The sequence below is a fragment of the Mya arenaria genome, chromosome 2 (assembly GCF_026914265.1).
Source record: "Mya arenaria isolate MELC-2E11 chromosome 2, ASM2691426v1".
Classification (NCBI taxonomy): Eukaryota; Metazoa; Mollusca; class Bivalvia; order Myida; family Myidae; genus Mya; species Mya arenaria.
Window position 1 is genome coordinate 62,258,124 of NC_069123.1, and position 72,089 is coordinate 62,330,212.

General features: G+C 37.8%; 1 protein-coding gene across 11 annotated transcripts; it reads left to right on the top strand.

Annotated features, from left to right (window-relative positions):
* The first annotated feature begins 7,958 nt into the window (after nt 1-7,958).
* On the top strand, nt 7,959-36,644 carry LOC128212555 (myosin heavy chain, striated muscle-like). Of its 11 annotated transcripts, none has more exons than XR_008257549.1 (32): nt 7,959-7,973; nt 8,885-9,165; nt 9,553-9,696; nt 10,075-10,231; nt 11,431-11,458; nt 11,767-11,908; nt 15,401-15,493; nt 16,410-16,473; nt 17,232-17,330; nt 17,957-18,060; nt 18,220-18,358; nt 18,809-19,077; nt 19,340-19,510; nt 19,861-20,040; nt 20,448-20,568; nt 21,261-21,328; nt 22,353-22,440; nt 23,398-23,515; nt 23,773-24,030; nt 24,575-25,250; nt 25,463-25,608; nt 25,955-26,045; nt 28,240-28,296; nt 29,428-29,681; nt 29,894-29,972; nt 30,814-31,059; nt 31,274-31,820; nt 31,994-32,928; nt 33,081-33,281; nt 33,567-33,734; nt 34,517-34,676; nt 35,845-36,644. XR_008257549.1 is itself a non-coding variant. In XM_052918058.1 (32 exons), exons 2-31 carry the CDS (start codon nt 8,971-8,973, stop codon nt 34,595-34,597), a joined length of 5,919 nt encoding a protein of 1,972 aa, XP_052774018.1. In that variant the 5' UTR covers nt 7,959-7,973; nt 8,885-8,970; the 3' UTR covers nt 34,598-34,640; nt 35,845-36,644. The 11 variants fall into 11 exon arrangements, 10 of the variants coding, with proteins under 10 accessions (XP_052774018.1, XP_052774019.1, XP_052774013.1 ...); XM_052918058.1 differs by having other exon boundaries at nt 34,517-34,640; XM_052918059.1 differs by lacking the exon at nt 34,517-34,676 and adding an exon at nt 35,118-35,183.
* Nucleotides 36,645-72,089: the final 35,445 nt, after the last annotated feature.

The window sequence follows — 72,089 nt, forward strand, 5'->3', positions numbered from 1 at the left end:
GTAACATGTTGGCACGGGAAAATATAAAGGGACTTCACTGAGGTCTCAAACGAACAAAACAAAAACAGCATAAAAAAAGAAATTCTGTGAATACGATAAATAATATGTCAACAGACATCCTAAGTAGATATGCATAAAAGTTAAACATTTCAATCCACAGAAGGTGCAGTATCTGGTGAGCTCATTTCAATCCCCAGAAGGTGCAGTATCTGGTGAGCTCATTTCAATCCCCAGAAGGTGCAGTATCTGGTGGGCTCATTTCAATCCCCAGAAGGTGCAGTATCTGGTGAGCTCATTTCAATCCCCAGAAGGTGCAGTATCTGGTGAGCTCATTTCAATCCCCAGAAGGTGCAGTATCTGGTGAGCTCATTTCAATCCCCAGAAGGTGCAGTATCTGGCGAGCTCATTTCAATCCCCAGAAGGTGCAGTATCTGGTGAGCTCATTTCAATCCCCAGAAGGTGCAGTATCTGGCGAGCTCATTTCAATCCCCAGAAGGTGCAGTATCTGGCGAGCTCATTTCAATCCCCAGAAGGTGCAGTATCTGGTGAGCTCATTTCAATCCCCAGAAGGTGCAGTATCTGGTGAGCTCATTTCAATCCCCAGAAGGTGCAGTATCTGGCGAGCTCATTTCAATCCCCAGAAGGTGCAGTATCTGGCGAGCTCATTTCAATCCCCAGAAGGTGCAGTATCTGGCGAGCTCATTTCAATCCCCAGAAGGTGCAGTATCTGGCGAGCTCATTTCAATCCCCAGAAGGTGCAGTATCTGGCGGGCTCATTTCAATCCCCAGAAGGTGCAGTATCTGGTGAGCTCATTTCAATCCCCAGAAGGTGCAGTATCTGGCGAGCTCATTTCAATCCCCAGAAGGTGCAGTATCTGGCGAGCTCATTTCAATACCCAGAAGGTGCAGTATCTGGCGAGCTCATTTCAATACCCAGAAGGTGCAGTATCTGGTGAGCTCATTTCAATCCCCAGAAGGTGCAGTATCTGGTGAGCTCATTTCAATCCCCAGAAGGTGCAGTATCTGGCGAGCTCATTTCAATACCCAGAAGGTGCAGTATCTGGTGAGCTCATTTCAATACCCAGAAGGTGCAGTATCTGGTGAGCTCATTTCAATCCCCAGAAGGTGCAGTATCTGGCGAGCTCATTTCAATCCCCAGAAGGTGCAGTATCTGGCGAGCTCATTTCAATCCCCAGAAGGTGCAGTATCTGGTGGGCTCATTTCAATCCCCAGAAGGTGCAGTATCTGGTGGGCTCATTTCAATCCCCAGAAGGTGCAGTATCTGGTGAGCTCATTTCAATCCCCAGAAGGTGCAGTATCTGGCGAGCTCATTTCAATCCCCAGAAGGTGCAGTATCTGGTGAGCTCATTTCAATCCCCAGAAGGTGCAGTATCTGGCGAGCTCATTTCAATACCCAGAAGGTGCAGTATCTGGTGGGCTCATTTCAATTCCCAGAAGGTGCAGTATCTGGTGGGCTCATTTCAATACCCAGAAGGTGCAGTATCTGGTGAGCTCATTTCAATACCCAGAAGGTGCAGTATCTGGTGAGCTCATTTCAATCCCCAGAAGGTGCAGTATCTGGTGAGCTCATTTCAATACCCAGAAGGTGCAGTATCTGGTGAGCTCATTTCAATACCCAGAAGGTGCAGTATCTGGTGAGCTCATTTCAATCCCCAGAAGGTGCAGTATCTGGTGAGCTCATTTCAATCCCCAGAAGGTGCAGTATCTGGTGAGCTCATTTCAATACCCAGAAGGTGCAGTATCTGGTGAGCTCATTTCAATCCCCAGAAGGTGCAGTATCTGGTGAGCTCATTTCAATACCCAGAAGGTGCAGTATCTGGCGAGCTCATTTCAATCCCCAGAAGGTGCAGTATCTGGCGAGCTCATTTCAATCCCCAGAAGGTGCAGTATCTGGCGAGCTCATTTCAATCCCCAGAAGGTGCAGTATCTGGCGAGCTCATTTCAATACCCAGAAGGTGCAGTATCTGGCGAGCTCATTTCAATACCCAGAAGGTGCAGTATCTGGCGAGCTCATTTCAATACCCAGAAGGTGCAGTATCTGGCGAGCTCATTTCAATACCCAGAAGGTGCAGTATCTGGCGAGCTCATTTCAATACCCAGAAGGTGCAGTATCTGGCGAGCTCATTTCAATACCCAGAAGGTGCAGTATCTGGCGAGCTCATTTCAATACCCAGAAGGTGCAGTATCTGGCGAGCTCATTTCAATACCCAGAAGGTGCAGTATCTGGCGAGCTCATTTCAATACCCAGAAGGTGCAGTATCTGGTGAGCTCATTTCAATCCCCAGAAGGTGCAGTATCTGGCGAGCTCATTTCAATACCCAGAAGGTGCAGTATCTGGCGAGCTCATTTCAATACCCAGAAGGTGCAGTATCTGGCGAGCTCATTTCAATACCCAGAAGGTGCAGTATCTGGCGAGCTCATTTCAATACCCAGAAGGTGCAGTATCTGGCGAGCTCATTTCAATACCCAGAAGGTGCAGTATCTGGCGAGCTCATTTCAATACCCAGAAGGTGCAGTATCTGGCGAGCTCATTTCAATACCCAGAAGGTGCAGTATCTGGCGAGCTCATTTCAATACCCAGAAGGTGCAGTATCTGGCGAGCTCATTTCAATACCCAGAAGGTGCAGTATCTGGCGAGCTCATTTCAATACCCAGAAGGTGCAGTATCTGGCGAGCTCATTTCAATACCCAGAAGGTGCAGTATCTGGCGAGCTCATTTCAATCCCCAGAAGGTGCAGTATCTGGCGAGCTCATTTCAATCCCCAGAAGGTGCAGTATCTGGCGAGCTCATTTCAATCCCCAGAAGGTGCAGTATCTGGCGAGCTCATTTCAATACCCAGAAGGTGCAGTATCTGGCGAGCTCATTTCAATACCCAGAAGGTGCAGTATCTGGCGAGCTCATTTCAATCCCCAGAAGGTGCAGTATCTGGCGAGCTCATTTCAATCCCCAGAAGGTGCAGTATCTGGCGAGCTCATTTCAATCCACAGAAGGTGCAGTATCTGGTGAGCTCATTTCAATACCCAGAAGGTGCAGTATCTGGCGAGCTCATTTCAATACCCAGAAGGTGCAGTATCTGGCGAGCTCATTTCAATCCCCAGAAGGTGCAGTATCTGGCGAGCTCATTTCAATACCCAGAAGGTGCAGTATCTGGCGAGCTCATTTCCATCCCCAGAAGGTGCAGTATCTGGCGAGCTCATTTCAATACCCAGAAGGTGCAGTATCTGGCGAGCTCATTTCAATCCCCAGAAGGTGCAGTATCTGGCGAGCTCATTTCAATCCCCAGAAGGTGCAGTATCTGGTGGGCTCATTTCAATACCCAGAAGGTGCAGTATCTGGTGGGCTCATTTCAATCCACAGAAGGTGCAGTATCTGGTGGGCTCATTTCAATCCCCAGAAGGTGCAGTATCTGGTGGGCTCATTTCAATCCCCAGAAGGTGCAGTATCTGGTGGGCTCATTTCAATCCCCAGAAGGTGCAGTATCTGGTGGGCTCATTTCAATCCACAGAAGGTGCAGTATCTGGTGAGCTCATTTCAATCCACAGAAGGTGCAGTATCTGGTGAGCTCATTTCAATCCACAGAAGGTGCAGTATCTGGCGAGCTCATTTCAATCCCCAGAAGGTGCAGTATCTGGCGAGCTCATTTCAATCCCCAGAAGGTGCAGTATCTGGCGAGCTCATTTCAATACCCAGAAGGTGCAGTATCTGGCGAGCTCATTTCAATACCCAGAAGGTGCAGTATCTGGCGAGCTCATTTCAATACCCAGAAGGTGCAGTATCTGGCGAGCTCATTTCAATACCCAGAAGGTGCAGTATCTGGTGAGCTCATTTCCATCCCCAGAAGGTGCAGTATCTGGCGAGCTCATTTCAATCCCCAGAAGGTGCAGTATCTGGCGAGCTCATTTCAATCCCCAGAAGGTGCAGTATCTGGCGAGCTCATTTCAATCCCCAGAAGGTGCAGTATCTGGTGGGCTCATTTCAATACCCAGAAGGTGCAGTATCTGGTGGGCTCATTTCAATCCACAGAAGGTGCAGTATCTGGTGGGCTCATTTCAATCCCCAGAAGGTGCAGTATCTGGTGGGCTCATTTCAATCCCCAGAAGGTGCAGTATCTGGTGGGCTCATTTCAATCCCCAGAAGGTGCAGTATCTGGTGAGCTCATTTCAATCCACAGAAGGTGCAGTATCTGGTGAGCTCATTTCAATCCACAGAAGGTGCAGTATCTGGCGAGCTCATTTCAATCCCCAGAAGGTGCAGTATCTGGCGAGCTCATTTCAATCCACAGAAGGTGCAGTATCTGGCGAGCTCATTTCAATCCACAGAAGGTGCAGTATCTGGCGAGCTCATTTCAATACCCAGAAGGTGCAGTATCTGGCGAGCTCATTTCAATCCACAGAAGGTGCAGTATCTGGCGAGCTCATTTCAATACCCAGAAGGTGCAGTATCTGGTGGGCTCATTTCAATACCCAGAAGGTGCAGTATCTGGTGGGCTCATTTCAATACCCAGAAGGTGCAGTATCTGGTGGGCTCATTTCAATACCCAGAAGGTGCAGTATCTGGCGAGCTCATTCGTAATTCTTTTGCTTTTATCAGGTATATGTTTATTTATTTATTTTGTTTTGCTTGTTATAAATAACTGGATTCGTAAGAAAAGCGTTTTCAAGACCTCGAAGAGGCACGTCTCGATATTTTTTTATCGCAAATTAATACTTTTGTAGCCGTTCATAGAATTAATATTAGAATAGTTCATAGTTTAAACACTGTAAATTGTTTTTGTTACTATGCCATCCATTGCCGAGTCTGTATTTTATCAAGATCTTGAGATCATTTATCATTTTTTCTAGAGAAAGCTAACCACAGTATACCGCTGTAACTATTAGAAAACATATTTATGAGGAAAACATACATCCAGGTAGGCTCTCGTGAAGAACGAGGAAGCGTTATTAGCACAGGTATACTTCATTGTTTTACGAGTTCCTCATTCCCCGTGCGTATGTTTGGTATAAGACATGTTCTGGAGGTCTGGGATATGTATTTTCACACAGTGTTCCGCTAAATTTAGCTTTAATACCTGAATCATATAGGACTAATTATCGAACCAAAACACATTTTGAGTATACCGAAGCTTTCTCTTCTTCGTATTTTCAATATGACAGTGAAAACATTTCTAACATAATACCTAATATTCTTCTTGAAAATGTAATAAAGTGTGAGAACAACATGGGGACAATCATTGCCAAGTGATCCTTAAGTCTCTGTGGTTAAGATATGCCACTCTCGGTTCATTTGTTGTTCGTTTATACGAGGGCTGTCCGAAAGGTCCATGTACAAATATAAATATGAGAATAATATTGTTATAAGAGTATATTGTTAAGAGTGTTCATCTTAAAAATTCTCCCATAAAATTCAATGTCGATCAAATAAAAATAATATAGTAATGATCGAATCAAAATAACATAGAGATGTTAAAGCCCTATTTTATTACATACGTTATTTCCCTTTCTTTATGTTAGAAAATCAAATGACAGTTACCCAATAACAATAATCTGACAGAACATGCTTCATATAATTACAAATCATGCGTTTACGAGTGCTGTTGAATATATAAGACAAGTTGTTGCAGAGACATATCATGGGCAAGAATGCCGCTATCGGTATACACTTGATACTACATGTATATCTTTCCCCCTAAAATCTGTGAAAATAATCTCTACAAAACACGCTCTATATATTTGCATTCGCTTACGAAACTCCCCAATATTAAAGATTTCTTGAATTCTGAGCCAGTGGTTAAACGAACTATTATACTACTAGTATGCTATACGAACATTTTCACGTGCCTTGTGTAGGACACTAACGTACACGTGTCGAGCAAAATAACTACATGCAAAACTAATCTGTCGCATGTTCTGATTATGATTACATATGTAATTTGCCAGATTTATTTGTTAAACGCAGCCCAGCCTTTAAGCTAATAGAAAATTTGTAGAAGAAAAGTGGGTGTACGAACGGATGGCAGGACGGGATGGCTTCTAAATAAGTTCTGCATACTATACCTACGAACAATAAAGCAGAAGTGCCATAGATTGAAAAGTGATATTGCACTTAGCTTATTATGTAATTGAATGTGTTTCCAAATAAGATCATGTTTGGTAAAATAATATATAAATAACACCGTGCATAGCATATATCTAACAATACTTATTTGAGAAGTTCAGTACTGATTTATGATTGTCAATGGATGATTGAATACTCATGTACTTGTTTTATGCTATTGTTTCCAGTTTTAAATAGTTTTATAAATCCTATTTCAACGTTAAATATTTAGTACTATGTAATAGTTAGATGTTGTATTTTAAAACGGTCTTTAACATAAAGATTGGATATAAATAGTCATTTATTGTATGATATCCATTATATCGTTCTTAAATCTAGATCAGAGCAATTTAAAACATATAATTAAAAACATACAATTTAGTGTAACAGCATAAAAAATAAAATGAGGAACATGCTTACTTTTCAATTGAGCTTATGTATTTTGTGTTTAAAAATCAAAATCAAAATGAAGCCTTATTTTCATTAATTTAGAATATGCTATCTTACTATTTCAACTTATTTCTGCATGACGTAAACTTCTATTCGCATGTCCGAGTATTACATGATGCATGATTGGAAATAACAATTTATCTTATCTTATTGATATACTCTGATTCAGCATATCTCTTATAATCGAAACACAGTTATACCATTCACTTTACATAGATGATAATTAAAATAAACACACATATAATAGATACATAAACATATGTTTGTTTAATTTAGAGATGGAGGCTTGTTGATGAATCTGACCAGTTTGTTTTCTTGATAACGTCAGTTTACATAACTCGCGCGGCGATGTGCGTTTGTATATTTATATTAGATCAAACATTATAGCTATCATAGATCCCCCATCAAATCAGATCCTCGTCTGAAATACTCATTTCTGTGAAAATATGCATCCGTTTCCATAGCAACGGCTTTGGATAGGATATGTTCACCTTGAAGAAACAAGCACGTTTTGTTGTTTAGAGTGAGATAAAATAACTTCAAGAACCTCAGGTATAGTATACCTCTTTATTATCATCCCCCCCCAAAATACCCCACAAAACCTCAATACTCAATGATGGTAGTACACTTATATACCTGTACATTTCACATGAAAACGAGTAACATGCTCATTAACTATTGTTCAAATGTAAAGCGGCTACTATTATTGAAACTTCGATTCCAATACGCAAACTTTATGCAAATCACAATAAGATTACGCCAGGTTTAACTTGATGTTTTGCTAGTATGAAAAGAGAACGGTGTATGGTCAACGGATAATTTTTCGGATAGTACAATAACGATATTATTTCCTAAAAAAGAACTTAATAAAATAAAAACAAACAGGTGTATTTGCCAGAAAGCCCAGCATCGCTGTCAAACGTAATTCGACAGACACTGCTTTTGTCAGCAGTTATCAGATTACGTATGGATGCACAATATCAAATAGATTCCTGAAAGCGGGTATTTAACGGGCAGACAGACATACATGACTTAACCACTTGCCAAACCAACCACATGCACGAAACTGTCGCACGGGTGGGGGTTTAAGTACTGATCAAGTTCTTTGACCAAGAAATCAAACCACTCCGCAAGACGGGCCATTTAATATCTAACAAACGGTATAAACACAATGCCAAAATGTTCATAACCGTCGCCCGGTATGTCTAAGAATCCCAGTAGCCATTGTACCATACCTATCTTCCGCATTCCTAGAAATACATAACACCTTCTCCGATTGGTTAATAACGCAGGAAAAGCCAATCGGTGCTACCTTTACATAATTATACAGGTACCGCGGAAGCGATTTTCTCGAGGTATATAAGCGCAGCTTCCGCATAGCACAGCACAAGAACTTGCTCTTTTAACCGTAAGTTGGTGTTGGATGATCGATGATTTTAAAGTCTTTGGGTATTCTCGTGGGATTTGATATTTTATAATACAAAGTATATTCGATAGTTTTGATGTTAATGTAGAATAATTAGCGGCTTTAAACAACGGATTAACGGATTATCTGCAAGTGATTTTCGGATAAAATTAATGCACGCGTAGCTAGCATTTAAGTGCGAAAAAATCGTTTTTTAAAAATAGATTAAAATAACACGGTAAACTGATTTTGAACCATATGATATTAAGTGCCTGTGGAATAACCAGATGTTTACAAATTAGTTTGTATAAACTTTCATTAATTATGATAATGTTGTACGGTATGTAGCGTTTTAACAGCATGATCTAAATTAAAAGTAACATTTAGAATAGTTAATGACAGTTCGAAGTTACAATACTCATTAGTACTTAATTTTCACGATTTGTAGCATTATTATTTCATCCGCTTCTTTGCATAGTCAGCTCATTTCAATATAAATTTACGATCTGGTTAGTCATTTTGGGCCTCATTTGGCATCAAAGCAGGGTTTTATCAGAGAACAAGCGGAAATATGTTAAAATATTTCAGCAAATTGGTTTATCATTGCGGTTCCATAACTGGTGCCAAGATCTGCAGGTTTTCTCTCAGACGCCCATGTGGTGGGGAAATGAATCACTTATTCACCTTGAATATTTTGTATATATTATAACGGCACTACAGTTTGCTGTTTTGCTGAAATAGCTCGTATGTAATATAAACTTTAGTCTTACGAGCAAAAACGTGACGAAAAATTATCAAACCAACCAACGCCTTTTCAAAATAGTTTTTACTTCATCTTATTTATATAGCCTGCTTATCTACTTTATACCAGGCTATGCTTTCAAGATAACTTACAACATTCCTTCATATTTCAGGGGAAAGAGCGGTTCAAGTCTTTGCATAGAATAAGTTCTCTTGGAACTACTTTTTTCGTCTCCCACGAACACACTAGATTCTCAAGATGACTGATTGGTCCGCCGACCCAGAGTTCCAGTATCTGGCCGTAGACCGGAAGAAGCTTATGAGAGAGCAGACCCAGCCTTTTGATGGCAAAAAGTCCTGCTGGGTCCCGTGCCCGAAGGAGGGGTTCGTCCGCGCTGAGATCCAGTCCACTAAAGGTGAAGAGGTCACCGTCAAGGTTGACTCTAACAATGACGTAAGTAAATACCTAATTATCAAAGTGAATACTTAATTCCAAAACCATTGAAATAACTTCTACATAATAACGCTCTGTATACACAAATACTCGCATTGTGCGCACTAGATTGGAGTGATTCCGTTCATACATGCTGGTGGAAAATCATAAGTATTTTAATTCCGCTCTAACAATTTCAAACTGACCAAATTTACCATTTTCCCATATCGAAACTGGAACAAAGTTTCAAGGATTTCATCATAAAAATAAATAAAAAATGAAAATCAAGTTCCATCGGTCTCTGCAACAGTCGTATGTATACAGCGCACATACTAACCACCTTCACAGCTAAGCTATGTACACCACCACAGCAATTACTTGTATTCTGACCGTTTGTTCCTTGTACAGATCAAGACGTTCAAGAAGGACGATGTGCAGCAGGTGAATCCGCCCAAGTTCGAGATGACGGACGACATGGCCAACATGACCTACCTGAACGAAGCTTCCGTCCTTAATAACCTCAGGACCAGATACTTCTCGGGATACATCTATGTAAGTTTCAATTTAGTGCGCATGCGTATAAACCATTTATAAGATCTTAATGGCCACCTCGTTGTACGTATTATGAAGAAGATATATTTTAATCTTGATGTTTATTTTGCGATTTTGATATATCAAATCTTGTACTTCGATATAGTTCGAAAACACTAAATACCCAGTTCCAATCTTGCGAAAATAGTCAGAAATTGGCTCAGACAGAACAATACATGATAAGCATCTAAGGAGCTAATTTTTTCAACCTACTGTGCCCAGTGCGTAGTGCTTCTTTCTTTCTTGTGACCGCTCTTTTTAAAGTTTCAAACGGCATTACAAAATAACACATCTATGCGTCCGTCGATGACTTACCAAACTGTTTGTTTTCCCGCGCAGACGTATTCTGGCCTGTTTTGTGTGGCGGTGAACCCGTACCGCCGGCTGCCAATCTATCTTGACTCCATCATTGCCAAGTACCGCGGAAAGAGGAAGCTGGAGATGCCGCCCCATCTCTTCTCCGTTGCCGACAACGCCTACCAGTACATGTTGCAGGGTGAGTTACGCAAAAGGTTTACTCACCCTCCTTAATTTACCTGTTGGTCAGAAAAAGCATTTGTTTTGCAATTTTGGACAGCAATTCTTCGAGTTGCAGACTAAAAGGTCCGTTCACCATCATGCAGTCTGTTTAAATAGTCTCTCATTCTTGTCATCGAGTTAAGTGTTTTCACTGAGGTATATATTTATTTGATATGTTTTGATTAGGGGATTTTTAATCACATAAAAAGTTATGGTCGCATTCTTAAATGTATTTTATGTAAGCCATAAACCCTGCAAATTCATTCGATGTACATTTTAACGAACATACCGTGGATCACGTGCATTTAAGGTCACGCCACATTTGCATCATAACGATGGAATATCTCGATACACCTACTGGAACTGTTTTAAAATCTTTTATCAGTAGGATTGTTTATGGCTTTGTACTTGATGTATAGCACATTACCAGGACCTTCCTAGTACATCTAGTACATTTTAAAAGATTATTCTTTAGCAATATAAATATGTCGATTCATCGATACACTGCCGACTTTTTATCTGTGTGGGAGTGTAAAAAACGCCTGCGAAATGGTTAAACAATATACGTCTGAATTGTACCTGTACATACATATGCCGTACAATATCATGTTATTGTTGCTTTTTCACAAAACCATGGTATGAAATTTCACCGCTGCCAGAACTTACCCACTTACCTGTGTAAATTTCTGAATCTCATGCCAGTTTCCATGGTAACCACAATCCCATATTTGGTGGATGGTTTCTAAAAATAACCACACGCGCCTCCTTATCATGTCTGCTGTGGGAAGATATTTGATTTACCTGGGGAACGGAAAAATGCAAACATTATAATTTCATGATAGCATCTGCTTAGGCTTTGAGATTGGTGAAGGCTGCTTGAGACTGACATGTACACACAGTCTAATATGTTGTTAAGATTTGTGGAGAACATGTAATAGATACTTTGTAATGATCCTTGCATTGAGATACAATATGATACTACGAGAATGAAAATGAACATTATTCACAAAGCCCTTCTTAGTCATATCTAAATGTTATTTAATTTATTTGCGAATATTGGCCAATAAATTAATGTTTTAAAATGGTAATCTTTAATTAATACATTGTGTACAAATGTTATACATGTATAAACATAAAATACTCAACAAGAACTTCATTTTTTTTTATCGCTTTCAGATCGTGAAAACCAGTCCATGCTGATCACGTGAGTAACACCTGTTGTGCACGTTGATTTCATTTAAAATGGCGCACTCAACGCACAGAGATTTTTACAAACTTTAAACAAAAAATCTAAATAATTTACAGCAAATAGGTGATTATCAAATATACTGATACTTGAAACTTGGTGTAGACTTACATGCACTACAAAACGCAATTTACACAGTTTGCAGTGAATCCTACCTTACCTTTCCCTTCTCATGAGTTGAACTTTTTTAAATTGAAGCTCACACTAACTTTGTTTCTTTCTAACCCTTAACCTATTTTCTCTCCCTGCCCTTCCCGCTCACACAGCGGCGAAAGCGGTGCTGGAAAAACAGAGAGCACGAAGAAAGTGATTAAATATTTTGCCATTGTGGCGGCTAACATCTACAAAAAACACCAAGGGGAAAACCCACCATCTATTGACTCTAAAATCCAGGACACCCCGTACGCTGTAAGTGTTAAGATTATGTCCTGACCTGTTGTAAAGGACTTGGTGTTGATTGGTGCGATATTTTGAACAAAGTGGAGTCTTCTCTTTGGATTGGGGTGTTCATGCTTAGATACAAAGTTTAACAATGTTGAGACATGCACGTCAACACCAACGCCTTTGCGGTGTTTAATGTTTATGAAGTGGTACAAAGACAAAGTGATAAAATATTCACTATTGTCCTTGCATCATAACATGATGAAAAATCAGAAAACACGTATTCCATTAGTTGTTAACATTGTTTATGTTTATATTACTTGCATTTAGGGGAGAATCTGGAGCCGGTAAGACCGAGAACACGAAGAAAGTAATTATGTACTTTGCCAAGGTGGCTGCTCAGCTCCAGAAACTCACCGAGGAAGAAAAGTCACATGCGGAAGTCGCAAAGAAGGTTGTCTCGACACCCAAACACACGCTCAACATCTGTACTGCTCTTTGGGTTTAGTAATTGGCAAAATCTATGCGCTAGTTTTAAAAGGCAGTGATTGGGGGTTCACAGAGTGTAGAGTTGCAGATTGTATCTTCCCTACTGTTCCTTTTCCACACTTGAAATGCATGGATGTAACACGAACCAGTTCGAAGTTTTGAATCAACTCTTGTGACACTTTCTTTAGAAGCATGCATATTTAGTTAATCCTGATGATGGTACCGGCAGATGGATTTCTCCACGTTGTTCCAAGACGATATTTATGTATTGAAATGTTTCCATCAAGGAGTGTTGAATCTTTAGCGAACTCGTTTTATCACTGTAGATAACATTAACTTCAACACATTAGAAAATCTACCAAACACTGCTTGACGACTGCTGCACTGTTAAGATTTATTGCCCTTGCATTGGACGTATTTTTTCTTTCCCTAGTTCCACAAACCCACCCTCACCCACACCCCTTTGGGCGTACAATCTGCAACTGTTAAAGGTGGTACTATGTTGAGCGTTTATCCCCGTGTGATCCTCCATCCCTCTCTAGATCAGAAGTGAATTTTACTTTCAGGCAGACCTGGGCAGCAGTGCAGACTTGTTCTGTTGTTATGTTGGGTTTAAACTAACAAGTTCTTTTCTACATCTCTAGTGTAGATCCTACCTGTTTGCAGTGACCCCTTTGTCACATTTTAGAATTTTCCAACATTTATCATAATAGTTAATGTACTTTAGTATACTGTAATATTTATATTTATGATTGATTTGTGAATCAGAAGTTAATGATTTCAACACCAATCCTTGTAATTTTAATAACCTTATATACTGGTATTATACATACTGTTAACGTTCAGTCAATTCCTTTCTTATTTCCTTTATCATTCTTCTTCACCATCTTTTCAAACTGTCCTCCTACTCACTCTTATTCTCCCAATCCCTTACATCAATTCTACTCGAAAGGTGTCTCCAGTGATTTCAATCTCAAACATCTATCTACCCTTCTTTATTTGGTATGACTAAATCAAAAATATCACTTAGTGTTAAACCAATTTAATTTCACGTAATATCAAACTACTAGCATTGTCTAATGTCGTAATAATATCTTTCAATATATTTTTTTTAATATCCATGACAACGGAAGAGCACTTGAACTTTTTTCCTTCTTTCGGTAGACAGTAGACATAGACCTTGTAATGTTTAACCGATGTTTCTTGCACCATACCTTTAGGGGTCATTGGAAGATCAAATTATTCAAGCCAATCCCGTCCTTGAAGCATACGGTAATGCTAAAACCGGCAGAAATAACAACTCTTCACGATTTGTAAGTTGGTCAAATACACACACAGAGCGAGTCCCCGAAGTTCAAAACCTTAAACCCTATATGCCAGATGCCCGTATAAATCCTGTATGCATCCATCAGAAACCGTTTTGAACACGTTAACCAACTGAATTTTTCTCATGACCAATCGAATGTCTTGGGTGTCCCTATACATTCCACCAGTTCACCACCATTCCCCTCTCAAGTAGAATAGCACTGTAGCGAAATGCTCGAGATTCCCCGTTTTTCCATTCACACGTGTTTATGTCAACCTACATAGAAAGTTGACAACACGGTTCCCGTAATGCCCATAGCTTAGACTAGAAACTAGGTTGAAACATTCCCGTTAGAGTTCCATGGCTCCCCGCACAACAGTCCAATTTATTGTCTTAAATGCATCTTTTACTACAGAGTTAACAAGTCGAAAGCTCAGCGCAAGACGGACATATGTCTATCAACAGATATAAAAAGATATGTCAGTCCTACGCCGAGCGCTCGTATTCCCCCCCCCCCCCGTAGAAACTAGAATAGCTTTCAACCTTTGTCAAATATCCATGACAACCGACCACTACTCCTTCATTTCCTTCTTTCTGTAGAAAGTAGACATAGAATTTGTAATGTTTTAACCGATGTTGCTTGCACCATACCTTTAGGGGTCATTGGAAGATCAAATTATTCAAGCCAATCCCGTCCTTGAAGCATACGGCAATGCTAAAACTGTCAGAAATAACAACTCCTCCAGATTCGTAAGTACCGATCACAACAGCTTGTCCACATCGAAACTTAAATGAGATTCCAACCCTCTTCTCACGTTTTATCCTGTACCTACCGGTTGGATTGATTTCCCCTACCTACCAAACCCCTTTATAGTCGGAGTTTTTATCCCACACCTAACCGATTGCTAGAACACCCGTTTTATTCCAGAGTAACATTTTGCACCCTCTTCCAGAAGTACCCCGCCGTCATACCCGACCCTCAACCATCTGATTTGACATGTTGTTTCCTGATTGACACAAAACGATTGTACCTCTTCCTCTTCCAATCCTCGTTTTCTTCAACCAACACCTTTGTGTATAAATCCTTGCTAAACCACTAACGGAAAATAACGCTATCCAATCATATTTGACCCATTCTTACACGAATGGATCATTTTTAATTCGCCAACCTATCACGCTAGTGAAGCGTTAATACGTTATTTTCCGTACTGATTTTGTGCGTTGTGTTGTTTTCCCACCGAATGTTTGACCTTCACCTTTATACCTGTGTTACCACTATTTAGAGAACCCTAGAAGACCAAATTATCCAGGCGAACCCCGTTCTCGAAGCATATGGTAACGCTAAGACCGTTAGAAATAACAACTCTTCCCGTTTTGTAAGTACATGGACATGTACTTAGTTACGTTCTGGTGCATGCGGTTTCACCACCTCCTGTAGATTATCTATAAATATCTCGTTCAGCTGACATCGTGTTTGTTTACAGTTAAAAACAAGTTACTTTTGGAGGCAGTATTTCATTTAAAAAAAATAATATTTAAATGGTTAAACTGATAGTCTTCAAACACATACATGGCAAACATATTAGATGTTTGCTATGTGTGGTGAGTCAGTTGTGTCAGCTGAACGATAGTACTTAAGGTTAAGTATTTAACAACCTCTTTAGCCACATTTACCTGTTATTCTATATTTTCCCTTCTTTCTGTGTGTGACCTTGACCCCGTAGCGCAATCTAGAGGACCAAATTATCCAAGCCAACCCGGTTTTGGAAGCCTTCGGGAACGCAAAGACAATCCGAAATAACAACTCATCCAGATTCGTAAGTATAATTGCAAGGGTCTACGGAATTGACGCCTTTTTTAAAAGTATTGCATAAACAATAGGAAAGACAAAATTTTAAGACAAGCTTCTAGCGAGACTGTATTATATATAATCATACCATCTATATACACGGTTTATTTGAAAACTTAGGTCCATGCGTTCGAAGATCGGATATCGGCGAGTAAATGTCCTTAGAGAGGTTGCGAAACGCTACTTTTAAGTGTACTTATGAACTAATTTTTGAGTGCTTCGTCATCAAAGTCTGTGTACTTTGTGCACATTTTAAGCGTGTAGGCGATATGCAGGACATATGTTAATTGCATAAGGATCGTGTAAGATGAACGGAAGTTCTATCAGTACACATGGGAAGGGATGTCGCAAACACCTTTTATGGTCAACTGCAAGGTCACTATACGTACACGCACAAGAAGTGTATCGCAATATCTCGAATATCTCTGTAGATTGAACCAAAATACCTCAACCAGAAGCATGCTCCCTGTGACCCATTTCTTGTGGTTTTGAATCACTTTATCCAAAGCATGGTTCTCTACCCGTCAGTTATTCCCTAGTTTACAATTACTGTTTTACAATAGTCAAAATTTGCTCATCTGCAATTTGGAATATAAATATATAGTCGCAGATTTGGGTAAATATTGTTGTTAACTATTTTCAGATTAACTATATTCAGAAAGTTGTATGATACTACTCGTTAACGTGAAAATGTACGTCACAAAAATATTGATACATTCACACACGGTCGTAAACAACAAAAACAGAAATAGATTGACGACTGACCGATTTCATTCTTCGTATTTTAAATTAAAGAAACCTCTATAATGTTAACAAATATGATTGTAATTAAGGACAGTAGCATCTGGAAATGATTGCTGCAGAGCTTTGTTCCTCTACTCTAGGGTAAATTCATCCGGATCCACTTCGGACCCACGGGAAAGATCGCCGGAGCTGACATCGAGACATGTAAGTAGGAACATAATAGTTGTTGTGTTTTGGATATCATGTTGTGTAATCAAAAACTGATTAAAGTATTTGTCCCAGTTTGTATGTCACTATCATTTACGCTCAGTAAACATTTTGTCAAAGTAAGATGGTGTTTTGCCATGTTTATTGGTTTATTATTTATAACGATTTGTTTTTACACATCAATTGACTTAATGCTTCACATAATTATTGACGACCATGTAACATTTAGGCTACATACCTCCACTTTAATCCTAAATACAAATTATGGACCTTGATTGACTTTTTTTCATATTTAATGCTGGTGCGAAACCATATTTATCGGCATTCTATGCCAGTTTATTTAATTTGTAACACTCTTCGTCTACAGGGTCAGCTGCACCAGCACTGGATTGATGGCGCTGGTGGTAGATTTGTCAGATTAACTAATCTTGGAATTTTCTTCTGAAGGTCTATAGATGAGCACCATATACAGATATTAACTAATACCTCCTCGCAGCCTCGTTGAACCTACCTTATTATAAAGAATCAACAGTATTTGTTTACCTTCCCGTTTATTTAATGTTTTTACTTTACACAGCCCGATCAGCCCACCTGAATGGCGTGACCCACAAATGTTTCCATAAGACAGACCCGATATGAACCATTTATTATTATAAATTATCCTGTTTGATTATTTTACCACCTTGATTATGTTGAACATGTGAACCTTGCTTGACATACCATAACTGACCTACCCCCGTGTTTCCCGTGTGTAGATCTACTGGAGAAATCTCGCGTCACGTTCCAGCAATCGGCGGAGAGAAACTACCACATTTTCTACCAGATGCTCTCACCCGCATGTCCCAAGTACCACGGTCAGTACTCACAGTACAAACTGTGTACACACTTAAATCTAAAGTACAAGTCGGATATTGATTGCCCGGCTTGTCCTCTACGACTGGTATACATATAGGTTTGATATTCACGTCTGAAGCCTACCTTTACCATTTTTTCTCTTTGCCTCACTACCATAATCCTCCTACCGGTACACCATCTACTCCAAACAGGCATGACCATCAATAACTCTAAAATGAACCACCGATAACTCTCTTTAACTACCAGTTTAATCAAGAGTGATACCAAAAACCTTTCCACCAAAAATAACAAATTGATTTTTGAAACTCCACCCTATAACAAATAAAACAAAAAAAATAATAATTAGTTATTCTTACTTATGTATATGGACTTATCCCTAATGATACCTAAACCAATAGTAACACACTGTATTAACGTACCTGCATGCATTTGGTTAATGTTTGTCGAACTGAATTCGATTGTCTCCACATAATCAAGTAGTAATCAATGAAATGTATAAACATTTGATCAAAGAAAGAATCTAGACTCGTCTGAAACATCGGAGACAAGCGTATACAGTTTTGCTTACATTACGCCATCCCCAAAACCTTCCAATGCCGACAGAGGCCCGTTATGCGTGTTTCAGAGACGTGCCTCGTGAGCCCCGACCCGGGTCTCTACAATTTCATCAACCAGGGCGTGCTTACCGTCGACGGAATCGACGACGTCGAGGAAATGAAGCTCACCGACGTACGTGAACTTGATTTGAGTTTTATTTGCGTTGTTGTTTCAATCCACTGATGAATGATATTTTACACTTCTGCCATGCATTATACATTGATTTCATATTACCAATATTAATTGCAAGACCCCTTTTCATCCAACCTTGTTTTTCTTTCCCTATTCCAGGAAGCCTTTGACGTCCTGGGCTTCACGAACGAGGAGAAGACGAGCATGTTCAAGTGCACTTCGGCCATCATCCACTTCGGAGAGATGAAGTTTAAGCAGAGGCCCAGGGAGGAGCAGGCTGAGCCCGATGGAACAGCAGGTCGGTACAGCAGAATTGTGTCTTGTTTCATAACGTTTAATCCATTGCCTAACAATAATCTTATATTCACTGCAATATGTGTGTTTATTCTTGATTTCCTTTTAAATCTGTTAGACAACGATCACTGCATCTTCAAACATGTTCAGAGTAAAATTGATTGCTTGTCTCTGTAGTTTCCACAGTAGTATTGATGTAAAACTTGCAGAGGAGTACCTGTTACACATTTTTTTTTAAATTTATATTATGATTTTGTATTTAGTTTGATTGCATGCAACACTTGTATGCATGGTGGTTTATGTGTATCGTGATTCAAACATCGTGTTAAAGGTCCTAAGTATTATTGATATGATTCTTCTAACTCCTCCAATACCCATCACTTTAAGCCGTCCTTAAAAGTTAACAACACACGCGACTAACACTACTATTATCTCTGTTCTATATTTACACCAGAGGCTGAGAAGGTCGCCTTCCTGCTGGGCGTGAACGCAGGTGACCTCCTTAAGGGATTTTTGAAGCCGAAGATCAAGGTTGGCAACGAGTACGTCACCCAGGGCCGTAACAAGGACCAGGTCGTATACTCCGTCAGCGCCCTTGCCAAGTCCCTGTACGACCGTATGTTCGGCTGGCTGGTCAGGAGAATCAACAAGACTCTCGACACTAAGGCCAAGAGAAACTACTTCATTGGTGTGTTGGACATCGCCGGTTTCGAAATCTTTGACGTGAGTAATTTTGGTTAGGCGAATTAGTTTCAATTTCATCTGTTAACAATGACGCATATTTGGAAACTACATGTATTCTGTTTTTGGATCGAAAGGGAAATGTTATTGAAGGTCTCAAAATGGTCTTCTGACATTACTATAAGTGACTTCGATTTTGTATTTTAAAGATTTTACAGCTGGTGATGTATATAAGTCTTATGACATAATTATTCAGCCTTAGCCTTCAACGTTTATATAAGTGTGTTTATGTTCCCTTTCACAGTTCAACAGTTTTGAGCAGTTGTGCATCAATTACACCAATGAGCGCCTGCAGCAGTTCTTCAACCACCACATGTTCATTCTGGAACAGGAGGAGTACAAGAAGGAAGGCATCCAGTGGGAGTTCATCGACTTCGGCATGGATCTCCAGGCCTGTATCGACCTCATCGAGAAGGTACGCTTATAGCAACAATCACTCATCATTGAGCATAATAATACGCGCATACATATCTGTATTTCAATATGATGCACACGTGACAGTGCTAACAGTGATGTACCTTTTATTATTAAAATTCATTCCGTTATTATAAACAATAAAGTATATGGAATTGCTTTTTTAAATACTATTGCCTTTAACCGTATGTTATCTCGTAACGTTGATTTACACCATTTGTTTAATGGTTATTAAAATAACTATGGTTTTCATATGAAAGCAACTATGTGCCCATATGAAAATGTATTATTTAGCAGATACATATATGTTGGATTTAACAGTTTTCTCACCCTTTTTCTCTCTCCTTACAGCCTATGGGTATCCTGTCCATCCTAGAGGAGGAGTGCATGTTCCCGAAGGCTTCGGACAAGACGTTCCTGGAGAAGATGTACAACAACCATCTGGGCAAGTCCCCCAACTTCCAGAAACCAGTCAGGAGCAGGAAGGGTGGCGCAGATGCCCACTTTGAGCTCTGCCACTACGCAGGAGCTGTAAGTTGGATTTTTATAGAATCATGCATCCAATGGTCAATTTCAAACCCTCGAGTATCCGTTCAAAACTTTCGTTTTCCAAACTGTCAAACTGATATAATGTTTTCAAAATCATACGCACTCTCCTATACTAAGTAATATACAGGTCACCATTATTCTAACTTTTTCTTAATGGATATTTAGTGATCCGATAACTGTTCCTGACGATTAAAAAAGAAATGTTACGATTTTAATACCATAGGGATGGTTAGAATTGAATGCATTCAGTATTACCCTATATACAAGTAGTTCTTACAACCTGCGACCATGTTATGTACATGGGCCTAGCCAATAAGAATGCCGATATGCTATTTCAGCAATTAATTCACAATACACGTGTACTCAAACCCTTTCCCTCCCCGCCGCAGGTGCCGTACAACACCAGCGGGTGGCTGGACAAGAACAAGGATCCCCTGAACGAGACGGTGGTCGCTCTCCTCGAGCAGTCCAAGGAGGCCCTTGTCCAGACACTCTTCCACACTCAAGCAGGTAGGCATACAACCACTGACACAAGGGTGGTATTCAATATGCAACTTAAGTCACTCGAGTGGTCAAACATTATTAAATTGATTTGTCAATTTTTTAATGGCTTCATCGTTCTTAGATTCAGGGAAGACCAATATTGAATACCACCCGGAAGTCATCTATGCAGGTGCATTAATCTGGTTGGTACAAGTTTATAAACTTTGCACAAGTCTTTACATTAATACATATATATTATTCACATTAATACATATATATATTATACCATATTTCACATATGTTTTACTTGCTCGATTATCATTGAGTTGCTACAAAGTAATGTGTATAGTGATCATGATAATAAAATATCATTGATATAAATATCTAATTAATTTATAAATGAAAATACTTGTTCAAAAACAAAGGTGCGTGTTATCATGATATTTTTATAGAGGCCATTGGTGCCAGAATGCAGTGAATTGTTTGCCTGAGCACTTTCAGCGGACGACGCATCGGTCCTGGCATCATGCCCGGGTCTGCTAGCGCTCGAGCTTTAGCACTTTCGCTGTCACCCTTTAGGGTTTGACTTTTCACCAACAGCTCGCATACACACGTGACAGGCGTTCAGTGGCAAATAGCCCATCAACCTGTATTGGTCATTTTATGTCCATATATACCTAGGTTCATTTGCGTAATATGCAAAACCCTTTAAATTCCAGTGGATCCAGACGCTGCCCATAAAAAGAAGAAATCCTCGGCTTTCCAAACGATTTCCGCTACGCATAAAGTATGTATATGACATGTATCTCTGGTCAACCGTTTGCCCGTATGTCACAGAATTGTTCATCTCGCCCTTATTCCTGTCGTGCTACACAAATGAAATAAGACACGCTTACTGTTGGACTTGTTTAGTTTATTTGTCAACGTTTATCCTTTAGAAATCATAGAAATCCCATACACGCTTGGTGTCGCCACTGTATAGTTGAAAGAAAAAAGTTATACTATATCGAGTTATAGAGTATCCAGGTTACAGAGAATATGTAATAGTTAGATAACGTGAAGTAAATTCTTAATGATTAAAAATGGACGGAGTGAGCGTAGCGAACGAGCCCTTCTTAATCATTATGATATTACTGACTTAGAATACAAACTCATTGGCTGATGCATTGTCAACGCAAAATCTGACACAGGGAGTGTGTATTGGATGAGTGGCAGTCGGCGGTTCTTTAAACACCCGCGAACGTTGAAATGCTTAATGATTAAGTCTAGTACTTAATGATTGAATATCTGCAATTTCATTGGCTAGGAATGTAGGTTGTGATCTGAACATAGTTTATTCTGGGGAATCTATTGGCATGATAAGCATATACATAATCATAGTAAATATTATAGTGTACATGTACACCTTACCGGTCCTGCCTCGTTCATGCTGTTAAAGGTAACGGTTTTGAAGATTTATTATACTTTCAATGAAAGTTAGTACTCAATTCCGTAATTTCCGGAGTTTTAAAGTTATCTTGTAGCAATATTTCCATTTTTTTTTTGTATCTACACAATGTCTGTTGATAAACATTCGAAATGTGCAAAGCGCTGCCCTTGTTCATCAATTCTCTATTCGTGTTCTCACTAACTTGGCCTGTGCAATTAATGAACCAATACATGATTCTGATCTGTGTCTATAATTCTTCCCGTTTTTGTGTTCTAAAACCCATGTTTCACAAATAATATCTGTACCAAGCCACGCAATGCTGTTTAAGCATAATATAAGCTGTATTATCATTTACCACCGAGCGTGTCACTCTGTGTTTTAGGAGTCCCTGAACAAACTCATGAAGAACCTGTATACCACTCATCCCCACTTTGTACGTTGTATTATCCCCAACGAGACAAAGACGCCAGGTAACTATGACGTCACGCACTTAGTGACGGAGAATGCAGACGACATATTTCCCCCTTTGAACCCCGGAGTGCAGTGATATTCTTGTTTCCATCCTGATCCACGCATGGTTTTGTAGGTCACCCCGAGTGTTGAAAGTAGAAGGAACATCCTGCATGCGAAGCAAATTGTTTAGATTGTTGATCACCGTTCGTCCCCTAATTCTACCTAGATGACCTCATTGTAGATACCAGCACCGGCAGAAATTGGTTTCGATGATTTGTTATAGATATTTCTACTAACCCCCTGTATGTCCCGCTAATATGGTAGCAGAATACAGACCAGCATATGTTATTTAGCGTACCTGACCTTGTAGCGTTCACTTGTTCTGTAGTAACTGTAGCTGTCACTGTTTCGTTCTGTATGTAACGGTTTTGACAAAACAGCAACGACCAATTTCTTATTATTGAACCACTTTTAATTAGTCTATAGTTTTTAACCAAAAAGCAGCAGTTAAACTGGTCGTCGCTGTTTTGCATTTCCGGTTTTCTTTCCCAGCATGTACCATGTATGAATTTCTGACCTTGTTTGTTTCGTAGGAGTCTCTCAACAGGCTGATGAAGCACCTTTTCACGACCTCACCACATTTTGTAAGGTGTATTTTGCCGAACGAGCAAAAGGCGCCCGGTAAGTTAAGGTCAACGTGAGAATGCTCCTACTGGTCAAGTTTAAATACCTAAATTGTATCAATCGTAGTTTTCCCTAGAGAGTTCAGCATGATTTGTCCGATTTCTTAAAAATGATTCTAAACTCGTAACAAATGCTTTCAAACCTTTTGAGTCATTTTCCTAAATCCTGAAAAAAATATCCATAATGCTGTATATAAGTAAAAATAATATTATGAATCAAATTCTTTAAATTTCTTACCTTGTATAATAAAACATCCACAACTCACGTAACGTTTAACCCCGCCCCTACAGGAGTGATTGACGCACCCCTGGTGTTGAACCAGCTCCAATGTAACGGTGTGCTGGAGGGTATCCGTATCTGCAGGAAGGGATTCCCCAACAGGATCATCTACTCTGAGTTCAAACAGAGGTATCAAATGAATTTCCAAGCATCATTTTATCAAATCAAATCAAATTAAAGTGTAACTATTACAACGAAGATATCAGTAATCGTATTAAAATGTATTTTTAAATAACCATTTCATTGTCTTTTCTGCGGAAAGATTATGCATCCGCAGCTAACTTCGTAAGCATATGGAACTCCTATACACAAAACGCAACTAATATGTTTCAGTCTATATTCAAGTGGACTGAAATTCACATGTTTCTTACTCCTGTCCCTTCCAGATACTCAATCCTTGCCCCTAACGCGATCCCCCAAGGGTTCGTGGACGGGAAGGTAGTGACTGAGAAGATCCTGACGGCCCTCCAAATGGACCCTAACGAGTACCGGCTCGGCTCCACCAAAGTCTTCTTCAAGGCCGGTGTGCTCGGTATGCTTGAGGACATGAGGGACGAGCGCCTCTCCAAGATCATCTCCCTCTTCCAGGCGCACATCCGGGGCTACCTGATGCGCAGACAGTACAAAAAACTCCAGGACCAGAGGTAACATCCGGATCTTAAACAGTCCCTGTAATAGACATCGTTAGCATGTATGGTTTATTGGAAATGTTTGGCAATTGTGCCATAATATTACGTATATTTGAATGAATTATTTCACTCCATGAAAAACTTGAACGAATAACCAATTATATGAAAAAGCACTATTGTTTATGTTGTAAATATCGATATCATATTTTGTCCCATCATTGAAATGTACTTTTTTCATTTCAATTATGTTGAACATTGTAAACCAATCTTATTAGTGAGTGATACGCAGAGTTATCCTTACCAATTTATACATTTTGCCGTGAACCATTAAAGCATTAAATAATTATTTAAACTATAGGATTATTAATTGTTAGGATAATGTAATAAATCGCAAACGATATTCTATTTTCAATTATAATAGGATTAGATTAGTAAGATTATAAGAGTGCCATTTGTTCTCGACTTTCGGTAAGCACTTGACTTTTGAATAAGCGTTTTCTGTACATTTGTGTTAAAATTGAACATAAACTTACATTCAATTTTCACATACACATTTTAGAATCGGTCTGTCGGTGATCCAGAGGAACATCCGAAAATGGTTGGTGCTAAGGAACTGGCAGTGGTGGAAACTGTACACAAAGGTGAAGCCTCTGCTGAACATCGCCCGCGCCGAGGATGATATGAAGAAGAAGGAAGAAGAACTTGAGAAAACCAAGGCTGAGCTTGCCAAGGTGGAGAAGATCAAAAAAGAGTTGGAGGAACAGAATGTGACATTGCTGCAACAGAAGAACGACATGTACCTTCAGCTGCAGGCGGAGCAGGACACGCTGATTGACGCCGAAGAGAAGATTGAAAGACTTATCAAACAGAAGGCTGACTTTGAATCGCAGATGAAGGAGTTGGAGGAGAGACTTCTGGATGAGGAGGATGCTGCTGCTGAGCTGGAAGCACTCAAGAAAAAGATGGAGAGTGAGAACTCTGATCTTAAGAAAGATCTTGAGGACTTAGAGACCTCTCTGGCCAAGGCAGAATCAGAAAAGAGCACGAAGGACAACCAGATCCGGACTCTGCAAGATGAGATGGCACAGCAGGATGAGCAGATCTCAAAGCTGAACAAGGACAAGAAGAACATGGACGAGAACCTGAGGAAGACTCAGGAATCCCTGCAGGCCGAGGAGGACAAGGTCAACCACCTCACCAAACTCAAGGGCAAGCTCGAAGCTACTCTCGACGAGGTACATTACTATTCAAAACCTTAGCCTTTAATTCATACATGTATAAATATGCAATGTAATTATTTATTGTGCATAATTTCGATCTATAGAATTAAATAATACCTGTTCCTTCCAGATAGCAAACTAAATTGATAAATCATGTAAAATGTTTTACTAGTACATTAATTTTATATAGTTTAATGCATTTACATTTCATTAATGTAATATCGTAGCTTGAGGACAACCTTGAGCGCGAGAAGAAGGTCCGGGCTGACGTTGAGAAAGCGAGAAAGAAGGTAGAGCAGGAACTCAAGCAGACACAAGAGACCGTCGAGGACCTAGAGCGGGTCAAAAGGGATCTCGAGGAAAACGTCCGCAGGTATGGGCGATACATTGGCTTGAACATGAGAATGAGGTTGATTCTTGATATTATCATGTTGGGTTCGAAATTTGGGGAACACACTCCATATGGCCATGAATACGCACGAAAGTATAAGTTACGTTAGGTTTGGATTTCGACAACAATAAAATGAACGTAGGTTGGCTTTCATGCTCTGGTATTTTCAGTTTTGGTTCTTGCATAAAATGATAAACGGCCAGGAAAATACTTATTTTATTATTCCGAAACGGTATAATAAATTAACCGTTACTTTCTTGTTTTCTTGCTTTTTAATTTTTTTGTGACGCCAATATGTTTACTTTATGGTACTATGCTCTAATTGCAGGAAGGACGTCGAGATGAAGAACCTGCACTCTAAGCTGGAGGACGAGCAGAGTCTGGTCGCCCAGCTGCAGAGAAAGATCAAAGAACTACTGGTGCGTGCTTAATTAAACATTAATTAACGCAGGTGCATGTTAATTAATGCACACTTTCAGTAGGTAGTACTTCAAAAATGTTCTCCAAGTTCAAGGACGAGTTTCTTGCTTCGCTTGTACTTCTGCGGAACAGCACAATGGCGTTTGTGAATCATTAGCGTTCGTGTCATTCTACAGTAGATTAATGTAGCCTGATATCGATGTTTTGTGGTATTTTGCGTATGTTGTAAGGAAGCAAGAACGCTTTCACATATTGTCTTGTCATCGGTTTATTGTTTTATGTACCACTGTTCTGTTCCGGCTAGCATTGACGTTTACTTACTTTCTAACCTTGACAGAAGCATTTTAGCAGCATTAATGTCAGACACACTTGTTTCATCTAGCTTGGAATATATCCCAATAATTATGGCAGGATTCCAAGAATTCGGTGTAATTGCTTACCTGGAACCTTTTAAAGAACTGCTTGTAGATTACCTGCAATAGTCAGCACATAACAACGCCAGGTATTGATGTCTGGTATTTTGATCATCTGGCACGTGGTCGGGAAGTTTGTCATGCGCGATGCATTGTGGGAATTGACATGGTAGTTTCCTGTTCGTCTTCTTCCTGGTTTGAAGACTGGTTCTGTTTTGTGGAGTTGAACTTGGTATAACAGTGATAAGATTTATCATTAATGTACCATAGCCAGACTCAGTTGGTGGCATCTGGATTTTAGTTTCGACTTTGGGATTTAGCTTCGACATTGTCTGCATTGTTGTAGTTTAGTGGCTAGGTTTTCGGACTTACACTGGTTCTAGCATGGCAGACACAGCGCAGAGCACTGTAGAAAATAAAGAGGAAGAAACCCGGGAGGAGGAATTCATCTCGGTGCCGCCACCCGCCGATACAACGGTCACATCTATCACTGAGAAAATAGTTGTCACTAAACAGCAGCGGTCTCCTTCTCCTGAAGTTAATGTTCCATCAAAGGTAACACCGAAACCGCCCAGCTCATCGAACTATTCCTCCACTTCCACGAAGTCGTCGAAACAATCTTCCTCCCGCTCTGGTTATAAGTCAAGCTCAAAACGATCAACCTTTCGAGAATATACAGACACTAGCACGTTGCTAGCAGATCTGACCAGAGACTATCGGGGCACTAGTCCTGCAGTTTTAGAAAATATTGCGACCCACCCTGTCTTGTACAGCCGACAATACATGCCAGAAAAGTACAAACCGGCGCTCAGTGCTCGCAGTAGGAAAGTGATTCGTGATGCCGAGGATTTAACCCATGTCACCCCAGGACTCAAACTTATGCTAGAAGTACAGTATCAGTTGTTGTGTATGTTCGTGCGTTAATGCGCTTCCGATTTCTGCTGCTGCTTCTTTAATAATGTGCTGTTGCTTGGTATCTCGCCGCACTCTTCGCCGTTTTCCGTCTGCCTATTTGTGTAGATAGCGTCTGAAAAGGTAATTATGTCTGACCATATAATTGTGAAATTTCACTGTAAAATTGTTATTTTACTTTGGCAGAAACCGAAGTTCTTGGCAATCATGGTTCCATTAACATTCTTGCTTTTTTGCATTAATAGGAAAACCTGTAAAGATTTAATTTTTGTTTCGAAAAAAATAATTGCTGACGTTTTTATCAAGGAGAAAGGAGTTTCAAGATGAATGTTGATGTATTTTCCGAAGAATAATTCACCTGGGGGAAGTTGGGTTCTTAAAGAAAGATAAGATTTCATTGGTGTAGAAAATTTCATTGGCTGATTTACCGGTTGGTGAAGATAGTTCACGAATGTGAGTCACGATCCAGTAATTTGCAGGGTTTCAAATATTTTGACTAGGCGTTGCACTTCAGCAATTCTTTCGTGAACATTTGTAGACTAGTGCTAACAGACATAAAACACTTTCGACTAATAAATGATTTATTCAAGTTACTGTTTCAATACACTGGACTTTAATTATTAAACATATACTAGTGTGAACGTTCCAAACTATTTTTTCGACTGTGATATTTTAATTGTGATACCTTTCGGAGGCTTTAACGCATATCTTTTGTTTATTCAGTGTCCATTTCGTTATCAAATTTACACAAGATAAATCTTGGGACAATCATTTCGTAAAGCAAGTAATAGACTTGTATCTTACTAAGCACGTGCATTCTTTATAAAACACGATGCCGTATAGTAACGTGCCTCCCGCCATTTTGCAGGCCCGTATCGAGGAGCTCGAGGAGGAACTAGAAGCCGAGAGGGCCGCCAGGGCTAAGGTACGGAACAGGGTTTTAGTAATTATACTATTCGGTAGTTGTTTTGTTGTAATATTTGTAATTGAACAAATAACCGTATAGGTTCTTGCTTTATCTACGATGATTTTCTGAGAAAAGTTGAATATAGTTTCAAAGTACTTACATAGCTCAACAAAACGACTAATAAAGTATATATAATTGATGCAAGTATATTGTACGAATGTGACAAATGTAAAGAAGGCGATTTGACTAATCTTTTTAGATTGGTATACTTTGTGGATCTTGCACATAAACATTTTTTGAAGGGTGCCAAACATAACAACGATTAATAAATAACTCAATTATGATTTGTGCATGAAAACGCATTAAACCTTAAAATCAAATGAACATAATTCAGAAGTGCATTTTAACCAGACTGAATATACGAACAGCTGCATAATATCTATTCTGTATTCCTGTTGTTGTTTTTTCATCGATTTTACCCCCAGTCTCTGCGAAAACAGATTTCAACGAGCAAATACCAGGGAAATAATAACACAAGAAACAAATTCTTAATCCAAACATCGAGTATAGATGCAGCCTAAACATTTCTGACTTAATGACTAACTGACATGTTCTGATAAACCTTAGATGGCAGAGATATACATGTATACAAGTACACTGACTTCTCTGTTACCTGTGTACGGAAGCCGTTCACGCCATGCACCTGGTACACTCGTGGTTAATTATTTTCATGGATTCTGGTATCCGCATTTCTTAGATCAAGCTACTGAGTTTTTATCTTACCCACGAAATTGGAATCTCTTAGGAATGTACATTATGGGTGATAACAGTTTATAATTGTACTTACCCATTCCGACTTTAAGTAGTTATAAGTCATACTGTAAACAGGATGGGCATATGAACAATTTGTATCTCGGATTTAATTAGCATTAAACACACCTATACATGTACGTTTGCCATCACAACTGTGTCACAATGATGCTTAGTTACAAGCAATAAATATAGAATGCATTTATGAACTTTTTAGTTCATGTAAACCATTAAAAAGGGTACCCGATTGACCATGGAATGCAAACAATTAATATTCAAACCACATAATATATAAATTGATCCCCTGAGCCTAACCGTTGTTCGCGCGTCTGCCTGTAGGTTGAGAAGCAGAGGGCTGAGCTGAACCGTGAGCTCGAGGAGCTCAGCGAGCGTCTGGATGAGGCCGGAGGCGCCACAACCGCTCAGATGGAGCTTAACAAGAAGCGCGAACAGGAGCTCCTCAAGCTCCGCCGCGACCTTGAAGAAACGAGTCTGGCTCACGAGGCGCAGATTTCCGCCCTGAGGAAAAAGGCCCAGGACGCTTCCAACGAGATGGCGGACCAGGTCGACCAGCTCCAAAAGATCAAAACTAGGTGAGCAGCCGGGGACAAGATGCAGGGGGATTATACATGCACAGTGGTCGTAGATGAACTTTATTCGAAATATGTAATGCAATTGTGTTTTTAATATTTACAGATGTCTTAGGGGTACAAAAGATACACACCATTGAATGATAGATGTACCGATCAGACACTCACATGAAAAAACAACAACATAAATAATGACTGTTTGTTAAATCCTACAGGGTGGAGAAGGAGAAGCAGCAGCTCAAGGGCGAGATTGACGATCTGCACGCGCAGGTCGAGCACGCCGGCAAAAACAGGGTACGCTATCGCATGACAACCCCTTCAGTATAACACACTTTCGCCTGATTTTCAGATACTGTAACGGAACCTTCCGTGGAATTGTAAAGGTCAAAGCATGCCAACCTTTGCATATAAACACTTGCATGATACCTGTCGTTTAACGCTTGCATGGAACAAAGCACGCCGTGACATGCAAGTGATCGCATCTTCCGGTTGCACACAGATGATGTTTAATCCTTACGGCCTTGATACACACTTATGATCATTTGCATGGTTAATGCGGCCTGTCTTCAGTGGGATGAGATTTCTTTCCAGAGAAAGCAACAAAACCGGCTACAAAACCGGCGTTCATCAGCCTTCAAACAGAATGAACACGGCTATTTTCGAATGTCTGTGTTTGTACATATTGTGATCGTTTCCAGTTACCTGACATTTCTAGAACTATAGCCCATACTTTTGATTGTGTGTAATATAAATGTAAAAAAATTGTCGGTTGTTTTCCTGCATGCGCCTGTGTAACGTAGTTTGGAGAAGGAACGGTTGGACATGCACCTGGAGTGTGAGGACCTGCTCATGGGGCTCGAACAGGCAGAGAAGTTCAGGGTATACCGTTAGATAGTGACATTGTACTGAAACCCGCTTGCGGCATGATATTTTCTGTGTTAAAGAAGTATTTTAGAGTAACTTTAAATGTTATTCTTTGCAATGGCAAACACTTGTTTTAAATAAAAATTAAATCGAAATCGAATAGTTTCAGAAACAGTATATAAACAATATAATACATAGACGAGACTCATTCACAAATTTAGTAAGATATCGCATACGTTAGTTTATCTTAATCGCTCTATTTTCCTTGAAGGGTATGTCAGAGAAGATGTCAAAGCAGGTTGAGGCCCAGATCGCCGAACTAACCTCACGTCTGGAGGAGAGTGCGCGTACCATCCAGGAGCTGCAGAGCTCAAAGGCGCGCCTGCAGAATGAGAACGGCGAGCAGATGCGGCAGCTGGAGGAAGCGGAGAGCAAGGTATCCCAGCTCACCAAGGAACGACAGAACCTCCTCTCACAGCTCGAGGACGCCAAGAGGGCACTCGAGGATGAATCCAGGGTAGGTATCATTTTCTGGTAATTATTTCTTCGTTATGATTTATAGTAATTAATCACATAAAGAGTGGTCGGTAGGCGTTTATATGCTACAACAGCTGTGATACATTGCTTGATACATTTGTAATTAATTCAGTGCGAAACGCAGTTATTGTACTCATTTTCCCATGCAACTTATAAAACACTAGCAATCTTACATATCTGCTTATGTACACCAGGCCCGCCAGAAGCTGCAGAGCGAGATCCGCAACCTACAGGCGGACATCGACAGCCTCAGGGAGCAGTTGGAAGAAGAACAGGAGTCCAAGTCAGACGTGCTCCGCCAGCTGTCACGTGCCAACGCCGAGGCACAACAATGGCGCGCCAAGTACGAAGGCGAGGGCATGGCGCGTGCCGAGGAGCTCGAAGATGCCAAGAGGAAGCTCCAGGCCAAACTGCAGGAGGCTGAACAGTCGGCTGAGGCCGCCAACGGCAAGGTCAGTCAGCTAGAGAAGACTAAATCCAGACTGCAAGGCGAGCTGGAAGACCTCATGGTGGACGTTGAACGCTCTAACGCTAACGCCAACAATCTGGAGAAGAAGCAGAGGAACTTCGACAAGACGATCGCGGAATGGGAGGCAAAGGTGAGGGACCTGCAGAGTGAACTGGAGAACGCACAGAAGGAGGCCCGCAGCTACTCGGCGGAGCTATATCGCACCAAAGCCGCCCAGGAGGAGTCCAATGACACAATTGAATCCCTGAAGCGCGAAAACAAGAACCTAGCTGGTACGTCTTTGTATTATCGAAAATTGTGATTTGTTTGACATAAAATTTCAATATTGTACGGACATTAAGCTTTCTAATGTTGCAAATAAACATATCGAATATTTTTATACCTTTTACTTGACAATACTCATGAAAGTTTCACCTTTAAATAACTATCACGTGTTTTCTTCAAGATGAGATCCATGAACTTGCCGACCAACTCACGGAGGGCGGCCGAAGTGTACATGAGGTTGAGAAAATCCGCCGTCGCTTGGAGATGGAAAAGGAGGAACTGCAGGCCGCCCTCGAGGAGGCTGAATCAGCCCTTGAGCAGGAGGAGGCTAAAGTCGCCCGCTCCCAGCTCGAGATCGCCGTTATCAGACAGGAAATAGACAGAAGGATCGCTGAGAAGGAAGAGGAGTTTGATAACACGCGCCGTAACCACCAGAGGGCCCTCGACTCCATGAACGCTAGTTTAGAGGCTGAGGCCAAGGGCAAGGCAGAAGCGCTCAGGATCCGCAAGAAGCTTGAGCAGGACATAAATGAGCTCGAGGTTGCTCTTGACGCAGCGAACCGCATCCGCGCCGACATGGAAAAGGCTAACAAACGAATGCAAGAGCAATGCAGGGAGATGCAGACAGCCATTGAGGACGAACAGCGAAACACCAGCGAGGCCCGTGAGGCGTACGGCATGGCCGAGCGTCGGGTTGCTGTCGTGCAGGGAGAATGCGAGGAGCTTCGGTCCGCACTCGAATCCGCGGAGAGATCTCGCAAGGCTGCTGAGAATGAACTTATTGACACTAACGACCGTGTCAACGAACTTTCCGCCCAGGTTCAGGCCTTGGGTAGTCAGAAGAGGAAGTTAGAGGGTGACATCGGCGCAATGCAGGGAGACCTGGAGGAGATGGGCAACGAGGTGAGAGGCGCCGATGACAGAGCCAAGAAGGCAATTGCGGACGCCGCGCGCCTGGCGGACGAGCTGCGCGCTGAGCAGGACCATGGCCAGCAGGTGGAGAAGATGCGAAAGGCCCTGGAAGCCCAGATCAAGGACCTCACCGTCCGCCTGGACGAGGCTGAGTCACAGGCACTCAAGGGTGGCAAGAAGATGATCGCCAAACTCGAACAGAGGGTACGTTCCTCAACTGTTACTTGGTCATATTGTTTGAAAGATGTTCAATGTTGCATTTGATTTATATAGAACATGGATTATAAATTCGTATGATGATATTATTTTCTTGAAAGATAGTCGTGGCAGTTAGTTGATAAAATACTTTCATACAGGTGCGTGAACTAGAGTCCGAGTACGACAACGAACAGAGACGCCACGCTGAAACACAGAAGAACATGCGCAAGGCCGACCGTCGCATGAAGGAACTCGCCTTCCAGGCGGACGAGGACCGGAAGAACCAGGAACGTCTCCAGGAACTCATCGACAAACTCCAGAACAAAATCAAGACGTACAAGCGCCAAGTCGAAGAAGCGGTAAGTAAATGGTGGTTTAATATAAATACCATAAACCGTTCATTTATATACGCTTTAGGGCTGCTGTTTGGACATATACTTGACCTTCAGAACAAAGAGATGTCTGACATGTCATAGTCACACACACTTAATGGAAAATGCCTTAACAAGGTCTGTATTATACCTGAAAAAGACGAATAAGGAAACATCATGATGACTTTCGGTGCTTTAGAAATTGTCTGTACATTACCATTAAAACCTTTATTAATTAATGTTTATTATCACATAATTGATCTTGTTCTACAGGAGGAGGTTGCGGCCATTAATCTGGCCAAGTACCGGAAGGTGCAGAACGAGTTGGAGGACGCCGAGGAGCGCGCGGACAGCGCCGAGAACGCTCTTCAGAAACTGCGCGTGAAAAACCGCAGCTCTATCTCCGTCTCACGCACCAGCGCCTCGCCCGCGGGACCCGCGGTAAGTTCCAGGGGACGTTGAGAGACGAGTGTTGATGGGGGAGTGGGGGGGGGGGTAGGATAAAAATAAAACAAGGACCAGCTACAGATGACCATTAGTAATGTAGTACTTAGGTGACCATCCACGTAATTTATATCACCAGTATAACTAAGTTTCTTGGTGTTAGGTATTGAGAAAAAGGATTACAAAGGGTTGTATAGAACAATACATTTACTGCATAACATTCGATACACATACTCAGATTAAAATCTGCACACATTATATATCACGTATGCTCAATTCGTGTTTTTTTAATAATTGGTTATGGTGGTTTATCCACACAAGCGCACTTACTAGAATAAACTGTTATCATTTTGTAAGTTTTTTGTAATATTTTCTAGACTCAAAAAGAATCCTACTTTTTTTTCGTCTTAAAGTGTGAATATGTAAACTTCATACAGACATTCTACCTAGCATACAATTTGCAATTCCCATTTCAGAAATAAGCAAATCCTGTACCGATATCTGAAATAGGTTTAGATGCAAGGTAAAGACAACATCATGTTGTCCCTCTTAATTGCATCGCAAGGCAGTCGTTTACTGAGTTATTTTACCCCCTGTTTTACTAGAATAGAGCTTTTTCAAGAGGCTTACACATCAAAACTGTAAGGAATTCGAAGTAACTAAGTTCTAGAGCGATAAGAGCCAAACTTAGAACAGGCTGACATAAACACGAGAGGTTAATAAAATAAAACACGAGAGTTCGTCGTAAAGTTCTTTATTTGTTTCACCACTCTATCTAGGCGGCACCCGCCACGCCTTTAGCGGCGGCCATGGCTAAAGCCGAGAGGTTGCGACGTGACAGAGAATCCTCCATGAACTAAACCACCTCCGTCTTATCCCGTGTATCATATCAGATTTATATAGGTACACTAGCAGATGGCTGGCGCTAGTCACTGTCTGGTAATAGAAGTCGCACATAATGTATCTTAGTTTTAGATGATCATACTTGAGTTTCCTTCTAGAAATCCTCTCTAAGTTTGTAAGCACTTATATATATATATACTTCGGCTTAAACATACTCTGCAGCGAAATTTCGACTTTAGAAGTTGCCTCTGACATCTAATCAAGCGATGTTGTGCCCCATATCTATATTTTGCTTTATGTTTTCCCACTGTATACTTTCCTTAGCGAACATTTTTCATTATAACTTTTTTTTCAGTTTCTCGTGCAAGTTTCCCCCTTTTGATTTAAATCATTAATTCATTTCCACCCGATTTTATCGTTCCCATCGATGCTCCCGTCCCGTTTTGAAGAATCATTTACAACAACATACATCATGTTTCACCAGTTGATTTTTTGCAAACGTTCCTTCATCGTTTCTGCTCTCTCCAATCCTCCCAGGGTTCTACGTTATCCATCCGAGAAAGCCACCAGTCCTACAGCTCGACCCACATTTCAGAGTAGTGTGTAAGTCGCATCACGTGTGAGTGGTCACGTGGACTACACGCGACATGTTTGATGCACGAGCTTTCAAATCAACTAGACACGTTTCAAAAATGTCAAGAGCATGGTATCCAAGGAGTCTGTTCATTGTTCTTGTCTTAAAAGTCTATGACCTTTTATACATTGCGGATTTCAAAGGTTTTGGCATGACTTTCAAGTTGGCAAATTCAAGATGGAGTGTCACTTCTAGAGAAATGAATGTTTGGTTTTAACACTGGTGTGAGTGTCCAAAATTCAAAACTCATTTACAATATAAAAATACTGTCCATACATCATTTCAATCGTCATCGACATCATACGCATGGGCGTTGATATTTTCAAGCATGGTGTTTTGATGTTGTTTTGAATTATACAGAATTAGTTGTACATGAGAATAATTGAACGGACAGCGCATATACAACCATATTTTAAGAGTGATTGTAATCGAAAATAATGAAATTGTGGTAAAAATACAAATATTATTTACTTGATTTCAGTGCAATATTTGGAGAACTATCTGACTTAAATTTTGATGCGTCGTTGTCCAAACTAGTTGATGCCAAATTGAACGATGTTTGTATGTAATAAAATATAAGCCTTTAACATTGTATATCATGATAATAAAATGCTGATCCTCTGATTTCAGGCTGGAACCCTTTCACCATACTACCGCAGTTCTGTTAGTAGAGCCTCGCAGCTGAACTCTTCTTATCGCTCGTCCATTGGGGGTGATGATGACGACTTTTAAATTCGTCAGCGATTGTATACTGTGCTGTTCGATGACGACGTCTTTTATATTCGATAATAGTATAGACTGTGTTATTGTAATAACGGAGAATGTTTGAATGCTTTGATGTTTTTGCTAGATACTTTAAGCTGCCATAGCATAAGGAAATAGTGTGCACATTCTCTTGTATCCATAAAGATTTGCGGCAATATTATTTATTAAATATTTCATGACATGAGACAAATCAAAAGTGTGACGTGTTCGGTGCCTTTTGTCGCTACGCTATTGGCTGAATAACCAAGACAACACAACCCGGTAAAATTATCATATATAAGGTGTTGGAAATGCTGCCTTTCTGATTTGATCTTATGTGGAGAGTGGATGATCTTTAAATGTGTTGTTGTTTTAGGAGATATCTCTTTCTGAAATATATTTATTTGCAAATCTATTGTAACTTATCATGTATGTATATATGTTTACATACACAAGATATCGTTTGTTTAAAAGGCTTCAAATTGGCCACAGGATGCCCCTGGTGACTGTTTTCCCCGGAACATTCACCAGGGGAGTATAATGACCCCTCAGTGGACGACATCTTAGCTGTTTCTGGTGTGATGCGTGTGACACTATATTTATATTGTAGTTCAGCATGCATGTCTTTGGTTCTGTTCTGAATAAATTATTACAAGTTTACTCCAATAAATTCATTGAGATTGTAATTCTGTTTTTTTCTCTTTTGACCGATTAATAAAAGTGCACTGTATTTGTAAACAAAGCTCTGGCCATTTCTGTCGGTGAGTTTGTAAAATCGAACATGCGTAGAATAACGATTATATTTATGAAAATGATTTGAAAAAAATACGAACGGTTTTAATCAAACTCTGGACAATGTCATTGGTAAACCAACAAAAAGATCATATGCATTATCGAGGAGGCAACATTTCATATTGTCATAAGTCGGCCACAGTACGAATTAATCCAAGGTCGACTAATCCATGGCCGACTAGATTCATGAACGACTAGATCCATGGCCGACTAGATCCATGACCGACTAGATCAATGGCCGACTAGATCCATGGTCGACGAAATCCGTCGCCGATGTGAGACCTGGATCATTCCTAGAGCACGGTTATCGCTTAAAGTCACACACTAGTTATTATGCGAGTTGGTTCCCCGCTTGCTGCATAGGGATACCTCTGGAAGAGATGTTAATAATCATCCAAATGGCATTCGTTTCCATAAATAGAAAAAGTTGCCTCGATGCACTAACCAATACGAGACATTTTAACATTCTGCATGTTTGTTTCTAAATGTTTCATTCTTAATGCACACAACGTACTATCAAGATTCAGTTGTGTGCGATGGGACAATGTCTATGGTTGCTGTTATGTACAGAAGTCGACACCCTCCAGATAGATATAACCTGAAGAGTATGATGACACAAAACTAATGCTACATTTATTTCAAAACAACAAAAGTAATTGAAACCCATCATTTTTTTAAGAACTACTTCACGTGCTACTTAACTTCGACTCGATAGCATTTCCGTTGTGTGGATTGGCCCCACTATGTGAAGGGATACATTTTAACATTCTTGCTGAAGGGCTATAGGAAGTAGATATACCTAAGTTTAAAGATAAACCCCTATTTTTCTTAATGAAACGTCATTATTTACATGTGACAATCATATGATGATTTGAAGTGCTAATGCAAAAACTAAATATATTAGAGGTCTTCGAAAATGGCCACTCCAACAGTCAATATTATTTTGTTGATTTAAAAACAGTAGGAAAGCTATTTGTTTAAATACAAATTTGCGCTCGAAACCAATTTTTCTTGTATGTCTTAACATAATTCAGCCATTTAATGATTGAAATTAAAAAAAATGTCATTGCAACAAATTAGTTTATGTCAGGAAGTACTCTAGTCCATAACGACCCCATGCCCTTCTATGCATGTACATGTAGTTATGAACTTATACAAATTCAAAATCCACGCTGTGAATGGTTTTAAATGTCAAGTCTATTGTTGGGAGACAGCAATGGTAAAACAACGTATGTTTTGTAGTATTGGGTAACCCCGGGTTAATCCTCCAAGTTCACAGACTACTAAATATATTCCCTCCATATTATTAAAGATTTCTAGTTCTTCACGACCCAAATACCTTATATGGACATACTGTGAAAGATCCACATGTGTACAAAGCATTAAACAGGGTTAGAAAAAAGTCACGTTTCCTAAGAAAAACAAATTAGTTGAAGGTAACCGCCGTGTATTCGTGAAAAATCAGGTGTGAAAACAATACGCAATTGGAAAACCTCAGTCATTATCCGACATATTTGAAAAATTTCGTTCAATTCAGCCGGGCTCCGCACGAAAAGCCAGACATGAAGTATCTAATATTTACTCATACATAAAGTTGATCATTAGAAATGCTAGTTATGAACAATGCATGAAATAGTTTTTCAACGTTAACGTGATAAAAATGAGTATAGAGAGTGTTATTTGAAGCCGAATATGAAATATCCTAATGTTCTTTTTATAAACAGAAATGAAAGTTTTAAAGTATGCATGAAATAGTTTGTCAATGTCAACGTGACTAATATGGAGAGTTCCTTGAAAAGTCACAAAGAGCCGGGGCTTTTCTTAAAAAGCCAGATATATAGTATCATACATGGACGTATACAGTTGAATATCAGAAATGAAAGTTTTAATAAAACTATTTATTATATGATGACGAGTGTCAGATTTATGCTCTAAGATGTCATTTTCTGGTTATAAATAACAAACCAAGAAGGCCTTATATTGCTCACCTGATAACACCAGACAACATACAGGACGGCGCCCGTCTAAACGCCACGCCACTCGTACGCCGCTAACTATATTTACGTACCGATTTTCAAATGGGCGTATAAAACATGAATAGTACGTATTTGTTTAAAAAAATACAAAGGGCTATAAATCAAATAGCACATTGTTATTGTGAATTAGTTAATGAAGTTGGACGCTGATATCTTCAACGACTGTATAACAATAAAATATTTTAAAATCGGACCAATAGTTTAAAAAAAAAAGATTTTCAGAGTATATCATACAAACATGTTGAAACATTGAACATTGAACATGAAACATTGAACAATGTTAACATTGAAACATTGAACATGAAACATTGAACATTGGACGTGGACATTGAACATGTAACATTGAACATTGGGCGTGGACATTGAACATGTAACATTGGACGTGAAACATTGAACATGTAACATTGAACATTGGACGTGAACATTGAACATGTAACATTGGACGTGAAACATGGAACATTGGACGTGGACATTGAACATGTAACATTGAACATTGGACGTGGACATTGAACATGTAACATTGAACATTGGACGTGAACATTGAACATTGGACGTGAAACATTGAACATTGGACGTGGACATTGAACATTGGGCGTGGACATTGAACATGAAACATTGAACATTGGACGTGGACATTGAACATGAAACATTGAACATGAAACATTGAATATTGGAAGTGAAACATTGAACATTAGGCATGAAACATTGAACATGAAACATTGAACATTGGACGTGGACATTTAACATGAAACATTGAACATGAAACATTGAACATGAAACATTGAACATTGGACGTGGACATTGAACATGTAACATTGAACATGAAAACATTGAACATTGAACATGAAACATTGAACAGGGGTTCGGGGGACATCCCCTGTTTTTTTTCAAACTATGTATCCGATATGGTACGATTTAGCGTATATCATGAGCCTTTTTAGTCATCAAATAGAGCTTCATAATGCACTTGACTAAATTTTATTTTTGTCTTACGTTTGAGGTACAGTAACAGAACTGAAATACAAAGCGTTGATACTAACTTGTCAAAAAAGCTTTAAAATAGAAAATACGTATGCAATGGTTAAACAAGCGTGTCCAGTTGGTTTTTATTTACGATGATATATTGAGGGTCTTTAAATGAAATCCAAGCTCCTGCATTTGACTGAAGCTAATGTGTTTTTGATTTTATTTATGTCTTTCTCAACATCGCGATGAATATGGAGGACGTCAAGTGAGGATAGCCTCTCGCCGGTCATTGTAGAGCGAAGGTATGTCTTGATACGCCTCATGGATCTGAAGGAGCGCTCACATGAGGCGGATGTGACAGGCATGGTCAGCAGTATCTGCAGTATAATGTATGTGCAGGGATAAGCTGCCTCCAATGTCTTGTTGAGTGTCTCCAGCAGTGTCGAAGGCATAATGCAGCTGCCATAGTAGATTCCACCTCCTTACTTTCTCGCTGAACTCTTGCCGAGTCTTGGGCAGGTCTGGTTCATAGGCCTCGTAGATCCTGTCCACAATGGCCGGCTGGAGACCTTCAAATATGGTCGGAATTAACCACTGAGCCTGAAAGCGCTCTTCATTCTTCAGGATACGAGTATCCATTTCTTGAAGCAGGTGGTAAAAAAACCCGTAGAAAACGGAAACCTTCCAATACTGACTGGGGTCCTGTACATCATAGTTTGCCCTGTTCCTCTGTCTGGCTGCTTGTCTTGGCACTGCTGGGTAAATCTATGTAAAACAACAAGAAAGACCATTGATGCAAAGCATCAAAGGGCGCCGTTTAATAGTTTATGCACTTGTTATATGTTGAAAAACAAGGAAGGTCAAAGCCAACAAGCATATTATGGTGCATTGAACCGCATCTATGAAATGCTCAAAATATTTGTAGTATTCTGCATGACAACATAGGCAAAAGCATTGAAATTGAAGATTTTCAAGTTGAACATTTCATTGGGGGTGGGGTACATTAATGAACACGACAGAATTAGGGTGCTTGTGCACTATACTTTTTGTCATTGCCACATACCCATATACCAAGTTTTATTTCAATACCATAAGTAGTTTTAAAGTGATGCTCTGGTCAAGAAAAAGTGGCAAAGGGCAATAATTATGTAATTAGCTTAAAAACAGCTATAGTCATTGCGCACTGCACTTCCTCTCGTTGTGCTAAATACCATTGAATGATGTTTAATGAAATTAAAAAAAAAGTTGTTTTCTAGTTATGCTCCGGACGGGAAAAGATACAAAGGGAATAACTCTTGCAATACGCTAAAATAGAGTTATTGTTCATGTACACTGCAGTTCTAATCATATAGGGGGAGGGGGCAACGTCACCATGCTGGAATGACAACTTGTAGGGAAGAATAAGTGATATGAAATAACAATTTAACAATTTGTGTAGTACTTTAATAAACATTATCATTTCGTCCGAAAGTTGCAAACATAAATAGAACATAATTATTGAACTGTAAAGTTGCAAACATAAATAGAACATAATTATTGAACTGTTATATAAAAAGTGAACATTGTTTACTAGATGAAATGCATTTATAACATAACATGCCTTGTTTTTAGCTGTTTAATAATACTAAAATGTAATGTAAAATTGTATAAAAATCTAGTCAATGGAGTTATTATGTTAACTTCTTCATTTACATAGTAAAGAAGAGTTGAAAATGGATGTTTATCCGTTTTTAGTTGATATTAACACAAAAACAGCATGTGTCTTATTGGACAATGGCAATTTTTTCAAATATGATAAAAATAACGCATTCAAACTGAATATGTATCAGACTATGTATGAAAGAAATAATACTCTTTCTATTTTTCACTTTGGTTTTGAAATACAACAATGCACATATAAGCATAAATAGGCCAAATATGCAAAAAAATAATAGTAAACAATGTGTGAAAGTGATACTGAACACTTAAAATAATTTCTTTGTGCATTAAATGAATATATACCAGAAAAGCAATACTAAATCAAGTCCAAAATGTATGATAACATGAAGAACACCCCTTTATGAATATCTTCATAACAAATCAGAGTACATGTAAACAATAATCATTTATATCATTAGTATCAAATGTGTCTAGTTTAAAGTGTGTTTTCATTTGCATTAAATTACATTGTAATATATACCAGAAAAGCAATTATAAAAATCCTTAAATGTATAAGAAACTGAAGACAATAAAGAATAACACCCATTTATAAATATCTCCAAAACAAATCAGAGGTCACCTATATATAAAACAATAATCAATCATATAATTAGTATCAAATGTGTCTAGTTTTTGTGTGTCTGTTCATTATCTTTAAATGAGCATCTTTAAAGTGAAACTCTTATTTGAAATCAATACATACCAGTATAATTGTATTTATAACACACATCAAATTGAATGAAAAAACAATAACTACTTACTAAATAATGCATTTACTGAAATATCGTTTACTGATAACAAGCTTGTCACCCTGTTTATAATAGCAGAAAGCATGACAAATATTGAATGATTGGTGATTGCTAAAAGATTTACTGTGGTCTACTATAGTATCACAAGGCAGAAATACCATGTTTTATGTTCATTATTATTAATTAGCAAATTGAACTCAAGATCCTTCATTAGAAACATTATTGTTGACATCTATCAACCCATTTTGAAAAATGAAAACAATAATATTAATTATCAAAAGTCTTATTTGGGAGTAAGAGTGCATCTTTAAAAATAGTGTGTGTGTTTTTTCACTTAAATATGTAACAATTCAATTTGACAAATGAGACAAAAGTTAGGAAATAGAAGTAGTAATTGTACATAATACAAAACAACAACAAAAATGACAAAGCTCAATATAACAGGAAATCTATATAAAAATACAAATCCTTAAAGGCCATAATTATTTAAACTGAATAAAGGTATAAGTAATACACACTTTTATAAAGCTTTTACCGACAACATAGTTATTATCATGGTACACTATGGGACTTTTATCCAAATTTTGAAGATTTTTTACTGTGAATTAAAAATATTTTGTCTATATTTGATTTTTTTTTTCACATTATCAGAGATTATGAAATAAACACAACAGTTTCTGGTAAAATAAACTTCAGTTAACAGAAAAATAAAGTTCAACCGAACATATTATTGATACACATGGAAAAAAATCATTTTGATTGATCTTGTGAGTCTTCGGAACAGAGCAGTATTTCGATGTTTGAAAATATATAGCAGTTTTATAAATTCATAAAAATAGTTAATAACAAGACAACCTACTGAAATCATTTTAAATATTTTCTATGATGTCTAATGAACAATTTAAAAGACAATTTATGATAGTTTACCATTCAGTTTTGAAGGAAATATACATAATGTCATGTAACTATACATTTTTATAACTAATAAAATGCTTAAAAATCAACCTTTTTCTTGTAAAAAAGCTTAATTGGACTTATTCATAAAATGTAATCATTCAAATAAATGAATTTTACTTGTGATACTAACTCAGAATTCAGATTTAAAAACAATGAATGTACTTTTAAATTAAAATATGTTAAGAAACAAGAACACTAAGTAGGCGGTAATGCCCCTCCAAAAATGTCAGAGTGAAAGTTCTCAACTAATGTCTTTTTAATATTATAACATGTAAACAGTCTCTGTTGGTAATCGATGTCTATTTGTTTTATTTAGTCAATGGTATTCTAACATTTAGAATTTTTCACAATAATTCTTCACTCTTCAACATTTGAAGTTTGGTTTGTTCCCATGCGTTTGTACTTGTAGTGTGTGCACAGATGAAAATTACTCAATGCTGAGTCAATGCTGATTTGGTTTTCACCCCCCTTCAGGTTCTTTACCCATCTAGAATGTTTAGTGCTGTAAAAGAAAGAAAAAGTACTTTCTAACTAATTTGTATAGATAATAATACTGCCATACATATACAAAATAAAATATAAACAGTTTGATATTTCTCAAAATTATTTAAAAACAACAACAATAAGCTGATACATACATGTATATAATATAAAGAAAATTACTAAATCTATCAATAAAATTCATCATCACCACCACCATCACCACCACCACCACCACTGGATTATTGAAAACAGTGAGTTTATAAAACAACAAACACCAACTCAAATATGTTTTATATGAAATACTCACATCATCTCTATCAGATGTGACTGGCTCGTGGATAGACATGGATGTCAAATCTGTCTCAATGATCCAACAAAGTATTTAATGCAGGCTGGACTTCTTTATATAATAGTAATATTCAGTCCTTTTCCTGCCTGAAAGAAATTAGACTTCTGATTATCAAACAACAGAAACTACAACCGTAAAATACAAATGCACATGCATTAATTATACATTCTGCACTAATATCCGTTTTAGCCAAGAGTAAGGGTTGGTAGGCACAAATGTGTAGTTGTTGTGCATTTGGTTGATAATGATTCACAACAGTATGGCGTTCAACGAGACCTACACCAAGCAAATGAATGTCGCTTGTGTCCAAGCCGTTGTGGCTTCCAGCCCGAAACCATGTACATCTTTTAATACAGGTTTATTTTGAACATATGCAGTTTGTAAACAAATAATGGGTATTTTTAAGTTTAATATTTTTCTAAGATAAAACAATCAAATTAAAGATTACATACTCATATCATATACATCAATGATGTACATAAGTACATTTAAAAATATGTAACATGTACATAATGCACCAGTCAATTGTAACCACGGCCCCCCAGGTCTGGGGATATGCCGGGGAAAGCCGGGGAAATGGGCTGTGTTTTTACCTTTCAGGTGGCCTCGCAGTGACGGTTGAATGCGGTGGTTTTGTCTTTGAGCAAAATATAGCAGGGAATATGCCTTACCTAGGCTCCCTGGGGTACAGGGCATATGGCGAGGATTTGACCATCAGTTCGTCCCCGCAGGACGAGGATTTTACCCGGGGTTGGCTGGACAGAAAGTCAAAGTCCCAGCTATTCCTCGGACCTGGGGGGGGGGGGGGGGGGGGCGTGGTTACAATTGACTGGTGCATTATAAGTAGATGTAAAATATGTAACATGTATATTTATAGAACATGTAGAAATATTAAAATGCTGTCTTAACATTTAGCAAATAAATTTATTTAAGAATTCCAAAGAAATTAAAAAACAAACATTTTTGAACACATAAACTAACACAACTACTCAAGGATACTTACATGAATAGCCCTTTGATACGAATATCCCAGTTCCATGCTGATTGTTGACATTAGTTTTTTCGACAGAAAATCTTCTCTTACGCGTATAATTCATTTATAATTCATGTTTTACTGTAATGACTCAAATTGTTAGATGTATCGTAATCAACTGTCAGTGTGCACTTTTAGTGTTTACTTATTTTAAACATATATTCATGACAAAACTTCACCGAGTTTCCAACTATAAATCGACGATGTAGAAATTCCATTATTAACCTATGAATAGCGGGGAAATACCTTCTGGTTCTAAAAATAGCAACATCCGGATATGTGTAGTGTTCTAAAAATAAAACAACTCGGGGGCAATCGTAATAAAATTTTACTTATGTCACCTTCAACACATTTACAAATAAAGTTAGGTGAATATTTAATTCCAACATCGATTAAATTAAAGAAAACAGCTTACCTCATGGTTTATTAATGCAGTAAACATAACAAAACAACATAAAACATGCTTATTCCCATTCACATAATTACCGGTCCACACATTTTACATTTCATTTGGAACTCCTCCGAATATTTACATTTCCGGCACATGCTATTACAGTTAACCAATCGGAAAACGTAAACGAAACGGGAACAGTTATTAAACTTATTTGTCGTTCTTCCGATATAATGTTTTGAAGATAAATTGAAGACAATCTATTCAACCATAAATAGCATTTTTAACACCGATGCAATCGCCATCCATTTGCATTTTTTAATCATAATAAAATAACAGTAAAACCCAACTGTCAATCAACTTAAAAACCGCTCCTACCACTAACAAAAATAAATTCCCATTCCATAATAGGCGCGCACTCCAGTGTGGCGCCAATAATAAAACATTCAATCGATATCGTTAATTGTCGAATCGATCAAACCGTTCGGTAGAAGATTGCAAAATACCTAGAATTTTACCGCGTACATCTGAATACAGATCTCATTAACTTTATATCGAAATATCAAAGCAGCTTGCACATTTTTTAAAATAATCAGTCTGCAGTCTGGCAAAAACACGATGCATTTCGAACTGTTACATATACGTTTTTATCATTGATGTTCCGTTGAATTGTAAATTATTGCGCTTCGCTATATGCACCAGTGGATCAATACATATATTTATAGGCAAGCCACATTAAATCAACATGCAAATACAAGTAATATGTCTTACACATGTACATTAACTCGTCAGCTAAGGTCACAGCTTCCTGATAAAGGGCCTCCTATTCAAAAGGGTCATCCCTCTCATCTCGATATATCTGCATGACTACCTTCGTTTGCTCGATGGCCTCCAACAGATTCATGTCCACTTAGATGTTTATGAGATATGTATATATTAGGTTTATGCATAAATTCACTGTTTCATCGTGTATGAAAAGAAAAGGAAAACAGACAAATACATATTAACTCTCAAGGATGAAACACGTCTTGTTCTGAGAATAATTCTCAAATTCATGAAGTTCTTATTTATTGATGTATTTGTTGTGTGTGTTATTTCCATTTAAAAACGTTATCTTTTTTAAAGTTATTAACCTAAGTCGCATGTGGTAAAACGCACAAACTATTACCGCTTGAAGTGCTGCTGCAAGTCTTATTAGATAGATCAAGATATGCTCTGTTGCAACAAGAGTAACAATTAACTTGACCTGCAGTTTAGCTTTGAGGTGATCGCTGGCTTTCATGTCACCATTTTCCTGAAGAGTTTCAAGCCATGGACGACAACGCGGTAGGCATTCTTGAATGTATGAAGCGCATCTGCCTGCTCATCCACCTTGTTTTACACAAGGTCTTCAACTTTTGTCGGCCTTTCATCGCTTGCTCTGCAAGTTCATCTGCAAATGCTGTGAGGCTTTTTGCAGAATAGCCAAACGCAGAGGAAATAGTCTGCACTGTAGACATCATAGTCCTGACGCATGGAATTTGGAGCTGTGGACCAATGACAGGGTTAGCCAATGCGACTTGGGTGTATTTAGCGAGTGGTTATCTTTCACGGATAAGCGCCTGAATACCATTGTACTTGCCCGCCATGTTTCCTGCGCCATCATAACACTGGCCCCGAATCTTCAAAATATCTAAACCAGTGCCTTGCCAATATTCAAGTATGCCTTGTGCCAAATGTACTCCCTTTATTGACCTGCAATAGATTCGCAAACCATAACTTGATAACCAGTTACTGCTGCATGCCAAAAGTGCTTTTATAGATAAATGGTAACACGAATTTTATCTAGTTAACATGTTATTATGTTACTTATTAAGAAGAATTCGCAAACCATAACTAGTTAACCTGATAGTGTTGTATCGCTAAAAAGGGTAATAGGCGGCTGTTCTGGGCACTTTCAAGCTTGTTTTTGGATTTTGGTCTGTATCTGTCTTACCAAAAAAAAGTATATCGCGAATATTAACTAGATAGCTCGATAATTAACGCAAAAATAAGTAATCAACACAAAATGATTCGCAAGCACTTTCAGGTTATCTTACGGCAGTAATTTGCCACCATAGAATATAGACAAAATAACTGTAAATCTTTAAGAATATTATTGACGGGCATATATGGACGGACGGATCGATGGACGGAGTAAAGACGGACTGTTGGGTAGATTGGTTGGCGTACGGGTGGATGGAAGAGGAGTTGGAGGGAGGAATGAAATCACGATAGGAACGGAGAGATGGGCGGAAGGACAATTGAATGGATAAACTGATGGGTCGATTAGGACGGACGTTCTTACGAGACAAATACTCTGGGTTCTTGTTTTTTTATCTTTTCAACCCCACAATGTTTGTTTTAACCCCACTATCCAGTTTTATGGTTTTATGCAACAATGACGGACTGAACAATTAAATGAAAACCCTACACACCTATCCCTGACCATAACCCAAACCACAAAATGTAGCTTTTGTAAATACGGGTATATAGGCGGATGCATAGATGGATAGATAGGTGAACGAACGGACGAACTTACGGACGAACGGAAGGGAAAAGTAACAGTAACACATTGTACTGAGCAGTATATATCTATACAATGTTCTTGACGGATGGAAAAGGTTAATAGGACATTGTGATAAATGGAAAGGAGAGATTGGTTACTAATGAACTGTAGAACTATAGAGTAGTGTTATTCTTTACAGAAATGGGTGTTAGTTATTCTTTACAATAATGGGTGTTAGTTATTAAACTAAGCAGTAACTACAAACATAATATACCCATACAGCAGAAAACAAAACAAAATATAAAATATTAAGGTTATAATATAATTCCTTGCAACCATTTATTCTACAGTATGATAAACTAAGATATCAATAATTTATTTTTGTCAGAAATTACCGAAACTTTTCCGATTAAACATCTTTCATCCACACGTACCTCGATGGAATTTTGAAATCACTGACCAACTCCCGCTTCTGTGATAAAGGTCTGAGTTTGAAGTCATCATTCCACGACTCATCGGAATCTCAAGGGTCGGGGTAAGGTGGTATCATGTTGAATGACATTCAAAATACACTCCCGCTTCGCAACTTAAATTTGTAAACAAAACCGAGTTAAACAAACGCTCATTGAAATTATGCGCTCGCCGGTTGCTGTAAAATATTATCGAATCGATTTGTTTAACAGTTCGACTGCCTTCAAAAAATAGGCACTAAACTCTTTTGAAAAAATAAATAAATGCTAAGTTAACCTTGAGTGTTAACTTGAATATAAAGTAGGCATAAAATGTCAGCCCCTCCCCCCTCCTCGTCCCCCTAACCTTTCAGTTGTTATAGCAGATTTGGACATTTGTATTTTTCATTTTTAGAAACGAAGTGTATGCCCGTGCCTTTAGTGCCTATTGGAGCTACGCCGACGTACGTGAAACATTGAACATTAGACATGAAACATTGAATATTGGAAGTGAAACATTGAACATTAGGCATGAAACATTGAACATGAAACATTGAATATTGGAAGTGAAACATTGAACATTAGACATGAAACATTGAACATGAAACATTGAATATTGGAAGTGAAACATTGAACATGAAACATTGGACGTGAAAACATTGAACGTTGGACGTGAAACATTGAACATTTAACGAGAAAACATTGAACGTTGGACGTGAAACATTAAACATTTGACGTGAACACACTGAACATTGATCATGAAACATTGAATATTGAACGTGAATACATTAAACATGAAACATTAAATATTAGACATGAAACATTGAACGTTGGACGTGAACACGTTGAATATTGAACGCGAATACATTAAACATGAAACATTTAATATTGGACGTGAAACATTGGATATTGGACGTGAACACATTGAACATGAAACTTTGAACATGAAACATTGAATATTGGAAGTGAAACATTGAACGTGAAACATTGAACATGAAACATTGAACGTGAAACATTGGACATGAAACTTTGAACATGAAACATTGAACGTGATACATTGAACATGAAACATTGAACATTGGACGTGAACACATTGAACATTGGACGTGAAACTTTGATCATGAAACATTGAATATTGGACGTGAACACGTTGAACATTGGACGTGAAACTTTGAACATGAAACATTGAACATTGGACGTGAACACATTGAACATTGGACGTGAAACTTTGATCATGAAACATTGAATATTGGACGTGAACGCATTGAACATTGAACGTGAAAACATTGAACGTGAACACGTTGAACATTGGACGTGAAAACATAGGACGTGAACACATTGAACATTGGACGTGAAACTTTGATCATGAAACATTGAATATTGGACGTGAATACATTGAATATTGGACGTGAAACATTGAACATTGGCCGTGAACACATTGCACATTGGACGTGAAACATTGATCATGAAACATTGAACATTGAAAGTGAAACATTGAACATTGGACGTGAACACGTTGAACATTGGACGTGAAAACATTGGACATGAAACATTAGACATGAAACATTGAACATGAAACATTGAATATTGGAAGTGAAACATTGAACATTAGACATGAAACATTGAACATGAAACATTGAATATTGGACTTGAAAACATTGAACGTTAACACGTTGAATATTGAACGTGAAAACATTGAGCATGAAACATTAAATATTGGACGTGAAACATTGAACATTGGACATGAAACCTTGAACATTTGACGTGAAAATGTTGAACATTGAACGTGAAACAATGAACACTGAACATAAAAAAATTGAACATTGGGCTTGAAGCATTGAACATTGAACACGAAAACATTGAACATGAAGCATTTTACATTGAACATGAAACATTGGACGTGAAACTTTGAACATTGGACGTGAAACATTGGACGTGAAAACATTGAACATTAAACGTGAAAACATTGAACGTGAATCATTGAATATTGCACGTGAAACATTGGACGTGAAAACATTAAACATCGGGCGTGAAAAAAATGAACATTGAACATGAAATAATGGACATGAAACATTGAATATTAGACGTGAACACATTGAACATTGGGCGTGAAAACATTGAACTTTGGGCATGAAACATTGGGCGTGAAAACGTTGAACATTTCGTATGGTCATGAGATGTAGTCAGAATGGCAATACAAGCCATTTAACTTTTTTGGACGTTTGTTCAAATACCAAGTATATCAACACCTTTGTTTAATATTATAATCAAACGCTAGGAGATTGAGAAACACAACTTTTAAAAATATCACAATTTGTTAAAATTGTATACTTATTCCAACACAGGTATATCTGTCAACTTAGCATCACCTTAGCGTTTTTGTTTTATTGAATGCAAAGATAGTAGTTCTCCGTCAACTTTTTCTTTAATGACAATATTTTTTTAAAACTAAAACTCTTACCGAAATTTAAAGACACGCAATATAAGTTGGTTAAAATGTTTAATAATGTTAAACTCATTTTACCTTAATGTTAAAAAGGAATTTGATTTAAGTACACATAAAAGAAATATAAGCGATATTTAAGCACCTTTTTAACTAGGAATTTTGTGGCCATGCAGCTTTTAAATAAAAACAAACTTTATAGAGGCTTATATATTTTATCTGCTTAAATGGTAGGTTTTTTATTCTCTTTTTGCCATAGAAATCAATTGAGTGCTTATGCAATGAAATTAAAACACTTTTTGGATAAAACCTATATTGGAGCGGCACTCTCACAGATATACCATTTTTACCACTTTTTTTTTATTTTTTGTCTTGGAAAGAGCAACTTTTTCCGGAAATATTTGCAAACCAATGATAAAATGGTTGCTGACAAAAATCAGATCGTAGATTTTCATATTTCCATTCGAAAATTAATGTTCTATGGCTAAAACGTTAATAACGTTTTAAGAAAATCGCATAAAACATCAATTTCTGTCCTTAAATATAAAATCCGCGATCTAATTTTTTGTCAGCAGTCCTATATAATGGGGTTCCATGCATGGATTTTCGCAAACATCGGCTCGTTAAATAGTTTTCAAAACGTTCAATCTGTGAGAGTGCAGCTTTTATTCTCGGCTCCAGCATTTTTTCACTGAAATAAAAACAACTTTATTAAAAAAAATGGCGTAAATCTTCATATTCATATGGGCACAGGGACAATAACTCTGACTGTGATATATTTTGAGTTATTGCCCATTGTTCGTTTCATTCAGGCCTTAAAAGCCTTCGATGTATAGACTCCGAACTGCATACTCAGGTAGATCAAGCAGAAATGCAGTACACAGAAACCATAACTCTGGATGTACTTTGTTTTTTATCTATTGCCCTTTGTTTAGTTACATTTCTTTTATTTTGTTTGGTGCATAATGCACCAGTCAATTGTAACCACGGCCCCCAGGTCCGGGGAATAGCGGGGACTTTTGACATTTGGTCCAGCCAACCCCGGCTAAAATCCCCAACCTGCGGGGACGAACAGATGGTAAAATCCCCGCCAAATGCCCCCGCACCCCATGGACCCTAGGTAAGGCCCATTCCCCGCTATATTTAAAGCGAATACAAAACCACCGTATTCACCCGGCACTGCGGGGCCGCCTGAAAGGTAAAAACACGGCCCATTTCCACGGCTATCCCCGGACCTGGGGGGGGGGGGGGGGGCGTGGTTACAATTGACTGGTGCATAAGATTCAACTAAACACATCGTACTCAGGTTGAGTTATCGAGGAAAGGTTAAATGCACGTAAACCATTTCTTATAGTTATTGCAGTTTGCTCAATTCATAAGCATTGTCAAAATTTGAAGGAAACGTTGTATATGTCTGGGTCCCTGCTGTTCTGATAATCCATACACTACATCAGGAAAAGCGCACAGTGAACCCTCTCAAGGTGGGTTTCAAAAGAACGTTAATTGTACTATGCTATATACGGGAGCGAACTCTGGAGCGGTGTCAATTCGCACTAGTTGCTCCCCTTGGAAAGAATCCACCGGCAATGCAGAATCCAACCATTTCAAAATATCATTGATACCTATGTCACGCTGATCCAAATATGAAATTTAAAAAAGTCTTTGTCAAAGGGATTTATCCCGGACATAATATATATAGTCTTATGGGTAAATACGAACTCTCATCATTTTCTAAGTCTTCCGTGTTTCCAAACACATTCGTTCTGAAAAGAATTTGCAAATCAGCCATTGATGAACATGTGACAAAATCTTGGAAAATTAGAGTACACGATGACGAAAACATCAGCATTATGCACCAGTCAATTGTTACCGCCCCCCCCCAGGTCCGGGGAATAGCCGGGACTTTGACTTTCGGTCCAGCCAACCCCGGCTAAAATCCCCGCCCTGCGGAGACGAACAGATGGTAAAAGCCCCGCCAAATGCCCCCGCACCCCAGGGACCCTAGGTAAGGCCCATTCTCCGCTATATTTAAAGCGAAGACAAAACCACCGCCATCACCCGGCGCTGCGGGTGTTTTTTGAAAGGTAAAAACACGGCCCATTTACCTGGGGGCCGTGGTTACAATTGACTGGTGCATTAGGTGTTCTTTTGTTCATATTTTAAATAAACAATGCCGGGTGAAGAACAATTTGGACGCTTAATTTAATTAAACCATCAACTTGTTGAGATATTTAGAGGATTCGCCGATTTCGACACCACTGATGAATTTCGAATCCAGTGCTTTATTGTGTCAAATTTTGCCAGAAATATAAATTGACAACATATGCCATTGTAACCTCAACACAATGGTAAACAGACTTTAATTCAAACAGCCGACAAGCGTCAGTTTCTGTCAAATGACAGAGCCAATGTATTGTGTGTGTATATTGTAAATAACCTTTTGCTGTATATATGTCCATAACGTTTGGGTGCTTGTTTGTTTGTTTTTGTTGTTATATTTCTATGTCTATACTTCGTATTGTATTGTATATATTTGTATATGAGTATAAGCTATTCTTATCTTCACATATGGATGATAAACAGAATAAACTAAACTCGTTATGGTCGTGGGTCTTACAGGCGGCACACCGCCTTAATGAACTCGCAATGTACTTGCACTTCGGAGTTCTAGTTGGCGATTGTCTGCGCTCTGCGTGCTTCGAGTTGTCACGGCGCGCGCACAGCATGTGCACTGCGCGTTCATGTCGGCGTGTTATATTGTACTGCCTACAAAAACAATACATCCATCAGTTCTCCATTTGCTCTCGAACAATAAGACAATTGCAACGATTACTGCAACCGTCTGCCCTCGTCTCAGAATAACATCTGCATCATCCTGGATCTGCTGAACTTGCATATAGGCAAGCAGTAGCCCTGCTTGCTGTTGTACATCAGTGATGGTGATATAAATGTATATTTGCATATAATGAATAGATTCTATACCCTATTGGATTGACACGGTAGAAGCGCATTGGGAGCGCAATAATCGCCGTCGCGGCTCCGTATAATCGTTGTAGGAGGAAAGTAAGTACAAAAGTTGCTGCAAGATGCAGCAATTGGATGTTAGCGCGAGCCAACTATTGGTTATGCAAGTCTTTATGTAGGGTCAGAACGAAGTAAATAAAGTAAGGGCTAACATTGATTGTAGATGTCAGTGAAATAAACTTGATTAAAAGATGACAGAATTGGGCTGTTGTTTCTGAAATGAAAATAAAACGTAACACAATAACAATTGTACAACTGATGGTATATCTATGACAGAAACCATAATTGTATCAAATAACTTTATTCATGAACTGTATCAATATACACACATTTATAAAATACAACATGGCCACAGTGGTGGTTTTCTTTTGGAGTGGCTGATATGATAGCTGAAATGTTAAATATGCCAACATGATTTGGTAAATTCTGGGCAAAGTTCGAAACGTTGAGAATTAGTACTTTGGTGAAATGTTGACTTTAAACAAGAGTAGCACCAAAGGTTTATCAAAAAAAAACTAATTAAGGACATCTGCTTAAAACAATGTTTACTTTTGGCTAATAATCCGCGAAACAAGTTGACCGGTATAATATTAAGTGTTACAAAGCCACTGTTTCTAACTGGAAAACACATACAACTGTTTGCTTATGTAGCAGGGTTCAACACAATTAAAAAAAATACATTTAACATAAACTAAAAGAAGTTGGTTATCCATGAGCTGAAAGAAAGAAATGTGATCATCATTATTAATGTCATTTTCTTTGTTCAGTGGCGTAGATGATTTATAGGCATGCAGGATGGAACAAGAAAGCTGTTTTAAGAAATGTGCGAAGTGTACATGGTACTAAGTGTGAAAAAACCCCACCTTGATCCTGAAATGAACATGCTCTTAAGAATAAAATAGCATAAATAGTGGTTTAAAAGTATGTGGACACAGAGTAATGACTTAGAAAACAGTGATTGAAAAACAATCATATTATAAGCTTTTGAACATACTTAAGACCATATAATATACAGAACATACATAATACACTATCAGTATTTGCATTGTTGGTATTGGTAATAGCCAAAATGACAGAATTGTTTAAATCTAAAGAGAAGATATTACAAGAAGTATTTTTAAGATATTGAAAAGAAATGTATACGGTTCTGAAATGGAAATTAACATTTTTGTCAACACTCAAGTCACATGTAACAGAAGTATGAACATTTTAAAACAAAAGAAAGGCAATGACACAATAGGAATACAATGATACAACAGGAAGGTAAAGTTTAGGTCAAGACAGTTTTAGGTTTTCCAAAGGAAACAAGTTTTGCATATAAGGACATTTATAGGTAATAACATTATGTAATCAACATGCATTATGCACTTTTAAGGCATAAGATATAAGCAGATGATGAGAAGAATGTGATGCAGGTTCATAGTGGTATGACTAGGAAGTTGATCACTTAATGTGTATGGAAATATAATGACGCAAAAGATTTATGAAGAAAGTGCTGAAAATTATAGGTTACGATGAAATGAAGTGAGGAATATGTTTTAATACATGAAAAATGAAGCATTTGTATAAAGTTTGGTGGAAATGTGTTAATGTTATTTCGCCTGTAGAACTTCTCAATTCTTTAAAATATGTCATTGAAATATAAGAATAAATACTGCATTGAGTATTATTGAAATGTGAACATATGTACAAACAAGAAAGAACATGAGCAATATGACATTTTATATACATTTTGTATACAACAAAGAGTAATATTTAGCATGATAACAAAAAATACAGAATTAGTATGTATGCTGGGAATGGTAGAGTTGTACTAAAATGTAATAAACAATAGAAAGAATATTTGTTATAATTTGGTGTAAGTGCGACATATACATTATGACCAATACATGGAATAAGAATGCACACAGACAAATTAATACAATACTAAAATACATGCTGCCACTATTTTACTGTAATGTACAAGAAGACATAAGCAATGCAATAAAACAGGTATGAAAGAAAAGAATATAAATGAAAATACATGAAAACCTAGTAATAGGTACATAGTAAGCAAATGCACAGTATTTGAATGAAACTATTTATAGGGTGATAAATATCTTTTACATGGGGGGGGGGGGGCTTAAAAAGACTCAGTTTTAAATGCTTTAATAACTTAAAAGTTGACAGTTGTCAGACCCAAAACTATAAATGATATGCTTGGAGTTTTATATTATCAGTATAAGCATTGCAGATATGGTTGATAGCCAAAATGCCATTATTTTTTAAAGTTTGAAAACCCATAAATCTAGAAAATGAAAAACAACAACACACAATGGAATGGTCAAGGGTCATGCCAAAAAAAGCAGGGTAAGTTGAGAAGTTGAAACAGGCATTCATTTTTAAGCATTTATGAATTCAAATGTTTGTAAATGGAGAGTCAGTGCCTATAAAAGAGACAGATTGAACGTTTTGACAACTTTTTTTCTTTTTTTGATATAAGATTGCTGACAAAAAAGATTGCATATTTTTATACTTAAGTTCAAAAATTGATGTTTTATGCAATTTTCTTACACTGTTAGTAACAGCTTCAGCCAGAAGACATTAATTTTCAAAAGGAAATATAAAAATCTGTGATTTGATCTTTTGTCAGTAATCTTAAATCATTTGTTTGCGGATATTTAAACAAAATTAGCGCTTTCCAGGACAAACAATAAAAGTTGTAAAAATGGTAAATCTGTGAGAGTGCAGCTTTAAGCAAAATAGGTAGTAAAGAAGGGTGACATGGCAAAATGACATAGTGATATAAATACAAGTATTTCTTGTAAATTAACATTTTGTAACTGTTTAAGTTAGATGTTGAAAAACAGAACATTGTTAAATATATGTACATATAAGACATTAATTTAAACATTAATTGGAATTAAACTAAGCAAAAGCATAGTGATATGCACAGAGCATTATGTCAACATCAGTGTTCAGATAGACAAAACCTTGAGTGAGAAGTCTTATAATACTGTCAAATGTCTCTGATTTTAGGAACATGTTTTGGAAATAATTATTGAAATTGCAGAACATTTAAGAAAACAATAGGAAGATAAGTAATCATTATGATGAGGTTATTAAATAATGTAAAGATTCTGTAAAGTCATATATGGTGACTGTAAGAAATTGTCACAACTGTAACTGAACATATTGACATAATGGTAAAACACAACAATGGCAAAAATGGAAGTACACTATTTTATAAATATCAAATCTCAAATCCCCGCCTCGGAGTGGGGAGGGGATTATTGGCGGATTATAGAACCACTTCGTCAGTCTGTCTGTCCATCTGGCTGTAACATTTCGTGTCCGTGCTATAACTTACGTATGCATTGATGGATTACCTTATTACTTGGTACAAATGTTGTCCTCATACTCGTGTCCGCGCTATAAACTCTTCTTACATATATCAAGTTTGGTCACAGTATGTCAGCCTTAACTGTTAGCCTTAACTGAAACAGTAATCTATTTTCAGTAACAGTGACCTCGATCCTAGGGGGGCCAAAAAGCATTCATTAAAGCTCTGCATAAACTTGTCCTATAAACCAAGTTACCATGTCAACCCTTACTTAGTTATTCAGTACTTACCATATCTCTATTTTGACCTTGACCTAGACCATAACTCTCGGGGTCAAATACACAATCTCAGGAAAGGTCTCTATAAACTCTTCCTATATACTAAATTTGGTACCAATATGAAGAACATTACTTAAGTTATTCAAAAAACAACCCTTTTTCTATTAATAGCAACCTTGACCTTGATCATAGGGGCCTCAAATGGATTCCCCAAAAAGGTCTCCTTAAACTCTTTGCATATACCAAGTTTGGTCTCTTTATGTCAAACCTAGCTAACTTATTCGATACATAAGGTGACTTTGACGCTGCCTTAACACCAGCCCGCACGAACAATGACACAGGTCATTCAAATAACTTGATTTCCCTTTATGAAAATGTGGTTAGGAATATAAAAATGTGCCTTTCAAAAGAAATTAAAAGAAGTTAAAAAAATAAAAATTAAGGGCAATAATTTGTATTTAGGGCTAACATGAAGTTATGTTCCTTGTTGTAAGATGGTTGTCAATAATTCTGTGAAGTATTAAGTGCATTGAATGAAGGTATAGAAGTTTTTTTTATTAAAATCCCAACTTGCCCTAAAACTTTAACTTGCCCTAAAACGTTAACCTAAGTCAATCAGGGGCCATAACAGTCAATTCAATGAAGGGTATAGAAGTTATCAATAAATATCCCAACCTGCCCTAAAATTTTAACCTAAGTTTGATAGTCAATCATGGGCCATAACTTGTATAATGGAGTTATCTATTCCCATTATATGATTGCCCTGAACAACTGTGTGATGTATTAAGTCAATTGAATGAAGGGTATTGGACTTATAAATATATTATCACATTTGTGTTCTTTTAGCTCAACTATCTGAAGAATGAGGTGGGCTATACTATTCGCCCTGGCGTGGGATTCCAGTTAAAGTTTTAGGGCAAGTTGGGATTTTCACTTATAACATGTGTTTTCTCTTCAAAAACAGTAAAACAATGTTATGACGTCACCACAAAATATATGTATCACTTTATCGAAAATACTTGAGGCTTGCTATTTCATCGATGTAATGAATCAAGAGTCAATTTCCTTCTTTTTTTAGCCAAAATAACCTTGACATCGATCTTACCTACACTACACACAATATGAATAGCTTTAACAAATACCCTTTTATTATATGTTCAAATATTCAAGAATATTTAGGTTACCGATCAAACAACTTGTATTTTCTATATTCCCACTCTTGACCAGTGGTTGAGTACAATTTTGATCAGATTCAACATACTGGTCAGGTTGCGAGAAAAACAAATTGCCTTGTGTTGATTTGATGTAGTGTCAGCTAAAGCATTGAGGCGGGTTGTTTCGTTAAGAATCAATTGGTCTTTTCACGCTTGCAATGACAAGTTTACCATTTTCAAACTTTCCTCTAGCGTTTATAGGGAGGAGCTCTGTGAGGTAGAAGTGAAGTGCAGGATCGTCACCGATTGTTTTTCAGTTCAGGTATTGTGATGAGGAGTAACTCAACTGTTGAAGATCAAGTTGGAACAGTTTCCGCATTTCATACCTACTGCTGCATTTGATAACAACCTCAGCTGTGCAATTGTAGGCCACTTGCGTAAGGGACTGGCTCTAACAGAGAAGACATTTGTCAAGGTCCATTTACTTGTTGCCACACTCTAAAAAGATATGAGGAATTTGTTATGATATCATGATAAGTAAATGTAGCACTGAAGACCTGATAACATGAAACATAAGAAATAAAATAACTCTAAACATTAAACTGAGGTTAAGTTGTTTGATTTCATAAGCTTTATTCCAAATGTGAATTGACAGGTAATTTGCAATTTGATGTCAATTCTGAATCAGGTTATACAAATCAAAGATTGATGCATGAATTCATAAGCTTTATTCCAAATGTGAATTGACAGGTAATTTGCAATTTGATGTCAATTCTGAATCAGGTTATACAAATCAAAGATTGATGCATGAATTGCAGAATAATAATTAAGATTAAGTATTTATATACAAGTAATGATTTCATTCATTTATTCAGCCATTGAGTTAAGCAATTTTGTTAGAAAAAGTGAAAAAATGTTATTAATTTTTAGGAAGGCTTGTTTATAGGTCATGTTTTTTGTGCGAAATAAATATCAAATTGATGTCTAAAAAAAGATTATATTGTGAAATAATGTAAGCCTGTAGAGTTAATTTATTTTAAGCATTATATGAATTTGTGAATAATTGTTAATACATTCAATTATTTATTGAAATGCATCGAAACATCCATATGTTTTTGTTTTATTAAAGGTTGAATGTTAATACCAAAAGCAATGCTATTTAAAGTTGCAGTTAAAATCTTACGAAAAGATTTGCCTAGCTTTAGTTGTTACATAACACAAAATGCAGGTTTTGGATTTCATGTTTAATATGAATGCTGGTTATTGTTCGGAAACCATAAAGTTAACAGGATACTAAGAAAGAGAATAAACCAGGTTTTGGGCAGCGGGGCAGCACTGATATTTGTGGGCTGAAGAATACTCATTTCTTGGAACTCCTAAGTCCTGGCCCATTATTGTTGGTGCTGTCTTTTGTCATCTTGAAGATGAAGCCCTATCTGTTCAATATATAACAACTCTTGTGGTAGAAACTTGAATGTAGGATGATAAATATAAATGTACATTTTATTGAGACAGAATCCCGTACAACATGTTAACTATTTTAAACTAATGCACCGGTCAATTGTAACCACGGCCCCCAAGGTCCGGGGGTATACCGGGGAGAGCCGGGGAAATGGACCATGTTTTTAACTTTCAGGTGGCCCTGCAGTGCCGGGTGAATGGGATGGTTATGTCTTCGCTTTAAATATAGCGGGGAATGGGCCTAACCTGGAGCCCCTGGGATGCGGGTGGCATTTGGCGAGATTTAACCATCTATTCATCCCCGCAGGACGGGATTTTAGCCGGGGTTAGCTGGACCTATGGTAAATAATAACTGGTGCATAATGAAAACGATGCAAAAGTTTAATGACTACGAACAAATCACCTAAATCTCGTTACATACAGACTGACATGCAAAGTTTGCGCATGCATTACAAAGAGGGGCTTGAAATATCATCCCTACCATTGTGACTCATTGAGTTAGACGCGTAAATGTCCACATCGGACGTTTTTTGTTGCGGTATTTCACTTCGAATCACCCTCCCGCAATTTTGACCTTGACCGCACACTCGCCTATGTCTGAAATGCAAGAAGGGTTTTCATTGGACGGCTATCATCCCTGGTTTTAATGACGCAATTTGGAAAAGCCTTCAAATGTTGTCCAAAATGAAAGTAGAAATACCGGAAAAAACGTGCTACTGTTTAAATCGAAAGACACGAAACCTGCCTGTAAAATGATAATTATAAAAAACAATAGTTTTTCAGTTCACTACCTAAAAAAGAAAATGATAATACCTTTCCCCAACCGCCAGCGTGTTGACCTCGATATCCCTAGTCTACTGGCCGCTTGCATCTGACCCGTGTAATCAGATAATAGACTGGTTCACCGATTTTCTAAGATTATTGTAAGATACATTCTGCGCATTCGTGGTTTGTTTTTTTATGTAAAAATATTTATATAAAAAAGAGAAGTTTTCTTAACAACCATATTTTTTCTCTAAAACAGTTATTTAAAAAAAAATGGTTTTAATTTGCCACAATTTTTCAAAGCTTCACATATTAGAAGATTACCAATCTTTATCTTCTATTGCAAAATCGAACCGGAACTAGTCTAATGGCGAACTGCTTCGGAATTATCTGAGAGCGGACGGTAAGAAATAGCGCATGCGCGATCAAAACAAAACGCCGCATGCGCAAGCCCATTGCACCAGGGACACTTCTAAAACCATCAATATATGCGCCGGGCGCCGATGCGCCCGCGCAATAAAACTCATTGTAAGCGCCGTATACGCCCCGTAGATGCGCTGTATAAGAACAATAGGGACGCAGTGTCATCTGAGAGAACGCCGAACGATCGCCGGCAAGCTGCGAAATCGGTGCGCGCCCGCGGCGATCCTGTGGCCTTGTAGGCGACATAACTGCGCTGCTACGGCGACTTCACTGCGCTCTTTTAACGGATTGCCGAGCGACGGCGTTTTTTGTTTGGCATGCTCAAAGTGCGCGCCGTCGCTCGCCATTCTATGCGACCCCACCGGATTCACTGGCGATGTCACTCTGTTGTCACGAAAATGCTTGCGATTCGAAAATGCGCAGATCGGCGTTCTTGATTTTTCTTGAACACCGTAGGAACGCGGCCCTGGGTTGACAGGGATTTAACAATTAGTGACTCAGTCAGTGCAGGGTCTTCTTCGCACGACCACGTGTTTTGTTCATGATTTAGGATCCCTTTTATTCATGATTAAGTGTCTAGTTCTCATCTGATAATACACATTGGTGTCATTTGACACTACACAAAGGTGGCATCAGACAGTACACGTTGACAGCACACAGTGGTGGCATCTTACAGTACACATTGGTGGCGTCTTACAGTACACATAGGTGGCACCTGACAGTACACATTGGTGGCATCTTACAGTACACAGTGGTGACATATGACATTATGCATTGGTGGCATCTGACAATACACATTGGTGGCATCTGACAATACACATTGGTGGCATCTGACAATACACATTGGTAGCACCTGACAGTACACATTGGTGGCATCTGACAATACACATTGGTGGCTTATGACAGGATCAATTGGTGCATCTGACAGTGCATTTAAGTGGCATCGGATAATACACATTGGTGGTATTTGACAGTACACAAAGGTGGCATGACTGTACAAATTGGTGGCATCTGACAGTACACATTGGTGGCATCTGACAGTACACATTGGTGGCATCTGACAGTACACATTGGTGGCATCTGACAGTACACATTAGTGGCATCTTACAGTACACATTGGTGACATATGACAGTACACATTGGTGGTATCTTACAATACACAGTGGTGACATATGACAGTACACATACGTGGCATCTTACAGTACACAGTGGTGACATATGACAGTACACATTGGTGGTATCTTACAGTACACAGTGGTGACATATGACAGTACACATTGGTGGTATCTTACAGTACACAGTGGTGACATATGACAGTACACATTAGTGGCATCTTACAGTACACAGTGGTGACATATGACAGTACACATTGGTGGTATCTTACAGTACACAGTGGTGACATATGACAGTACACATTGGCGGTATCTTACAGTACACAGTGGTGACATATGACAGTACACATTGGTGGCATCTGACAGTACACAGTGGTGACATATGCCAGTACACATTGGTGGTATCTTACAGTACACAGTGGTGACATATGACAGTACACATTGGTGGTATCTTACAGTACACAGTGGTGACATATGACAGTACACATACGTGGCATCTTACAGTACACAGTGGTGACATATGCCAGTATGCAGTGGTGGCATCTTACAGTACACAGTGGTGACATATGACAGTACACATTATAGGCATCTTACAGTACACAGTGGTGACATATGACAGTATGCAGTGGTGGCATCTTACAGTACACAGTGGTGACATATGACAGTACACATTAGTGGCATCTTACAGTAAACAGTGGTGACATATGTCAGTACACATTGGTGGTATCTTACAGTACATAGTGGTGACATATGACAGTACACATTGGTGGCATCTTACAGTACACAGTGGTGACATATGACAGTGCACATTGGTGGCATCTTACAGTACACAGTGGTTACATATGACAGTACACATTAGTGGCATCTTACAGTACACATTGGTGACATATGACAGTACACATTGGTGGTATCTTACAGTACACAGTGGTGACATATGACAGTACACAGTGGCGACATCTTACAGTACACAGTGGTGACATATGACAGTACACATTGGTGGTATCTTACAGTACACAGTGGTGACATATGACAGTACACATTGGTGGTATCTTACAGTACACAGTGGTGACATATGACAGTACACAGTGGTGGCATCTTACAGTACACAGTGGTGACATATGACAGTACACATTGGTGGCATCTTACAGTACACAGTGGTGACATATGACAGTACACATTGGTGGTATCTTACAGTACACAGTGGTGACATATGACAGTACACATTGGTGGTATCTTACAGTACACAGTGGTGACATATGACAGTACACATTGGCGGTATCTTACAGTACACAGTGGTGACATATGACAGTACACATTGGTGGCATCTGACAGTACACATTGGTGGCATCTTACAGTACACATAGGTGGCATCTGACAGTACACATTAGTGGCATCTTACAGTACACAGTGGTGACATATGACAGTACACATTGGTGGTATCTTACAGTACACAGTGGTGACATATGACAGTACACATTGGTGGTATCTTACAGTACACAGTGGTGACATATGACAGTACACATTGGCGGTATCTTACAGTACACAGTGGTGACATCTGACAATACACATTGGTGGTATCTCACAATACACTGTATATCATACATACTGACAGAAATTTCATGAAGAAAAAATTGTGACATTACAGGTATTATTGCATTTTTAGTATGTTTAGGAAAGTGTTTAATGTGGTCCAGCTTTTACCAATAAGAACAAGGCAATACTATCACTCTATCAGTATGATGTAGTTTTACTACCGTAGGGAATGAGATAATACTGTTGGTATAATGTGATTTTATTACTGATGAAAATTAGATAATACTATCAGTATACTGTGGTTTTATTACTGATGGGAATGAGATAATATTATCAGTATAATGTGGTTTTATTACTGATGGGAATGAGATAATATTATCAGTATAATGTGGTTTTATTACTGATGGGAATGAGATAATATTATCAGTATAATGTGATTTTATTACTGATGGGAATGAGATAATATTATCAGTATAATGTGGTTTTATTACTGATGGGAATGAGATAATATTATCAGTAAAATGTGGTTTTATTACTGATGGGAATGAGATAATATTATCGGTATAATGTGGTTTTATTACTGATGGGAATGAGATAATATTATCGGTATAATGTGATTTTATTACTGATGGGAATGAGATAATACTATCAGTATTCTGTGATTTTATTACTGATGGGAATGAGATAATATTATCGGTATAATGTGATTTTATTACTGATGGGAATGAGATAATATTATCGGTATACTGTGGTTTTATTACTGATGGGAATGAGATAATACTATCAGTATAATGGGATTTTATTACTGATGGGAATGAGATAATACTATCAGTATACTGTGGTTTTATTACTGATGGGAATGAGATAATACTATCAGTATTCTGTGGTTTTATTACTGATGGGAATGAGATAATACTATCAGTATAATGTGGTTTTATTACTGATGGGAATGAGATAATATTATCAGTATAATGTGATTTTATTACTGATGGGAATGAGATAATACTATCAGTATACTGTGGTTTTATTACTGATGGGAATGAGATAATACTATCAGTATAATGTGGTTTTATTACTGATGGGAATGAGATAATACTATCAGTATAATGTGGTTTTATTACTGATGGGAATGAGATAATACTATCAGTATAATGTGGTTTTATTACTGATGGGAATGAGATAATACTATCAGTATAATGTGATTTTATTACTGATGGGAATGAGATAATATTATCAGTATAATGGGATTTTATTACTGATGGGAATGAGATAATATTATCAGTATAATGGGATTTTATTACTGATGGGAATGAGATAATATTATCAGTATAATGTGATTTTATTACTGATGGGAATGAGATAATATTATCAGTATAATGTGATTTTATTACTGATGGGAATGAGATAATATTATCAGTATAATGTGGTTTTATTACTGATGGGAATGAGATAATACTATCAGTATAATGTGGTTTTATTACTGATGGGAATGAGATAATATTATCAGTATAATGTGGTTTTATTACTGATGGGAATGAGATAATATTATCAGTATAATGTGATTTTATTACTGATGGGAATGAGATAATATTATCGGTATAATGTGATTTTATTACTGATGGGAATGAAATAATATTATCGGTATAATGTGATTTTATTACTGATGGAAATGAGATAATAATATTGGTTGTTGTTTCGCAGATTTAATTGATATATTTTGTGAAAATTATTAAATTAAAGACAGCTTTCAGTAAAGATATAACAATTCTACACTTTAGAGATATGTTATTTTACTACCTTCATAATGTAAATTGGTAATTAACATACGCAGTGCTATTTTGTTGTTTTATATCTGAATTTATATGAAAAACAAGGTTCCTTGTGCCTTTAATTAAATCTGGATTAATCTCCCTTTGACCATCAGTTTAATCTTTTTTAATTAAATCTATCTGAATAAGTCTCCCTTTGACCATCAATTTCTAACTAAATCCATCTCAGAAAAAAGGCAAAAAGTTGAAAAAGATCCATCTATCCAAAGACAAGCTTGACCTGTATTTCATGATGTTACACATGTGTAGCAAACATAATTTCCACTTTAAAACTATATTAAACTAAGTTGGTAAAATATCAAACTAATTTTAGATGCCAGTGCGAACAATTATTTTCACATATATTTATTGCTATGAAAACCCTTTTCTATTTTTGAACATCATATTCTTTTGATTGTCATGTCTGACTGTAATGCACTTGCAGAACAAAACATGTTATAAGAAAAATATGTTTTCGTGACACAATTTACTGTATGCAATTGGCTTATCATCTTCAAAGTCAATTTAAAAAAAATCTCTTTTCTTTCCGCAATAATGACTTCCAGACAAGAGAGAGAATGGAATAAATATTATTTTTTCTTTCATTTCCAAAATAGAAACATGTGTTTGCCTTCGATCATTATTACAAATCAATTATTCACTTCTTGTAAAAGTTTCCTTTTGGCATATATCAAATATTTAAAAAAATATTTATTGTACAGGCGCGTAGGAGCTGGGGCCGCAGGGGCCGCGACGGTGGCCCCAATATTCCGGCTAGTAACGGCAATGGGACCGCGAATATTTGATACCGATTTTCTTAATAATCGTATTTAAAATAAAGCAACGCTCATATAGGTCAATACCTGTCTTGACACGATATTGAATAAACAGGTCACCATGTCATAATTAAACATGTGACCATCTAGCATGGCGTGAGAACAGTCGGCAGATTATTAAAGACAGGTAAGTGGAAGAAGAGGCAATAAGACAATAATTATTTGTATCGTTTTTGATGTTTCAAAAACTGTAGTTGATTGTGATAATTGCAATTAGTAGTTGAATCAGAATTGTCATTAAATAGCCAGCAATATGTAGTATTTCAAACTCGTCACATTAATGTTTGACTTTAAACTGGACGTTACAATTCAGCCAGGAGTTTAAAATTTCCAAAGAGATTTTTTGGTAGTGCTTTGATTATTCGACAAAGTGTGCATATTCATGTATTAAATGTGTTTAAATTACTGTGACAATTTATTACTGTAATTGGTACAGAAATATAAAATATAAAATAAATGTAATAGTGAAAAAATGTTACTAAACGATAATAGTTTTATATCTATCAACTATTTCAACCGAAAAGGGTTTAGATAAATACATCAAAATAAAACCTGAACTCACTGGAAATAGAGTCTTTCAATGCTTAAAATTGAAAAAAAATATCAATGAGAGGGGACACCCCTCCCTAGCCCACCCCTTCCGCTGCCAAATGTCAATTTCCTTCCTACGCGCCTGATGTAATTCATGATGTCATTTTGTCCTCTGTGGATTTGTTTGTTTACACTCACATACTGTTAAGTGCACATTGACATTATAGCCTGTTGAAAAATTGCTCTAAAATAATGGACATATTTCAAAGTTATGTGATGTCAACATTTAGAAGAAGGAAAATTCATTAAATACATATATTTATGCTGAGCATGGTTCTTACTGGATATCAATTTCGTACATTTATTGACAAACAGAACTAAAAAATCAGATGTCTACATGTTGTTGGGGTACTACATTTCTGTCATGCATTTTGTGCAGGAAACAGCACAGTCTGGATGTCAAACAATCCCTACATGGCGGTGTAAAGAAAATGTTTAAGCCAATTTTGTAGTCTTGACCCTTTATTGTTTATTCCAATAGCCAGCCTGGTTGCTGTAGCCACAGAGGTATTTTCAAGGACAAGAACCAGTGCTGGTCAAAATGTGGTCTCGTGTGGAATTCCATACCAGCTCTCGGCAAGGATTTATGAGAAAGGAATACGGTCTCCAAGTAAGATGAAATTCTAAGCATGTCTGATTTTAATGCTTTCAAAATGCATCTGGGTACTCAATAAGTTGAGATTTACCTTTGAGTTGTTAAAAACTGATTGCAAAATGTCCAAAAGACTATATATTTCATAAAATTTGTCCTGAAAGTCTTCGATTTCATGAACTTATGTGCATATTTATCACATTTATGACTACATAAAAGGTTGTATATGCCTAAAATGAGTGTTTACAGGCATTTTTCATACTTAAACAGTAGCAGCAGATAGCTTTATTAGTGTAAAACATTGCTTTTGTGTCATGCTTGCAGATTATGATGTGCCAAAAAGCTCCAGTTAGCTGCGGCTTTTCAGTTTGGCTCTATGTCATTTTTTATATAAAACACTAAGCCGATAAAGTGGAAAAATCTTATTTTGCTATGAAAAAAAATCTTTAAAGAGTAGGCAAGCCATTTTTGTGGTGCTGTTATATAGACACCATTGAAAGCTACAAGGAAAACTTTACTTGGTCAGATTTTTCCAATGAATAAGGAAATAGTGGCTCTTCAAAGGTTTGCGGCTTACCATTTGAGGGAAATGGCTATTTCTACTTTTTATGAAAATACCACAGGTGCTAATACTTGTCTCATTCATTAAGTGTTTAATATATCATTGCTAAACTTTCAGTATGTGTTGCATATAGCCTGAATTTGAACTATAGGAGTTTTGAAATCTGTTCCTGAAAAAATATTGCTTAAATAGGCTCTTGAAAGACCACAGTAATCTGCCCCCCGTTTGCCAAGATCCAGATGTGAATACAGAAAAAAGAGTGCTTGTGTTCAAGTATCAATATTTTATCAAAGTTGAATGAAAGAGAAGAAACAGGTGGCCTTTTTGCACAGAGCATAACATAATTTGACACTGTATTGCAAAAACTGATAGTTTTAAGTGTAAAAATTGGGAAAATCATTGCATGTGGAACTATGTAAATTGGTTGTTTATTATTATCATGTATTACTACTCAACTTTGTGAGACAATGCATTGGTCAACCCTGTTTTCTTGTGATTAAATTTTGTGTCTTGGATTGTTCTACAACAGCCAGTTACTTGTTTTACAATTGAGACTGTTTTAAAGTGAAAAGCCAGGTTAGTGTCTATATGAAACATATAGTAAAAATAACTGTGGTCTCACGCCAGGGGCACACCAATTCAGGTTATATGGTGCAAAACAGGACTAAAGATTTGGGTTTCACATCTCATTCACATCCAAATATAATCATGAGATATGGAATCAAAACATTTATACCTGCTGGAATTAAAAAATATATTACTTAGATCCTTCCTAGTGACCAAGTTTTTTTTTTAATATCACAGATGATTTTTTTAATATCACCAATGACCCAGTTGCAAACCTAACCTATGCTGTAATAAGTACATTCTGATCAGGTTTCATATAGACAAAGGAGAAAATATGGCCTCAACAGTGTTTTAACAATGTTTTCTATGATTTGACTACGTGACCTAGTTTTTGAACTCAGGTTATCCAGTTTCAGACTCGACATAGACTTCATAAACACAAACATTCTGACATAGTTTCATGGTGATTAAAGAGAGAATGCAACCTCTACAGTGTTTACAAAGTTTTTCTATGATTTAACCGAGTGGCCTGTTGTTTGACCTCTGATTACCCAGTTTCAAACTCTACCTAAAGATCATCATGAATAACATTCTGATCAAGTTCCATGCACATATGGTCATAAATGTGACCTCTAGAGTGTTAACAAGCTTTTCCTTCAATTTGACCTGGTGACCTAGTTTTTCACCGCACATGGCTAAGATTCGAACTTGGCCTAGAGCTAATCAATATATACATTCTGACTAAGTTTCATAAACATACATTCATAAATGTGACCTCTAGAGTGCTAACAAGCTTTTCCTATTATTTGACCTGGTGACCGAGTTTTTGACCTCACATGACCCAGATTTAAACTTGACTTAAAGATTATAAATATAAACATTCTGACCAACTTTTATGAAGACACAGTCATAAATGTGACTTCTAAGAGTGTTAACAAGCTTTTCCTTCAATTTGACCTGGTGACCTAGTTTTTGACCGCACATAACCAGATTCGAACTTGACCTTAAGATCATTAATATTAAGATTCTGACCAACTTTCATGAAGATACAGTCATAAATGTGACCTCTAGATTGTTAACAAGCTTTTCCTTAAATTTGACCTGGTGACCTAGGTTTAGACCACACATGACTAAGATTCGAACTTGGCCTAGCGCTTATCAATATATACATTCTGACTAAGTTTCATGAACATACAGTCATAAATGTGACCTCTAGAGTGCTAACAAGCTTTTCCTATGGTTTGACCTGGTGACCGAGTTTTTGACCGCACATGACCCAGAATTAAATTTGACTTAGATATTATTTATATAAACATTCTGACTACCTTTTATGAAGATACAGTCATAAATGTGACCTCTATAGTGTTAACAAGCTTTTCCTTCAATTTGACCTGGTGACCTAGATTTTGACCGCACATGACCCAGATTCAAACTTGCCCTAGATATCATCAATATTAACATTCTGACCAACTTTCATGAAGATACATTCATAAATGTGACCTCTATAGTGTTAACAAGCTTTTCCTTCAATTTGACCTGGTGACCTAGTTTTTGACCGCACATGACCCAGATTCAAACTTGACCTAGAGATCATTAATATTAACATTCTGACCAAGTTTCCTGAAGATACAGTCATAAATGTGACCTCTAGAGTGTTAACAAGCTTTTCCTTTAATTTGACCCAGATGACCAAATATCGAACTCGTCCAAGATTTTATTGAGGGTAACATTCAGACCAAGTTTCATTAAATTGAGACCTCTAGAGTGTTAACAGTCAAATTTTTTACGACGGATGACGACGACGGACGACTACGGACGACGGACACAGGGCGATCGCAATAGCTCACTTTGTGCTCAGGTAAGCTAAATATGTTGATGACAATAATGATTATAAATGATGGGTGACGATGATCATGTTGATGATGAGAATGATGATGTCATCAAAACTATCAAAAATACTTTTTATCGCACAATCTTGGTTCTGTAAAATGTACATTTCCTGCATAATGTCTCAAAAATAAGCCAATTTTTACTTTCAAAACTTGCAATAAAAATACATTGCTACATCCAATGGACAAATATTTGAAACAAGAGGCCCAAGAGGGCCTATGCTCTACTGGCATGGCTCTTGTGGTCATTTTCAATCCAGCGCATTTACATATGAGTAATAGGCAACAAATATATAGTTCACTTTTTGTGTTTGGGTTGGCTGAAAACGCTACACGTTCAACATCTGAGGACAGAAAGTGTTGTAAGCAGATTAGTTGCATGAACTATTTTAATATGTGCCAAGTAAAGGTAATCTGAGGGTAAAAAATATTTGCTTTCATAACAGTACTCATGGTCAATAAAAATAACAAGAGCGGTCACAGACAGCTATATACCCCGCCAAAAGCCAATCAATGGTAAGGGTAGTTTCTCAGGAACATATGAAATGTGTAAAATTAAGAAAGGGTAATAACTCTTTCAAAAAAGGTCAAATTGCAAAAGCCTGACAATATGCGCTGTGTCACTATATAGTTATAAACATAAGAGGAGTTGCGAAGAAACCAATTTTAAATGTAAAATAAAGCAAAGGACAATAACTCTTTCAAAAATGGTCGAATCACGAAAGCCCGACAATATGCGCTGCGTCACTATATAGGTATCAATCTGTGAAAGTTTGGTAGAAATTGCATGAAAAACGTAAGAGGAGTTGTAAAGAAACCAATTTTAAATGTAAAAAAAGGGCAATAACTCTTACAAAAATGGTCGAATCGCGAAAGCCGACAAAATGAGCTGGGTCACTATATAGTCATCAATCTGTGAAAGTTTGGTAGAAATCGCATGAAAAACGTAAGAGGATTTGCGAAGAAACCAATTTTAAATGTAAAATAAGCAAAGGGCAATAACTCTTTCAAAAATGGTCAAATCGCAAAAGCCAGACAATATGCGCTGCTTCACTTTATGATCACCAATCTGTGAAAGTTTGGTAGATATCGCATGAAAAACGTAAGAGGATTTGCGAACAAACCAATTTTAAATGTAAAATAAGCAAAGGGCAATAACTCTTTCAAAAATGGTCAAATCACAAAAGCCAGACAATATGCGCTGCTTCACTTTATGATCATCAATCTGTGAAAGTTGGGTAGATATCGCATGAAGAACGTAAGAAAAGCTGCGAAGAAACCAATTTTAAATGTAAAATAAACAAAGGGCAATAACTCTTTCAAAACTGGTCGAATCGGGAA

Coding starts and splice junctions, on each gene's coding strand:
- LOC128212555 (XM_052918053.1), top strand. CDS start 8,971: ATGACTGATTGGTCCGCCGACCCAGAGTTCCAGTATCTGGCCGTAGAC. Junction 28,297..29,427: donor AGAGGGCCGCCAGGGCTAAG/GTACGGAACAGG, acceptor GTCTGCCTGTAG/GTTGAGAAGCAGAGGGCTGA. Junction 32,929..33,080: donor TCGCCAAACTCGAACAGAGG/GTACGTTCCTCA, acceptor ACTTTCATACAG/GTGCGTGAACTAGAGTCCGA.